Consider the following 72,089-nt stretch of genomic DNA (forward strand, 5'->3'; position numbering starts at 1 on the left):
TGGTTTAGGCCAGGCTATTAGCAGGGGAAATGTCAGTGGCTAGATTTTTAATCTAGTTTGATGGTACAATAGATAAGATTTGCTGATAACAGAATGTAGGGTATGAAATAAAGAGTGGAATAAAGTATTGTTCTAGGTTTGGGGGCTGAACGACTGAAAGAATTAAGTTGTTGTTTACTGAGAGAAGAAGAAAAGGTTTTGGAAATGGGAAGATCAAGAGCTCAGTTTTAGACATGTTAAATTTGAGATTATCTGTTAAATCTCCCAGGAGGCAGCTGAATATACCATTTTGAGTTCAGAGCAGAAGATTGGGCTGGCGATACAAAATTCGGGAGTCATCAGACTATAAATGGCAGCACAATTCGAGTTCTTTGGGAAGCACATTCTGAGGCAGACTTTAGTATTTCAGCTGTTTAATAGAGAATGAATGTCCTTAAGATCAACATCTCTGGAAGGCAGGTAGAGGAAGCAGGATTGGGCAGAAGCATTTGAGCTACAATGCAGGCCCGACACCCTCAGCTGATTCCATGGGGAGCTCTGTTTGAAATGGCCTGTCAGCATTGTCCTATGTGAGGTTGAAATAGGAAGGCCTCTTGACTGTACTAGCTATTGAATTTTGACCATCCCCAGAAAGACATGGCCCTGGGCAATGCCTTGCAGCTGAGGCAATCCCTGAAAGGGCCAACAGCTGAAGGCTGCCCACTGACAGTACCCTGAGCAGCTAGGGCAAGAGGCCTTCCTTGTAGGAGTATCTGGGTGGTTCATCATAGTGTCCACCACTGATGATATTTAAAACCACAAGACTGGATGAGCTCACGAAGAAAGTGACAGAGTTGAAGGAGAGGTACAAAGACAGGGACCCGGGGCACCTTTAGGGATAAGGGAAATAAGAAGGAACCAGCAAGGGAGTAGGAGAAGTAGCTAATGAAGTAAGAGAAAAGATCAGTTAGTGTGGGATCCTACAAGTCAAAATATAAAACAACAACAGCAATAGCTGTTCTTAGTACAATTTAATCCTGACAACACTATGAAGTAGATTCTATTAGTATCACCATCCCCACGTTATATATAACAAACTTGAGGCCAGCATTTAAGAGCCTTTCTCAAGGTTACACAGCTGGTGGTGGTGGTGGAGCTGGGATTTGGAACTCTTCTGGATCAAGAGTCCACACTCTTGACTGCCTCACTACATGGATCCAAAGAACGGTGTAAAATGCTGCCAACAGGTGAAGTAAAAAGACCAAGAATTGACCATCATATTTGACAGCGTGAACTTAGCAAAGTTAGCTTTACTGGAAGATAGGTGTGAAAACCTGAAGAGAGCAAGTTCAAACATAGTACTTATCACAGGGTATTGAAATTATCCATTTACTTGCTTATCTCCCTGCACAGACTATAAGCATACTGAGGAGAGAGACTATGTTTTGTCTGCTTATTTATGGTGCCTGGCACAGAGTAGGTGCTTAAGAGGTAGATGTTGAATGAACACAGGTTTATTTGTTCCCTTTTTTATTTGATGACAAAATTCCTTTGCCTTCACTCTACTGTGTGTCCTCCTGATAGAGTCCAATCCTATAAATGTTTGTTGAATCACTAATAGGGCGAGAGAAGGATACCCAAATCTGTGTGTGTGTGTGCGTGTGTGTGCACGCGCAGGTCTACAGGTGAAGAGTGTATTTGGAGGCCTCTTTAGTAGACGTTGTTCCATTTCTTCCATCTTGGGATTTAAGAAAGCAGCATGGAAGGCCAGGTGTTAACATGTTGGGTGTGCTTCCCCTTTTTCAATCTCCCAGCAATAAACTTCTTTAAAGAAATAAACCAAATAATCATGTCTGCTTCTTTATTTCTGAAACATGACTTCCCCCAAGCCTTGAGTCGAAAAACAAACTTTATTTAGACAAGTTTCATGTAACTGCTGCCCACTGGTGGAAGCTGCACGTCCTCTGTGGTCTTGAAGCAGATGCTGTAGGAAGCCTCCCCTGGGCTGGACAAAGGGCTGAAGCAAGTGGCTCAGCAACATGTTTCTCTTTAGATATTTTCTCTGCCATTTGGGCTGCAGTAATTTCCAGTGACTAATGAAGTGAATGGTGAAAGCTTACTTTTCAATCAAAACTCACTTCAGGGGCGCCTGGGTGGCTCAGTCGTTAAGCGTCTGCCTTTGCCTCGGGTCCTGGGATCGAGCCCCGCACCGGGCTCCCTGCTCCCTGGGAAGCCTGCTTCTCCCTCTCCCACTCCCCCTGTTTGTGTTCCCTCTCTCGCTGTGTCTTTCTCTGTCAAATAAAATCTTAGAAAAAAAAAACCTCACTTCATTCCAGGGGTGTCTGGGTGGCTCAGTCGGTTAAGCGTCTAGCCTTTGGCTCAGGTCATGATCTTGGGGTCCTGGGATCGAGCCCGGCGTTGGGCTCCCTGCTCAGCAGGGAGACTGCTTCTCTCTCTCCCTCTGCCTGCCACTCCCCTTGCTTGTGCTCTATCAAATAAGTAAATAAAATCTTAAAATAATAATAATAATAAAAAACCTCACTTCATTCCAGCAAATAATAAAGAGAAGCAGGGGAGGGAGGAAAAGAACATAGTTATCAAGCTCATTTAAGTACCAAGTTTCTTCTCTGCAGAAAATAAAATTGCTTGACAGGGGGAAATGGATTTTTTTCTTTTAAGATCACATTGGTTTGGGGTTTTTCCTTTACACGAGCCAACCAGGAAATAGAAAAATGAGGCTGGACACCAGCTTCAGAGAGCCTGACAGACTTGGGTTTACAACCTGATTGTGACACTTACCGACTGACTTTAGGCCAGCTATAACATCCTGAACCTGGGTCTCCATACACATAAAAGAAAGGCAAGTGGAGTCACTAACTCTTTGTAAATTTGAATAACGATTAGAGAATAAAGTGTGTGAAGTCTTCCTGAGCCTAGCCATGCAGTAAAGAGCTATTGCTGTCTTGCGCCTCTGGTTTGCGGGCTGAGCGTTGGAATGACGTCCGCGTGAGCAGGTGGAGAGGGCACGTGACCTGCATGAGCAAGGGTTGAGGGCGCTGTGCGGGAGGGTGGGTGGCTGTGCCGGGTGCGCCTGGGTGTCAGGGAAGCCCTGGAAGTCCCTGTGGCCGCCATGTCTCTGTAGCTGAAGAAGTCGTTGTTCCTCCTTCTTTTTGTGGAGGTCTACAGACCAGCGTGGGAGGAAACGGGGAGAGGACTCTTCAAGCAAAGGTCGTCCTTGGATTGCGGGGTGCGGGACCACTTTTCTTGCAGCAAGAACAGCTCCCAGGCCCCATTGCCATACCCCCATCAGTTTCCGGTGACTTCTGAAAAGACTTCAAAGAAGGAACTTCAGGGGCGCTGGTGTGGGCAGTTGGTTGAGCTTCTGGTTTCAGCTCAGGGTGGTGAGATCAGCAACCCTCCACCCCCCACCCTTGGCTCAGCAGAAAGTTTGCTTGGGACTTTCTCTCCCTCTCCCTCTGCCCCTTTGCGTGTACTGCTGGGCACTCTCTCTTTCTCAAATAAATAAATACTTTTTTTAAAAAAAGATTTTATTTATGTATTTGACAGAAAGAGACACAGCGAGAGAGGGAACACAAGCAGGGGGAGTGGGAGAGGGAGAAGCAGGCTTCCGGCTGAACAGGGAGCCCGATGCGGGGCTCAATCCCAGGACACTGGGGTCATGACCTGAGCCGAAGGCAGACGCTTAACAACGGAGCCACCCAGGTGCCCCAATAAATACATTTTTTAAAACAAAAACAAAAAAAGAAGGAACTTCAGAAACCTCACTTGCCATTCACATTTTAAAAAATCTTGATGACATGACCCTAAAGAACACGTCTGTGAATGCTTATCTGTTTCTAGACAGGGAGAGGAAGGACAGCAGAAGACACAGAGCTGTTGGGTGTCAGCAGGGCCAGCAGGAAGAGAGGTACACGTTCCCCCTGAAATTCTGTAAAACAGCCTCAAAATGCACAGGCCTGCTGCAGGTATGCATGAGGACACAGGAGTAACAAGAAAACAACATGAGTAAGTACAGGAAGAGTGGCGTCCGTGGAGGTAGGGAATGTAACAGGCACTGGGATAATGGGGTGCTGCTGGCGGGTAGCTGGACAGCCTCTCACTCTGTCTTTCTCCCCTGCGCTGTCCACCCCAGTCACTGGTCTCTGACTTTTTTTTTTTTTAAGATTTTATTTATTTATTTGAGAGAGAGAATGAGAGAGAAAGCACATGAGATGGGGGGAGGGTCAGAGGGAGAAGCAGACTCCCTGCTGAGCAGGGAGCCCGATGCGGGACTCGATCCCGGGACTCCAGGATCATGACCTGAGCCGAAGGCAGTCACTTAACCAACTGAGCCACCCAGGCGCCCCTCAGTCACTGGTCTCTAAACTCCCTGCTCTAACAAGACGCACAAGAAACACATATGTCTTACTAGGAATATAAAAGAATACTATCTCATTTAATTCTCACAATATCCAAACGAGGTAAGTGGGCAGGTAGGTCGGTACTTAGGTGCTACTATCTCTATTTTGTAGAGGAGGAATTGGAGAATTAAAGACATCACCTGGCCAGCTGTAGGTGCTGGAGTCCAGGTTGACACTCTGTCTCCTGACAACAGCCCAAACTACTTCTCTCCCTTGGCCTTGGGACTTTGGGTTGTTGCTATCAAAGTGATTCAACCATTATCATGTTCTTCTGATTATCAATGACATACATGCTTAGCAGAAGACAGAGGGAAATACAGAAGACTATAAGAAGAAAAATCATTCATGAGACAGTGATCTCTATTTTTATATTTTCTCTGTGACTTTGAGAATAAGGGGAAAAAAAGTTTGATAGTAATAAACCAAATTATCTTTCATCCTAGCAACTCCAACCAGTCTCCTCTTCCGTGCCCCTCTGAACAGCCTCTTGATGAATTTCAACCAGAGAGGAATTGAACTGTGTGCACTTGGCTTCCCTGTGCTGGCAAGTCTTGCCCCGAAGATGTATGGGATCTTTCATCTCTTTGTACCCAGAGCAAAGAACTGTCCTTATTGATGGCGGGTGGGGCGGTGGGGGGGTGGGGGGGGAGGGCGGGGAGGCACAAAAGTCTCAAGAGAGAAGGTGGAGGAGGAGGAGCTCACTAAAAATGGATAAGTATTGGGGCACCTGGGTGACTCAGTCCTTAAGTGTCTGCCTTCGGCTCGGGTCATGATCCCAGGGTCCTGGGATCAAGCCCCGCATCGGGCTCCCTGCTCGGCGGGAAGCCTGCTTCTCCCTCTCCCACTCCCCCTGCTTGTGTTCCTTCTCTCGCTGTCTCCCTCTCTCTGTCAAATAAATAAATAAAATCTTTTAAAAAATAAAAATAGATTAATATTAAGTCCTACTTTTAGGTACTTAAATACCACTTGAGGCCAAGCAGGCAGGGGAAAATACAGACTAGAAGCAGCATGAGTAATATGTTGCCAAGTTATAAGACATGCTGGAAAACTCCTCTCGGATAAGCTTGAGCCAAAGAGAGATTTATTGACCCATGTACTCAAAAAGCCCAAAGGCACCTTAACTTCAGGCAGATCAGTATCAGGGACTCAAAGCATGTCATTGTAGCTCACTCTCCCTCCACATCTCATCTCTGATTTCCTCTGAACGGGCTTCATTCTCACTCTGGCCATGTAGGGGCAAGTTGACTGCAGCAGTTCTGGCTTAATATCTTTTTACTTTCAAATCTAGAGACCCAGAACTTCCTATTCTAGCAGTCCAGTTTAAGTCCTAAAATTAAGTCTCATTGGCTCTGATTGGTCTAACTTAAGTCACATGCCCATCCTGGAACCAATCAGTGTAGCCCAGGAGCTATTTTATCAGTTAGAGATGCCCTCAACTACCAACAAGAACATGATAAAAGAAAATGAAGTTCATGTCCCTTACTTACAAAAACACGTGGAATGCACAGCTTCTGCTGATGATTCTATGGATTAACAACTTCCATAATTCTTTGGCCTTTTCTTCAGGATTGCAAGATGGCTGATGCAGTTCCCCCCCCCCCCAAAATAGGACATCCAGGTGTTAGGCAGCAAAAAGATGTTATGGGCAGCAAATGTTCCTCTTTGAGGAAAGCAAAAGCTTTCCCCAAAGCACCCAGCAGACTTCTGCTCACAACTCACTGGCCACAACTGGGTCAGAAGGCTGCCTCTACGTTCAAGGGAGGTTGGGGAGCCAACTATTTTGCTCTTCCAGACTCCAGTTGACTTAGGCTGGGAAGAAGGGGGTTGGGGATAGGAATTGGGTTGGCCAATCAATGGGCTCTGCCACAGATGCAGTGCTGTGGTTGGCCAGGCCTGATTCATATGCCTACCTCTAAAGCTGGGGTGGACTCTTCCCCCCCAAGGACCAATGAACTGAACATGATAGAGGAAAATTGGATGCTATAAACATAAAAGGAATAATAAATGCTAGTCAGACAAGAGTAAAAGCTGTCCGTTATTACTTATGTTTGAGGTTACTTTGGGATCTGGCCTCCCCGGAAGGGCACAGCATCTATCACTAGATATAAGAAAGCAGAAGTTCCATGTATTTACCTCAGCATTGTCTTAGGTGATGCTTCAGGTCCCCTTCAACTCTAAAAGGTTAAATAATAATAGCAACAATTACATGAACACCTCCAATTTATTTCAGGATAATCCTCTCAAAAACTTCCTGCCTGTTTCATCCATCTATCACTCAAGAGCATCTGTTGGTGTGTTAAGGAATATTTGTTTTATTTAGTGATTGTTTACAGATTAAGGAAGATATACCAAGAATTCGTGTTCGGTGCTTTTGAATGGATTATCTTATGAAGTTCTTACCACAGCAATCCATTTACTGATGAGGAAATTAAAGTTAGGTGATTTGTTCAAGGTCACTTAATAATATGTTCCAAGCTATAGGTCTCCTTACTCAGAACATAGTATTCTTGCCATACCACACTGCAGCACACTCCCTCAGAACAGACTGGGCCCATTCAAATGAAAGCAGGTCAGTTCCTGAGTATTCCAAAAACTTTCTTTTCCTCCTTGTAGAAGTGAATGAAATGGGGCACCTGGCTGGTTCAGGTCATGATCCCAGGGTCCTGGGACCAAGTCCTGTGTTGGCTCCTTGCTTAGCAGGGAGTCTGCTTCTCCCCCTACCCTTTCCCCCACTCGTGCTCTCTCTCTCTCAAAAGTAAATAAATAAAAAATCTTAAAAATTAAAAAAAAGAAGTGAATGAAATGCCAATTACTCTTGGACTGAAGGCTCTGATTTTCTTCAAGCCCCTCTGACTTAATTAAGTGTGGTTACTTAAGACACCTTGCGTGGGTTTTGTCACCTTTTTCAGCCGAATGCTCCAAGGGCTTCCAAACGGCCTTGTGCCCTAAAGGAAACAAGTCGGTCTGATAGCCGGAGTACTGGCTTCCCAGGCCACTGACCGTCCTCCGGGCGGCAGTGCCCTCTGCTATGTGCAGAGCAGTGGAGTTGGCTTTCTGCCACCACAGCAGATACCAACTGAGCAGGGTGTTCCTAGGGAGGAATGAGAAAGGCTAATCTGTCAAGCCTGTCGGGCCTGGCTGCCAGGCGCTTCCTCCACGTTCTGAAGTGTGGAGTCAGATGTCATCTGAGTGCAGTTTTCTAACTCCTCCCCTGGCAGAAAGGGAGGTTGTGGTTGTGTGGTTGACTAGGAAGCTGTTAACTTTTTTGATTTTTTTTTTTTTTTAAAGAGAGAGAGAGTGCATGTGAGTGGTGGGGGTGGGGGCAGAGGGAGAGAGAGAATCTCAAGAAGACTATGTGCTGACTGGGAAGCCCCACCCAGGGTTCGACCTCATGACTGACTGTGAGATCATGACCTGAGGTCGCATGCTTAACCAACTGAATCACACCCAGGCGCCCCAGGTGTTAACTCTTTCCAAAATCCAGGTTACAGGGGCGCCTCGGTGGCTCAGTCAGTTAAGTGTCTGCCTTCGGCTCAGGTCATGATCCCGGAGTCTCCGGATCGAGCCCCGCGTCGGGCTCCCTACTCAGCGGGGAGTCTGCTTCTCCCTCTCTCCCCAACCCTGCTCGTGCTCTTTCTCTTTCTCATTCTCTCGCAAATAAATAAATAAATAATCCAGGTTACAAAACTGTACAGGTGAGTAGGTAACAATACCACACTCAATAAAATGCACAAGGTTCACCTATTTGGAGCAAATTTTCTTTACATTGCATTGATCAGTTGTACAATAACCGGTAAACGCTTGTAGACACGTTAACATTTATTGTTGGAGTAAATTATATCTAACTATTACAAATATGAAAAGGAATCTGAACTCTTATTAGATACTACTTTTATGCCAACTTAGAAGGAAAAATCTCTACTACACTTCGTTCAAGCTTTGGAATTAATGTAATTAAAGAGTGACCTAAATTATAAGGTGAGCTATTTAAAAATGGGCTACCATGTGTGACTACTTATTTTGATCTTCAATCAGCAATCATTTCAATACTGTGCGAACAAAATAAAATGTAGAAATAAATTATTACACAACATGCCAATTTCAAAATTTTCTATTTATAATGTTCAAAAGTTTGCTCTGGTAAAGTCATTGACTTTAATATTAATAAGCTAACATTACCAGTTACACCCTATAAAATATATTCATTCAAAAGGCAAATCTATGGAGACAGTAAAAAGATCCATGGTTGCAGGGGGATTGCTGGGGTTGGAAAGAAGATGAATAGGCAGAGCAGAGCAGACAGTGCAAATAAGGCAGTGAAAATACTCTGTATGATTCTATAAAGATGGATGCATGTCATACATTTGTCCAAATCTATAGAACGCATAACACCAACAGTGAACCCTTAGGTGAACTATGGACTTTGGATGATTATGATTTGTCAGCACAGGTTCATCCTTGGTAACAAATGTACTGCTCCGGTGAGTGATGATAATGGGGGAAACTATGCATGTGTGGGGGCAAAGGGTATATGGGACATCTCTGTACCTTCCTATCAATTTCATTGTCTATCTAAAACGGTTCTAAAAAATGGAGTCTTGGGAAAAAGTGTGGTATATTCATATAATGAAATACTATTCAGCAATCAAAAGAAACAAACTACTGAAACTAGCAACAACATAGATAAATCTTAGACATATGCTGAGTGAAAGGCGCCACACACAAAATAGTATACAATTCCATTTATGTGAAGTCCAAGACCAGCTAATCTATGAGGACAAAAATCAGAACTGTGGTCCCTTGGGGTGCCTGGCTAGCTCAGTCAGTAGACCATGTGACTCTTGATCTCGGGGTTGTGAGTTTGAGCCCCACTTTGGGTACAGAGATTACTTAAAAATAAAATCTTTTTTTTTTAAGATTTTATTTATTCATTTGATAGAGAGAGACCCAGCAAGAGAGGGAACGCAAGTAGGGGGAGATTGCATCATCCTTACTCTTATCACCAGAGCCTTCAAATACTTATTTGCAGTTGTCAGAGAGGGAGAAGCAGGCTTCCCACTGAGCAGGGAGCCCGATGCGGGGCTCAATTCCAGGACTCTGGGATCATGACCTGAGCCAAAGGCAGATGCTTAATGACTGAGCTACCCAGGCGCCCCAAAAATAAAATCTTAAAAGAAAAAGAACTGTGGTTCCTTAGGAAGAAGGAGAACAGACAGGAAAGGGCATGAAGAAACTTCCTGAAGTGACAGAATATTATCTTTTTTTTAGGGGGTGGTTAGAGAGGTATGTACAATTGTCAAAACTCACTGAGCTGATGACTTAAGATCTATACGTGTAATTTCATGTTTAATATCACAATTTGAAATAGAAGGATTAGGGGAGGGAAAGGAGGAGGAGAAAAGAGATGTGAAAACATGCCCCAAAAGCTCTTGCCCTCGGCCCCACCTCCACCTTCTCTTTAGTAGCTGCAACTGCTGCCTAGTTTTTTTGTTTGTTTTGTTTTTTTGTTTTTGTTTTTCTTTTTTACTTTAGGACTAGAGGAGAAAGGAGGGAAAATGCATGTGTTTTTATTGGATGTGGAGGCTGACTATGGGAATACATGTTTATGTGACCAATGACTGCTGTGGAAGTATTGTTTGAAATGGTATGTATTACTGACAACTGCAAATAAGTATTTGAAGACTCTGGTGATAAGAGTAAGGCTGATGCAATCTTCCTCCAGAAAAACAAATTTCAGTTGCTCTAAAAGTTTTTCCAAGCAATTTTCAGAGTTGGTGTAGCATAGGTATGTTCAAAACTATCCTTAGACCTGTAATGTGAAAAATGCAGCTACTCAATACATGGTATTTTCTAAGTTATTTCTTATATAATGTGACAATATTTTCAAATATTCTGATGAAATAATCACTACTCCTTAGAGCATGCATATAATGAACCAATACTACAAAGTACAAAGCTGAGTAATCAAAATAGTGTGGTACTGGCACAATAGACACATAGATCAATGAAACAAAATAGCCTAGAAATAAACCCATGATTATATGGTCAGTTAATCTTTGACAAAAGAGACAACAATATGCAATGGGGGAAAAGAGGGTCTCTTCAACAAATGGTGTTGGGAAAACTAGATAGCTACATGCAAAAGAAGGAAAGTGGACCACTTTTCTTTTTTTTTAAGATTTTATTTATTTATTTGACAGAGAGAGACACAGTGAGAGAGGGAACACAAGCAAGGGGAGTGGGAGAGGGAGGGAGAAGCAGGCTTCCCGCCGAGTAGGAATCCTGATGCAGGGCGCGATCCCAGGACCCCGGGATCATGACCTGAGCCGAAGGCAGACACTTAACGATTGAGCCACCCAGGCACCCCAAGTGGACCACTTTTTTATAATACACACACACACACACACACACACACACACACACACTAAATGAATTAAAGGCCTAAATGTGAGACCTGAAACCATTAAATTCCTAGAAGAAAACATAGAGAGTAATTTTGTTGACATTAGCTGTAGAAACATTTTTTCAGATATATCTCCTCAGGCAAGGGAAACAAAAGCAGAATTAGACTATTAAGACTACACCAAAATAAAAAGCTTTTGCAATCTACAGATTTAATGCAATCCCTATCAAAATGTCAACAGCATTTTTCACAGAACTAGAACAAATAATCCTAAAATTTATATGTAGCCACAGAAGACCCTGAGTAGCCAAAGCAATCTTGAAAAAGAAGAACAAAACTGGAGGTATCACAATCCCAGATTTCAAGAGATACTACAAAGCTGAAGTAATCAAAACAGTATGGTCCTGGCACAAAAGCAGACACACAGATCAATGGTACAGGAAAGAGAGCCCAGAAATAAACCCATGATTATATGGTCAATTAATCTTCAACAAAAGAGGCAAGAATATGCAATGGAAAAAACTCTCTTCAGCAGTGTTGGGAAAACTGGGTAACCACAAAAGAATGAAACTAGACTACTTTCCTACACCATACACAAACGTAAACTCAAAATGGATTAAGGACCTAATGTGAGACTTGAAACCATAAAAATCCCAGAAGAGAACACAGACAGTAATTTCTCTGACATCGGCCATAGCAACACTTTTCTAGATATGTCTCCTGAGGCAAGGGAAACAAAAGCAAAAATAAACTATTGGGACTACATCAAAATAAAAAGCTTCTGGACAGCAAAGGACATAATCAACATAACAAAAAGCAACATACTGAGTGGGACAAGATAATTTGTAAGTGACATATCCAATAAAGGGTTAGTGTCCAAAATATATAAAGAACTTATACAACTCAACACCAAAAAACCAAATAATCAATTGCATAATGGGCAGAAGACATGAACATACATTTCTCTAAAGAAGACATACAGATAGCCAACAGACACATGAAAAGATGTTCAACAGTACTCATCATCAGGGAAATGCAAATCAAAACCACAATGAGATATCACTTCACATCTGTCAGAATGCGATAATCTAAAACACAAGAAACAAATGTTGGTGAGGATTTGGAGAAAAAGGAACGCTTGCTCACTGTTGAAAATGGAATTGGTATAGCCACCGGGGAAGACAGTATGGAGGTTCCTCAAAAAATTAAAAACAGAATTACCATATGATCCAGTAATTGCACCACTGGGTATTTACCCAAAAATACAAAAACACTAATTCAAAAATATATATGCACCCCTTTATTTAGGGCAGCATTATTTACAATACCCAAATTATGGAAGCAACCCAAGTGTCCACTGATAGATGAATATACAAAGATGTGAAATCTTGCCACTATAACAACATGGATGGATCTAGAGGGTATAATGCTAAGTGAAATAAATCAGTAAGAGGAAGACAAATACCATATGATTTCTTTCATATGTGGAATTTAAGAAACAAAACAAACGAAGAAACAAAGAAAAAAAGACAAACAAAAAAAGCCTCTTAAATACAGAGAACAAACTGGTGGTTGACAGAGTTGAGGTGGGTAAGGGAATGGGTGAAAGAGGTGAAGGGGATTAAAAATACATTTATCGTAATGAGCGTTGAGTAATGTAATGAAAGTTGAATCATTATATTGTACACCTGAAACTAATATAGCACTGTATGTTAAATATACTTCAAAAAAACAAAAAAATTTTGAATATTGTATTCTCACATAATATTGATATTGCCTTATTCTTTTGCTTTTTTTGCTCGCAGATTTCATAACAAGCTGATAAGCTGATTTCTCATCCCTTTTCAGATAGTAGAACTTGCAAAAACAACGAAAATAGCCATATAAATCTAAATTTTGTATTTAATTTGTCTGGGCCTGAATTCTAAAGAATATAAAATATTTAAATGTGATATTTTTGGCTCCGTGTTCTTCCTATTTTTTCACAATATATCACAACTTGTTAAGTATAGCCATAGGCAGTTCATTTTTCAGATTATTTACCCGAAACAGCAAAATGATACAGTGCTTTCTTATCATGTCTTTGGAAAGAAGGTTCTGCAATTAACTAAATTTTAGTTAGTGATACACTCATGGGGTTTGAACTACATTGTTGGAATTTATAATGGTGACTAATGTGTAACATTTCAGTTCTTGACAAAATTCTAGTATTCTACTGAACTAAAATATAGAAAGAAAACTTTGCTAATTTGAAGTGTATTAAAAGGGGAGGCAAGAAAAGGATTTTATATGAGTTCATTTATCTTTATTAAATAACAATAAAGACTTTGTCAACTTTACCAGAAGAAGCACAAGATGAGGAGGGGAAGGGGAGAGAAAGGAGAGGGAAAAAGTGAAAGGAAGGAGGTGGAGGAAGACAGAAGGGGAGGGGGACAAAAGAGGAAGGGCAGACGCAGAGGGAGGAGGAGGAGAAGCTAGGAAAAGAAACGCAAGGTGGAAGAGGAAGAAAATGGTGAATGAAAAGAATTGGAGAGAAAGGGACAAACAGAAGATCCCAAGTAGAAAACCTGAAAGGAGCTTTTAAGTGTAGGGATTAGGTAAAGGTACAAATGATCTAAGAAGCTGGGTGATGGGTACCTGGGAGTCTATTATACTGTTCTATTTACTTTGTATGTATTTGGAAAATTTCCATAATAAAAAGGTATTTTTAAAAAAGAAATCAATGTCAGCCATCACATTAACCGAATTAAGGAGGAAAAAAACATATGATTACCTCAGTAGAGAGAGAGAATGGTTTCATAAAAGTTAACACCTGTTCATGATAAAAACTCTTAGCAAACTGAAAATTGAAAGGAACTTCGGGGCGCCTGGGTGGCTCAGTCGGTTGAGCGGCTGCCTTCGGCTCAGGTCATAATCCCAGGGTCTTGGGATCGAGCCCCTCATCGGGCTCTCTGCTCGGCGGGGAGCCTGCTTCTCCCTCTCCCTCTGCCTGCCTCTCTGTCTACTTGCTCTCTCTCTGTATCTTTCTGCCAAATAAATAAATAAAATCTTAAAAAAAAAAGAAAGGAACTTCATTAATCTGATAAGGTTGTCTATAAAATCCTGTGGTTGACATCAAACTTGATGACGAAATATTGAACACTTTCCTCTAAGTTGAAATAAAGCCAAGATGTCCATTCTCATCACTACTATTCAAAATTGTACTGGTGGTTTTAGCCAGTGTAGCAAGGCAAGGCAAGAAGGAAGGGATAAAGATTGTAAAGAAAAAGAAAAACTTTCTTTTCTGCAGGTGACATGACTACATATGTAGAAAATCCATGGGAAGCTATAAACAAATTACTAGAAACAATAAGTGAATCCGGCAAGATTGTAGGATACAAATTCAATATGCAAAATAAATTGTATGTCTACTAGTAATTCAAAAATAAAAAATTGAAACTAAACTATTTAAAATAATAAAAAATAAAACATCTGGAATAATTTTAATAAAACTGTGCAACCTCTACATGAAAACAATAAGACACTGCTGAGAGAGACTAAAGACCTAAATAGATAAAGAGATATACCATATTCATGAATTAGAAGACTGAATATCATTAAGATGACAATACTTACCAACTGTTCTATAAAATTCCAATAAAAACTCCAACAGGGTTTTTTCATTGAAATTTACAAGCTTATTCTAAAATATATATGGAAATGAATAGGACTCAAAATAGCTAAAAGAATCCTGAAGAAGAAAAGCAAAGTTTGAGGGCACACTCTACTTAATTTCAAAACTTACTACAATGAGGGGCGCCTGGGTGGCTCAGTCAGTTGAGGGTCCAACTCTTGGATTCAGCTCAGGTCCTGATTAGGCTCTGTGCTCAGCAGGGAGTTGGCTTGAAGATTCTCTCCCTCTGCTCCTCCCCCCATTTGTGCTGTCTCTCTCACACTCAAATAAATAAATGTCTTCTTTAAAAAAAAAAAAGACTTACTACAATGAAAAGCCATAGTACCAAAAGACGAGGTAGTATTGGCATAAGGATGGATAAATAGATCAATGGTAGAGTCCGAAATAGGTCCCCACATACATACCATCAATTGATTTTGACGAAATAGCCAAAGCAATTCAATGAAGGAAGAAAGTTTCCCAGTAGACAGTGCTGCAACAAGTAGGGGATATCTGTAGGAGAAAAAAAAAATTACAGACCACTCCCCAACCCCAACTTCAATGCATATTATACAAAAATTAACTTGAGATGCATCATAGGCCTAAACGTGAAAACTAAAATTCTAAAGCTTTTAGAAGAAAACAGGAAAATATCTTTGTAATCTGGGGGTGGAAGAATGGGAGGTTGGAAAACATTTTTTAGGTAGGCCACAAAAAGCACTAACCAGGTGCGAAGCCTGCTTAATGATTCTCTCTCTTCCTCTCCTTCTGCCCCCCCCAACTTGCACATGTGTGCATGCGAGGGCTCTCTCTCTCTCCAACCAAAAAAGAGTTAAGAGAAATGAAGACATATGTTCATGCAACAACTTGTACACAAATGTTCATAGCAGCATTATTCATAATAGCCAAAAAGGGGAAACCACCCAAAGGTCCATCATCTGATGAACTGATAAGCAAAACGTGACATATCCTTACAATACTGTTATTCAGCCATGAAAAGGACCTAAGTACTGATGCATGCTCTAAGATGGGTGAACCTTGAGAACATTATGCTAAATGAAAGAAGCCAGCCACAAAAGGTCACATGATAATATTCTTCCATTTACATGAAATATACAGAATAGGAAAATCTATAGAGACAGAAAGTACATTAGTTATTGCCAAGGGATGGGACAAGTGGGGGCAAAATTCAGACTAACTGCTAATAGCACAGGGTTTCTTTATGGGGAGATGGAAATGTTCTGCAATTAGATAGTGGTGATGTTTGTAAAACATGGTGAACAGACTAAAAACCACTTAAATGTACGCTTTAAAATGGTGAATTTTCTGGTATTTTATGGAATATGGAATTTTGTAATATTCATACGTGAATTTATATGAGGATTATATTTCAATAAAACAAAAACTTGTTTTACATTTTATTATTGGTGGAATAGGGTTAAGAGCACCTTCCTATTTCTTACCTAAGAGAGGTGTTGAAAGAATAAGGGAAGAATGGACATGAAGTAACTGAATTTTCAGTGAAAACACAACAGAAACTTATTTTTCTTATTTTCCAGATAAAATATTTGAGCAATGTATTCAGCAAAAGTAATAAATTTCCAATTTTTCATTTATAAGATCTGCTCCCCCCTTTTCTTTAATGGTGTTTCTCACCCTTGTCCTTAATTTCTGAAGTTAAAACTCGCTTGAAATCTTCCTGAGCTTGCAAATAGCTGTAAGTTTATCTAAGGCCGTCTACCTTGCACCATTTCCAATTGTTCTTGACCTGTAAACAGAAAGGTGAAGTAAAGGAGATTTGTAAGATAAAATTAAAAGCCACTAGAGGGCACTGTACCCCGCGTGGTTTGCAGTTAAGGATTTCTGCGCAGAAATCCCTTTTCATCTTAAAGTTATTATACTGAAGCCAGGGTGGTGTTTATTCACCTGGTCAAACCGTTCATTATCTGGGTGGCCTTAGGAAAGTCTTTCAGCTTCTCTGGGTTTCAGCTTCCACATCTGCAAAGTGTGTGGGCTTGGCTATGCTGTTTCCAAGTTCCTGTCAACTCTAAAATTCCTATTTTGTACTGCCTTAAAGGCAAGATAAAATCTGGCAAAATAGTTAGAGAGTTGCACCTGTTTTATCACTTTCTACAGCTCGCTCAAACTGATTCCTCTTTCCCCCTTCCCTGTTTCTGTTTTTCCAGCTTTGACCTTTTCCTCTTAAGCACCGTTTACTGACAACTTCTAATATGATGTATAAACATTCTCAGAGCACTTGCTAAATTTTCTGTTTTGATTCTCATAAAAAAGTGGGATTATACGTATTATCTCTGGTGTACCTGGTGAGGAAACAGGAGGCCTGGAAGATTTTGCTGAATTGCCCACAGTAACAAAACCAGGCAGCTATAGGACCTGGCCTACTCCAAAGCCTGTACTCTTCATGACAATATTCCCTGTTAATGGGAACCACTTTTGTGGGGCCTGAAGTATCCACATTTATGCTGGCAGGATTAGCTTTCTACTACAGCTGTAACAAATCGCCACAAAGAGGGGCTTAAAACAACATAAATTGGGGCGCCTGGGTGGCTCAGTCGTTAAGCGTCTGCCTTCGGCTCAGGTCATGATCCCAGGGTCCTGGGATTGAGCCCCACATCGGGCTCCCTGCTCCGCGGGAAGCCTGCTTCTCCCTCTCCCACTCCCCCTGCTTGTGTTCCCTCTCTCTCTGTGTCTCTGTCAAAAAATAAATAAAATCTTTAAAAACAACAACAACAACATAAATTTATGATCTTTCTGTTCCCTAAGTCAGAAGTCCAACACAGACCTCACTGGGGTAAAATCAAGGTGTCAAGGGGAGTTTTGTTCCCTTCTGGAGGTTCTACGTGAGAATTTGTTTCCTTGCATTTCTCAGCTTCTAGAAGCCACCTGCATTCCCTGGCTGGCAAACCCTTTCTTCCAACTTCAAAGCCAGCAATAGCAAATCCTTCTCACACTGTATCACTCTGACCTCTCTGCCTCCCTCTTCCACTTTTCTTTTTTTAAAAATTTTATTTATTTACTTGAGAGAGAGAGAGAGCATGAGCAGGGGGAGGGGCAGAGGGAGAGGGGGAAGCAGACTCCCCACTGAGCAGGGAGCCCAACATGGGGACCCTGAGTTCATGACCTGAGCCAAAGGCAGACTCTTCGACTGAGCCATCCAGGCACCCCTTCCCTCTTCCACTTTTAAGAATGCTTTTAATTACATTGGGCCCAGACAATCCAGGATAATCTCCTTATTTTAAGGTGAGCTGACTAGAAAATTTAATTCCATCTACATCCCTAATTCCCTTTTGTCCTGTAATATAACATATTCACAGGTTCCAACGGTTAGAACATGAACATCTTGAGGGGCTTGCTTATTCTGACTACCACATTATCCTTCTTTAGGAAAAAACCTAAAGTTACAATTACAAAATTAGATATCCTATGAACATATATAGTAAACTTCATTAAATTCATGGAAAATCTGTTTATTTTTTATTTTTATTTTTTTAAGATTTATTTATTTATTTATTTATTTATTTTTAAGATTTTATTTATTTATTTGACAGAGAGAGAGGGAGAGAGCCCAAGCCGGGGGGAACCACAGAATGAGAGGGAGAAGCAGACTTCCCCTGAACAGGGAGCCCGATCCCAGGACCCTAGGATCATGACCTGAGCCGAAGACAGACATTTAACTGACTGAGCCACCCAGGCGCCCCCGTTTCTTATTTATTTATTCAGTTTTTTTTATTGAGGTAAATTCATATAACATAAAGTTAACCATTTTAAAGTATACATTTCAGTGGTATTTAATACATTCACAATGTTGCACAACTAGCCCCTATATCAAGTTCTAAATCATTTTCATTACTCCAAAGAAAGCTCCATACCCATTAAGCAATCATTCCCTTTCCCCCTACCCTTCAGACCCTGGCAATCACTAAATCTCCTTTCTATCTCTACAGATTTACCTATTCTGGATATTTTATAAAATGGAAACATATAACTTGTGACCTTTTGTGCCTTGCTACTTTCACTTACAATATTTTGACACATGCTGTAGCATGTATCAATACTCCATTCTTTTTTATGGTTCAATACTATTCCATTGTATGGCTATACCATATTTGTTCAATGATGGTATTCAAGGATGGGCGGTGAATTGTTTCCAACTTTTCACTATTATGAATAGTGCTGCTATGAACATTCCTGTATAAGTATTTGTTTGAATACTTGTTTTCAATTCTTTGGATATATACAGAGAAGGGGGGTCATATAGTAATTCTCTAACTTTTTGAGGAACCACCAAATTGTTTTCTACAGTGGCTATACCATTTTCTATCCCCACCCGCAATGTATGAGGTTTCAAATTTCTTAACATTCTTGCCAGTACTTATTTTCTTTTTTTAAAAAAATTATTAATTTAGCCATCCTAGTGGATGTGAAATGGCATCTTGTAGTTTTGATTTTCATGTCTCTATTGATTAATAACGTTGAGTATCTTGTCATGTTTTTGTTGGCCACTTACATATTTTCTTTGGAAAATATCTATTCAAGTCCTTTGCTCATTTTTTAACCAGGCTGTCTTTTTGTTATTGCATTGTAAGTGTTCTTTATGTACTCTGGATATTAGACCCTAATTAGCAAATATTTTCTCCCATTCTGTAGGTGGTTGTCTTTTCACTTTTTTAAAAAAGATTTTATTTTATTTTCAAGATTTTAATATTTATTTATTTATTTATTTTAGAGAGAGAGAGAGAGAGTGAGCATGAGCAGGAGGGGCAGAGGGAGAGGAAGAGAATCTCCAGCAGACTCCATGCTGAGCAGAGCCCAATGTGGGGCTTGATCTCATGATCCTGAGCTGAAACCACCTTAACTGACTGGGCCACCCAGGTGCCCCAAAGATTTTATTATTTTTAAGTAATTTTTAAGTAATCTCTACACCCAACATGGGGCTCGAACTTACAACTCTGAGATCAAGAGTCGCATACTGGGTGCCTGGGTGGCTCAGTTGGTTAAGTGACTGCCTTCGGCTCAGGTCATGATCCTGGAGTCCTGGGATCAAGTCCCGCATCAGGATCCCTGCTCAGCGGGGAGTCTGCCTCTCCCTCTGACCTCTTTCCCTCTCATGCTCTCTCTCTACCATTCTCTCTCTCTCTCAATAAATAAATAAAAATATTAAAAAAAAAAAAAGAGTCGCATACTCCACCGACTGAGCCAGCTAGGTGTCCCTTTCACTTTCTTGATAATTATCCTTTGATGCACAAAAGCTTTTAATTTTTATGAAACCCAATTTACATACTTTTTCTTTTGTTGCTCCTCTTTTGGTGTTGTATCTAAGAATCCATTGCCAAATCCAAGACCATTACAATTTACCCCTGTTTTCTTCTAAGAATTTTATAGATTAGCCCTTAGTTTTAGGTTGTTGGATAACCCATTTTGAGTTGATTTTTGTATATGCTTTGAAGTAGGGATGCAACTTCATTCTTTTACATATGGATATCCAGTTGTCTCAGCACAATTTGTTGAAGAGACTTTCTTTTCCTATTGAATGGTCTTGGGACCCTTTTAGAAAATCAGTTGGCCATGTGTTTATGAGGTTATTTCTGGGCTCTCAATTCCATTCTATTTGTCTATATATTTGTCCTTATGATGGTATCACACTGTTTTGGTCACTGTAGCTTTGTAATAAGTTTTGTAATAAGGAAGTGTGAGTCCTCCGACTTTGTTCTTTTTCAATATTTTTATAACTAATTGGGGTCCTGTGCAATTCCATACAAATTTGGAGGTCATATTTTCCACTTCTGCAAAAATTCTCTTGGAATTTTAATAGGGATTGCTTTGAATCTGTAGATCACACTGAGTAGTATTGCCATCTTAACAATATTAAGTCTTTCTATCCATGAACATGGATGCCTTTCCATTTATTTAGGTCTTCTTTAATTTTTTTCAGCAGCATTTTGTAGTTTTCAATGTATAGGTCTACTAACTTAATGTTGTAAGGAATTTGGCCTCATCTAAAGAGAGGTCTGGCCTTTATCCAAGCTCCTGGGAGGTGACTTCTTAAAGCCTTGCAACTACCCAAGTGATAGAAGAGTATCTTTGTAATTCATGGTAGGATCCTGGAGATCAACCCCAATAGTTTATGCTAATAAAACAACTCAGGGTGAGGGCTGGCAATGCCAGAAAGACCAACCATGTGATTGGAGAAGTAGGGCTTTCTGTGACATGGTAATAGCCCAGGGGTGGAGGTAGGTAGGGACTAGAGATTTGAGTTCAATCACTTGGGTGATGATTCATGTCAAGGAATGAAGCCTCAAAAAAGGCTGGGTACCAGGACTGGAGTGACTTTCTGTGATTGGCAAAACTTTGAACATTGTCACACATCATAGCTGGGAGAGAGGATTAGAATGTCGAGTTCAGACCCCTTCCATATTCTGCCCTATGCTATTCTTCTCTTGCCTGATTTCAGTTTATCCTTAACCTGTGATAAACCTGACCTTGAGTATAATAACTTCCATTGAGCTCTGTGAATCTTGCTAGCAAATTGGTGAGCCTGAGGGTGGTTTTGGGAACCCCCAATTTGTGGCCAGATGGTCTAAAGTGAGGGTGGCCCTGGGGGCCCTCAAACTTACATACAGCTGGTGTCTAAAGCAAAGGCAGTTTGGGGGCACTGTTTCTTCAGAGTGTACTGTTGCCTAAACGCTTTGCAGACTCCTTAAATATAGCCCTAGGTATTTTAATCTTCTGGATGCTATTGTAAATGAAATTGTTTTCTTAATTTCTTTTTCTCTTTGTTGTTAACAAATACTTATGCAGGACTTGCTATATGCTAGGCTCTGTCCCAGTGCTTCACAAACACTAGTTTTATTTCCTTAACAACCCTAATTAGGTCCTTTGGTTTTTGAAAACCGGCAGTCTGGCTCCTGAGTCCATATTCTGAACCCATTACACCACTGCTTTACAAGATTTCTTTGAGAAATTTCCTGGGAATGGGGCGCCTGGGAGGCTGTTTGTTAAGCATCTGCCTTCAGCTCAGGTCATGATCCCAGGGTCCTGGGATGGAGCCCTGCTGCACCAGGCTCCCTGTTTGGCAGGAAGCCTGCTTCTCCCTCTCCCACTCCCCCTGCTTGTGTTCCCTCTCTCGCTGTCTCTCTCTCTGTCAAATAAATAAATAAAATCTTAAAAAAAAGAGAGAGAAAGAAATTTCCTGGGAATTACTCTATCCTATCTCTTCCCACTGCCATTATAAATTCACTCCTGAACCAGTCTCCCACTCTGTCTCCCTAACTCAACTGTCTACAGTCAACCCTGAATGCTGCTGCCACCCTAACACTCCTAAAGCATCAGTGTTCAAGTCCTGGCCACCACAATGACATGAAGATCTTTCTTACTCTGCATTTATCAAAGGCAAAAACAATTCTTGCTCATAAGCAGTTCTTGGCTGTAGATTCTACACTGTCTTCTGCTAACACTTGGAACTGTTACTGAAAAGTTTGCTGTGAAACAGAGGAAGAGCGAGTGAGAGGAAAGCACTTGGGACCTCTCAGGACCAGATCCCCCAAACGCCACTCCTCAGTCTGTTTCTTCATTTGCAAAACAAAATCTTAAGGCCAACTCCTAGGATTGTTTTGAGAATGAAGTGTGTGTGGTAGGGGGTGAGAGTGGAGTGGCTGGACAAGGTCCCAGAATGCAGCGAATGTTCAACAAATGTTGGCTCTTTTGTACCTCAGCCTCCTCAAAGAAATTGTGATTTCTTGGCAGGCAGGGGCCTTGATTTATACCTTTCGGGTATTTCTTAAAAGTCAACATTATTTAAAGTGACTTTAACTGATATGCTTCGGTCTCTGGACTTGCTCAAGACATCGGTGGCTCTTAGGACAAAATCAGGCTCTGGAGTCTGACTTCAAAGGCTGGCTACTGTTAGCTGCGTGACCCGTGGAAAATTGCTTAATCTCTCTGAGCCTCAGGTGCTTTACTTGTAAAATGTAGTACCCACTGCACAGGGTCACGAGGATTCAGGTAAAGTACTTAGCACATAATCAGTCCGCTAGCTGCAATTAGATCCTGTCCCGCACATTCAGGGTCCATGAAAACTTGGCCTCTGCATTCTCGTTTCTCCATGTTTCCAACATACACACCTCCCTAGGGACCAGTCTCACCACCCTCTGACCTGCTCTTCTTTCCCGACTTGTGTTTAACACCCAGCATTCATCAAATACCACAGGGGAGGCTCTGAGTCAGGCCCCCGGGGGTACGCCCCATCCCTCCTTGGGGGCTTTTCCCTTTTCTCTGCCAGAGACTGAGGGGGAGGCCGGCAGCTGGTGTCCCGCGCCCGTGTACGTCACGGCGAGGATGCGGGATACTCGTGGCGGGCCAGGGCGTCGGCACCCCCCGCCTGGTGGGGCCAGACAGGTGACCGCTCGCACTTGGGGGGGAGGGGGCGGTGCCAGGGCGGGCCGGCTCCGCCCCCGCGCGCAAGCTCCGGCCCGGGCAGGGTTTGAGGCAGCGGCGCCCACCCGGCACACACTGTGTGGAGCGTTCCCACGGCCTGGGAGCCGCGTGCGGCCGAGGGGAGCCGAGCCCCGCCCCGCGCAGCCGCGTCACGTACACGCTTGGCGGCGCGAGACGCGCAAACGGTTAGTTGGGTAACGGCCAGCGGTGGCGCTGGGCGCGGAGCGCGCGGTGCCCCTGCAGCCCTGGCCGGTGGGAGGGAGCCTGGACAGGGGGTTGGGGGAGGGAGGCTGCCTGCTAGGGCCGTCCCAGAGCCGGGAGCGGGAGATCCGGACCGGTGTGCCGGCCACCGGCTGGGGAGACGAGGCAGTGGTGACCTGGGGGAAATCACTTCATCTCTATTGGGGATGCTTTTGTTCTGGAAGAAAAATGACCTGGGCTGTAAAATCAAATAGGGATGACTAACCTCATGCCTCAAGGCTTTCTTGGCCAGATTTTGGCTCTGCGGCAGGTGATTTGGGCGGGAGTTTTTTTGTTTGTTTGTTTTTCTTTTTGGCGTTGTGGCATATGCCACCTTTAACCTTCGAATCTTTTTTTTTTTTTTTTTTAAGATTGTATTTATTTGAGAGAGAGCGAGCATGAGCGGGAAGAAAGAGCAGAGGGAGAGAGAGAAGCAGGCTCACTGCTCAAGGGGGTGGGGTCTGAATTCCAGGACTCCGGGCTTATGACCTGAGCTGAAGGCAGACGCTTAACTGAGCCACCCAGATGCCCCTTTAACCTTCTAATCTTTAAAGTCTTTATTTGGGCCTTTTTTTTTTTCTTTTTAAAGTAATGTTCACCCCCAAAGTGGGGTTTGAACTTACCACCTTAAGAGTCACATGCTCCAGACTGAGCCAATCAGGCACCCCTATTTAGTCCTCTTTTTAATTTATCCGGACAAACTGAATTCTCCCCGGTTCTTGGTTCTCTGTGACTTTACTCTGCCCATAGAAATTCCCTTTTCTTCTCAAATCCTACGCATCCTGTTCTCCATTGTAATTTTTGTATTATGTGAACCTTTACTCTAGTTGTGTTTTTGCTTACTTTCACCTTATTGTAAGTTTCTTTAAGGTAGTAACTATCTTAGTAGTTCCCATAGCATGTAGTTGAACGGAATATGTCTTGAGCAACTTTTTGGGTAATTACTGTGACCCAGGGTGTACTTTTTTCTTGTGGATCCAGTTACATTAGTTAAATTAGCCCTAAATATTGTCTGGAGTGAACCACTCTAAGATGCAGACCTTTGTCATATCAATTGCAATAACCTGTTGGGAGTCCTTTGACCCTCAGGTTTGGGTTGCTTTACCTACAAATTAGAAATGCACATGTTTACCTCCCTCTGTTGTGATTGCAACATACTGAGGTTTGTAGTTTATGATGTAGAAAACAGAGATTATGGCAGGGGAGCAGATTAATAATTTACTGTTGGCTTTTTAGGAAAGTGAAATAGATTGTTGAAATTGTTAAGTGTACTTTAAAGGAAGTGATTTTTATCTTAACGACAGTATATTCTGTGGCTTATATTGTCAGCATTTTAAAACTCTTATGTTTAACCTGTAATTGTATTTTGGGGTAACAAATTTTCCTTATTGACATTTTTTAAATTTATTCATTTGAGAGAGAGAGTGCGGGATCCAGAGCATGAGCAGGGGGAGGGTCAGAGGGTAGAAGGAGAAGCAGACTCCCCACTGACCATGGAGCCCAACTCAGGGCTCGATCCCACGACTTCAGGATCATGACCTGAGCCAAAGGCAGAGGCTTAACCAACTCAGCCACCCAGGCACACCGTCCTTTTATTCTTTTAAAGATTGATTTAGAGGGAGCACACACATGGGAGGTAGGGGGGCTGGGGAGGGGAGGGGCAGGGGAGAGGGAGAGAGAATCTCTAGCAGATTCCCCTCTGAGCATGGAGCCCACTGTGGGACTTGATCTCACAACCCTAAGATCATGACCTGAGCTGAAATCGAGTTGGTCACTCAACCAACTGAGCCACCTAGGCACCACCAATAATCAGTTTATTAGTGTTTGGTGGATTATTAGTTCCTCTACAAAAACAAAATAATTTCATTCCTTCTTTGAAGTAATGGGCTCAGATGTAGCAGTAATAATGATGTTCAGACTCATTCATGGACAATTAAAGATGTGTACAAAAAACTAGAAGGAGACAAATTTAAGGGTCTCATTTTGGGATGAGAACTTTCAGTGATGAATAAAACTTTAAAATTTTAGTCTGTGGTCTTTAGTTACCAAAACCTATGATTCATTTTTTTCATAGAACTGTAAACTATAAAACTATTTTAAAAAACTGTGAAGCTAATTATAGTTCTAAATCTTTCTGTGAGTACAAATTATTTTTTTCCAGAAAAGGAAAACAACTTTCTTTTTAAAGATTTATTTATTTATTTGACAGAGAGAGGCACAGCGAGAGAGGGAACACAAGCAAGGGGGATGGAGAGGGAGAAGCAGGCTTCCCGCTGAGCAGAGAGCCCGATGATGCTGGTCTCTGCTGGTCTCGATCCCAGGACCCTGGGATCATGACCTGAGCTGAAGGCAGACATCTAAGGACTGAGCCACCCAGGTGCCCCAGGAAAACAACTTTCTTTGCTGGCTTCCTCTTTGTGATGCATTTTCCCAACTTGGCCTCAAAAGAACTGTGTGAAATGGATGCTAGCAGTGATATACTAGCATTTCTATTCAAAAGGAGTAATGTAGATGACCATAACCCTAACTACATATTTGTTATTTTAAAAGAGCCAATACAGGGGTGCCTGGGTGGCTCAGATGGTTAGGTGTCCAACTCTTGATTTCATCGTAGGTCATGATCTCAGGGTTGTGAGATTGAGTCCTGCATTGGGCTCCATGCTCAGCAGGGAGTTTGCTTGAGACTCTCTCTTTCCCTCTTCCCCTCCCCCAGCTTGTGTACTCTCTTTCTCTAAAAAATAAATTAAATAAATCAATCTTAAAAAAAAAAAAAGAGCCAGTACATTTCTGCCTCAAATTCTGGAATAAAATTAGCTTGTATTAATTAAAATAGTATATTTAGGTTTTGATTTGGAGAGTCTACTTTGGATTGCTGCAGAAAATAGTATTTATAAATTGTATTCTAGATTGTAATCTGGAATTCTAAGCAAAACTCTCCTGTATAGTGTAGAAGACTGAAGGACACAGTCTCTACCTTCCCTTTTTTCCCTACTCAGAGCCTAATGTCCTTTTTAAAATGTGAAAAAAAAGGGGGGGGGTCTCAGTATTTAGAAATCATGCCAAAATAAATTCAAATAACAACAACAACAACAAACCACAGGAATTTGTTAATTTGGCAGAACTGTGTTGAGTTCATGTCTGGGTTGTGAATTTTTTTTTTTTAAGATTTTATTTATTTATTTGACAGACACAGCGAGAGAGGGAACACAAGCAGGGGGAGTGGGAGAGGGAGAAGCAGGCTTCCCACAGAGCAGGGAGCCCGACGTGGGCCTCGATCCCAGGACCCCGGGATCATGACCCGAGCCAAAGGCAGATGATTAACGACTGAGCCACCCAGGCACCCCTGGGTTGTGAATTTTTTTAATCCATAGTTTTGCTTTTGGGTCCTCAAATTGATTCATTTTTTCTCTCTGAATCTAAGTCACTTAAATATAAGGATGAATAAAATTTTTTAAAACAAGACAATATTACTGTTAAGACTGTGATGAATCAGTTCTTAGTGACCAAAAACTATGACTTTTAAAAAACAAATGATGAAAAAAACAAAAAACAAAAAACAAATGGTGAGACATCATAAATGGCAAGGAAGCTCAAAGTTTAATCACATCCAGCATGTATTCTATTAGCTATGGCAAGTGAACCGAAATGTATCAAGCAGCTCTATTGTGATTGTGTATGTAAATTTAAGCATAAATATTCATGGAGCGACCGGCTGGCTCAGTTGGTAGAGCACGTGACTCTTGATCTCAGGGTTGTAAGTTTGTGCCCTATGTTGTATGTAGAGACTGCTTAAAGATAAAATCTTTTTTAAAAAAATTTATAAGTATTCTGAAATTAATTAACCTTGTTTTTTTGACTCTTAATTCAGAGGAAAAACTTGTAAAATTCATGCCCTGGAGCATTGCTATTTAATGTAGTCTTAGAACCCAGATTGTTTCCTTTGAACTGAGAGATGTTACAATTTCTATAATTCAAATAGAAATTTTAGAAAACTTTGACTTGGAAATTTTTTAAATTTATTTATTATTTATTATTTATTTATTTATTTATTTATTTGACAGGGAGAGAGATAGTGAGAGCAGGAACACAAGCAGGGGGAGGGAGAGAGGGAGAAGCAGGCTTCCTGCCAAGCAGGGAGCCTGATGTGGGGCTTGATCCCAGGACTCTAGGATCATGACCTGAGCCAAAGGCAGACATTTAATGACTGAGCCACCTAGGTGCCCTGGAAAGTTTTTTTTAAAGATTATTTATTAGAGAAAGAGAGCAGGAGGAGGAGCAGAGGAAGGGAGAGGGAGAGAGGGACTCTCAAGTAGACTCCTGCCAAGTGCAGAGCCCGATGCAGGACTTGATTTCACGACCCTGACATCATAACCTGAGCTGAAACCAAGAGTCAGACGCTCAACTGGTGCCCCTGATTTGGGAATATTTTTGTAATCCTACCTCTGGCATAGGTAGGTGAAATGCTCTAGGACAGGTAATCTTTAGTTTCAAATGGTAGTGTAGTCTTATGGAATTATTTTGCAAATTTTGTTTCATCTGTACCCTGAATTTAAAATGATCTCCACCCAGATGAGAATGGATTCCTCAGGACTTCTTTACTAATTCATCTTACACAGATTCCGTCTCTTTTACAAAAGTAAGGCTACCTCACTCATCCCAGTTCTTACTCTGGTGCACTGCCCCAGGGTATAAAAATCTTTGGGAAGCAATCCAAACAAAGCGAAAACGCCAGGCTGCATAGCACCAGAGAGAGAAATACTGAAGGAAGCAGGACCATATTTCACCCAGACACAAACTTCTACCTTCTCTGTCTTCTATCATCTTATAACTTGAAAGAGAGTAGGTTGTAATAGGAATGTTTATCAATTAACTGTTTTGAATTCAAATGAGGTCAGATCTTTTCTGATGATAAGGACTGGCCAGTTAGGTTATAGAGTGACCATTTTCTTAATTTTTTTTTTAAGATTTTATTTATTTCACAGAGAGAAACAGCGAGAGAGGGAACACAAGCAAGGGGGAGTGGGAGAGGGAGAAGCAGGCCTCCCGCCTAGCAGGGAGCCCAATGCGGGGCTCGATCCCAGGACCCTGGGACCATGACCTGAGCCGAAGGCAGATGCTTAACGACTGAGCCACCCAGGTGCTCCAGAGTGGCCATTTTCCATAAACAGAATGAATTAAGTGCCAAGGTTTTGACAATGATATATTTAAAGTATATATAACACAATGTACAATATGCCAGGAACTACAAACTTGCAACTATTAAACTTACACATTTTTGTAGTCAAAGTATAAAGGGTACATATTTTCCAAAGTTCTCTTTGGGACAAAACAGTTGAAGACCACAGACTTGGGAGTCACTTGTACATACACTAGTTCCCTTCAAAGTAGATTTAGGATGTTAGGTTAAGAGACCACAGAATGGTATAAATTAGGACTTTAGATCATTGAGTATTTTGCTTGATTTTTTTTCACCTCACATCAAATGTGAATCTTATAAAAGACTGTAGTTGTGAAAGAAAATTGATTTGGTAGCTGTCTAAAAAGACCCCAGCAAAGGATATTATGGGATGCAATACTAAGCAAAAACTTAACTGAAATGATATCTGTGTTAACAAAATTATAGGCAGAGATAAGAATAAATCCAGAAACCCTAAAGAGCAAGCATGCTTGACATCCTTAAAGATAGTAATAAAGCCAGTGTAGCTGGAGTGATATGAGCCACGGGGGACGAAGGTAGGAAATAAAGTAAGGAAAATGATATAGGGCCTTTGTAGCATTTAAAAACTGGCTTTCCATTCTTTCCATTCTGTGACTGGATCCCAGGCTTCAGAAGTAGGTGTGTGAATTAGATCCAGGCAGTCAAGGCTTCCACAGTGCCTAGCCCTGATTGAAACAAGCACTTACTCGAAGCTAATTATGTTGCTAGAGTGAACATTCTGGGAATTCTGTTGCCTGGAAAGAAGCTAGGATTGTTAAAAAAAAAAAAAAAGCTAGGATTGTTGTGGAATGTGTAGGCTTGGAGTTACTGGGGCTCATCTTGCTTCAGTGAGTTGCAGGCCTAAGAGTGGAAACAACGCAGAAGAAAGTAGGACTACAAAGAGGGAAATATTGCTGACCACATCATTTGGTCCTCGGAGCAGGCTGTGCCAAAGTCTGAACCCCCACATTAGATTTCTTGGTTACATGAACCTTAAGCATTTTATTTTTGTTCAAGTCAGAGTGGATTATGTATTTGGTCACTTGCCAACCTAATTAAAGTAAGCAGAAGAAATGGAGTCATTGAATCAAACTGAAAAGGAGTAAATGGCCTGTGAGAAAGGAAGAAAATCGAGAGAGAAGTCAAAAAGAGCACTTAAGACTGCATTTTCAACGATTTGAACAATGGATGAATTAATGTTAAAGCAAGGACACATGAAGTTTGTCAAACAAGGCTGGTGAAAGTATCCAGCACAATAATTATGTCATCTGCCATCAAATTACAAATTCCTTGGGAGCAGGAACCATATTTTAATTTAAATTGCCTTTAGTAAATTAAATGGAATCACTCAAATGTTTGAACTGCATTTACTCTATGCTATGCCTTGGATACGTGGGCTACTAGTTGAGAGATAAGCCTGGGACCAGCAGCAAAGGAAAGATAACCATAGCCCCCACAATAAGCCAGGGATCCTGGCAGAGGCTAAAATCATCCAGGTCCTTAATGTTCCCTAGCTTCTGGGAGATGCATATTTCTTTCTGGAAGAAAGTGCCCTCAATTTGGGCCCTCAGGTTTCTCAGAGATTAAGGTCTACCACTTAAGCTCATAAATATTACCAAAAGAACAACATGGGAGGGCGCCTGGGTGGCTCAGTCGTTAAGCGTCTGCCTTCGGCTCAGGTCATGATCCCAGGGTCCTGGGATCGAGTCCCACATCAGGCTCCCTGCTCGGCGGGAAGCCTGCTTCTCCCTCTCCCACTCCCCCTGCTTGTATTCCTGCTCTCGCTGTCTCTCTCTGTCAAATAAATAAATAAAATCTTAAAAAAAAAAAAAGAACAACATGGGAAAAATAATTCTTAAATACGGGAATGCTTCATGAATCTGTGTGCTATCCTTGTGCAGGGACAATGCTAATCTTCTCTATATCTTCCAAATTTAGTATGTGTGCTGCTGAAGCAAGCACCAAAGGGAAAAATTGAGAAACACATCATCATTAGGAGATTTCAACATACTGCTCTTCACTTATTGATACATAAAGCAGGAAATAGAAAACTGGTAAAGATTTAGAAGACTTGAATAAAAAGTTTGATTCAACAAATAAGCAATTCAAACCCAACAGCTAAAAAATGTACATTCAAACATACATGGAATACTTTCAGATATTAATGTACCAGCCCATAAATGCCAGTCTCATAAAATACCAAAGAATCAAATTGCACCAACCAGGTCGTCTTACCACAATGTTGTTAATCATAAGTCAATAAAACAAAATATTTCCTTTGAAGATTTAAAGAACTCTAAATAACTGGTCTGTGTCAAAGAAGAAATCACAATGGGAATTTTTAAAACAATAGTGGAACAAACAATAGTGAAAATACTTAAAAATAGATAGTTGGGGCACCTGGGTGGCATAATCGGTTAAGTGTCCAGCTCTTGGTTTTGGCTCATGATCTTAGGGTTGTGAGATCGAGCCCCACATTGGGCTCTCTGCCCCCCCAATATATTAACCCCATGCTCTCTTTCTTTCTAAAATAAATAAATCTTTAAAAAATAGATAGTAGGGGTGCCTGGGTGGCTCAGTCAGTTAAGCGGCTGCCTTTGGCTGCCATGATCTCAGGGTCCTGGGATCGAACCCTGCATCAGGCTCCCTGCTCAGGGGGAGTCTGCTTCTCCCTCTCCCTCTGCCTCTCTCCCCAGCTTGTGTACTCTCTCTCAAATAAATAAAATCTTAAAAAAAAATAGATAGTATACAGTAAAGTGATACATAGAGGGAAATATGTAGTCTTAAATGCTTATATTGGAAAAGTAGGGCTAATTGGCCAACTATACACCTTATGTTTGAAATAGAACAGATTAAATTACAAAACTGTAAGCATAAGAATGATTATAAAAGTAGTAGCAGAAATCAATGAAAAAGGGGGTGGGAGAACAATAAAAAGTCAATAAAACTGAGAATGGTCTTTTTTTTTTTTTTTTAAGTAAACTCTATGCCCAACTTGGGGTTTGAACTCACAACCCCAAGATAAAGACTCGCATACTAAACTGAGAATGTTCTTTGAAGAAAACTGGTAAAATAGATAAACTCCTAAAGTTAATGCGGAGAAAGAAGATCCATATATTAATGATAAAGGGAATATAACTACAAACCCATAAAAAGATTAAAATATAAAAATTCTATGCCTGTAAATTTGAAAACCTTGAGAAAATGGAAGAAGTTATAGAAAAGTATGAAGACAAATTCAAAATGCCACAGTAGGGGGGCGCCTGGGTGGCTCAGTCATTGGGTGTCTGCCTTTGGCTCGGGTCGTGATCCCAGGGTCCTGGGATTGAGCCCTGCGTCGGGCTCCCCACTCAGTGGGGAGTCTACTTCTCCCTTGCCCTCTGCCCCTCCCCCCATTTGTGCTTTCTCTCTCACTCGCTCTCTCTCAAATAAATAAATAAAATCTTTAAAAAAACAAAAAGCCACAAATGCCATAGTAGGAATGAAGAGACCAAAATTGTTAAGGAAATTGAAGTAGATGATTTGAAATCTCCCAAAGAAAAAAAAATACAATGTCTACGTGTTTTTAGAAGTGAATTCTACTAGTTTTTCAAGAACAGATCATTCCAATCTTGTATAATCTCTTCCTGAGATGAGGGAAAAGAACATCTCTAAACTCACTTTGTGACTGTAATATAATATTGATACTGAAATCAGAAAAGGTCAGGATAAGGGAAAGGTCATGATAAGGGAAAATTATGTTTTCACTTATAGACACAGTTCAAAAAAATCCAAACTAAACATTAGCAAATTTAATTTAGAAATGTATTAAAAAGGGGGGTGGGAGGGATGGGGTGGCTGGATATTAGACATTGGGGAGGGTATGTGCTATGGTGAGCACTGTGAATTGTGCAGGACTGTTGAATCACAGATCTGTACCTCTGAAACAAATAATACATTATATATTAAAAAAAGAAGAAGAAGAAGAAGAAGAAAAGAAGAAAAGAAGAAGAAGAAGAAGAAGAAGAAGAAGAAGAAGAAGAAGAAGAAGAAGAAGAAAAGAAGAAAAGAAGAAGAAGAAGAAGAAGAAGAAGAAGAAGAAGAAGAAGAAGAAGAAGAAGAAGAAGAAGAAGAAGAAGAAGAAGAAAGCAGGAGGGGAAGAATGAAGGGGGGGAATCAGAGGGAGAGATGAACCATGAGAGGCGATGGACTCTGAAAAACAAACTGATGGTTCTGGGGGTGGGGGAGGATGGGTTTAGCCTGGTGATGGGTATTAAAGAGGGCACATTCTGCGTGGAGCACTGGGTGTTATGCACAAACAATGAATCATGGAACACTACATCCAAAACTAATGGTGTAATGTATGGTGATTAACATAACATAATAAAAAAAAAAGAAATGTATTAAAAAGATAATATATTGTGATCAAGTTGGGAATATCCTAGGAATGCAAGGTGGTTTAACATATAAAAATATATTAACGTTATTAACTACTTTTAAAGATGAAAGAAGAAATATCATGTGAAGGCATTTTTTTTAAACAATTCGATGGTTACTGAATTTAAAATAAATTCTTATTTTTTTAAGATTTTATTTATTTATTTATTTGACAGAGAGAGACATAGTGAGAGCAGGAACACAAGTAGGGGGAGTGGGAGAGGGAGACGCAGACTTCCCGCAGAGCAGGGAGCCCGATGTGGGACTCGATCCCAGGACCCTGGGATCATGACCTGAGCTGAAGGCAGACGCTTAACGACTGAGCCACCCAGGCTCCCTAAAATAAATTCTTAATCAGCTGGGAATAAAACTTCCTATATCTGATAGTGTATCTACCAAACTCTGGAGTAAATACTTTGTTGATGATGAAACATTATATACATTACCTTTAAAATCACAAAATAAGGACTGAGTTGTGTCACCTCAAAATTCATATGTTGTAATCCTAACCCCCAGTACCTCAGAATATGACTATATTTGGAGATAGAGCTTTTGAAGACTTAATTATGGTAAAATGATGTTATATGGGTAGGCCCTAATCCAGTGTGACTAGTATCCTTATGAAAAGAGGAGAGAGGGGTGTCTGGGTGTCTCAGTCTGATTTGGGCTCAGTTCATGATCTCAGGATCCTGGGATTGAGCCCCACTGAACATGGAGCCTGCTTCTCCCTCTCCTTCTGCCCCTCCCTGCACTCGTGCGCGTGCACACGCGCTCTCAAATAAATCTTAAAAAAAAAAGAGAGAGAGACACCAGACCTTGCACACACAGAGAGAGAACAATGTGAATAGATAGTAATAGGGTAGCCATCTACAAACCAAGGACAGAGGCCTCAGAAGAAACCAAACCTCCTGACATTTGATCTTGGACTGCTAGCCTCCAGAATTGTAAGAAAATAAATTTCTGTTGTTTAAGCTGCTTAGTCTATGGTATTTTCTTATGGCAGCCTTAGTAAACTAATATACCAACATTACCATTTTTATCTAATATTGTAATGGATAGTGAACCCAGCACAATAAGACAAGGAAAAAAGGTGTGAGAATTAGAAAGGAGGAAACCAAATTAAATAATCCCAGGTAAGGGGCACCTGGGTGGCTTAGTCAGTTGGGTGTCCGACTCTTGATTGTGGCTTAGGTCACGATCTTGGGGTCATGAGATTGAGCCCCAAGTCAGGCTCTGCACTCAGCAGGGAGTCTGCTTGAGATTCTCTCTCTCTCCCTCTTCCTCTGCCCCTCCTCCCACTCTCTCTCTCTCAAATAAATAAATCTGGAAAAAAAAAATCCCAGGTAATATGATTATCAATGTAGTAAACCTTAAAGAATAAGTTAGTCAACTATTAAAAATAATAAAATGTTTGCAAAATTTTCAAATTAAAATCAATATACAAAAATCAGTTGTGATATTTCTGGAATGATGAAGTGAGGCCCTCTGAAAATCTACTCCTTCATAAAAACAATGAGAACACTAGCAAAAATTACTAAAATCAGCTTTTAAGACCCCAAATTAACCAAAGGCTTATAATAACCCAAAGAAAATGTATACAAGAAAATAGCTGAATCTAAGAACAGCAAGATTTGTGGTGTTTATTTTATTTTATTTTATTTTATTTTAAGATTTTATTTATTTGACAGAGAGAGACAGGGAGAGGGAACACAAGCAGGGGGAATGGGAGAGGAGAAGCAGATTCCTGGCTGAGCAGGGAGCCTGATGTGGGGCTCGATCCCAGGACCCTGGGATCATGACCTGAGCTGAAGGCAGATGCTTAACAACTGAGCCACCCAGGTGCCCCAAGATTTGTGGTGTTTAAACATGACCTATTCCCATCCTTCTCTTCCCAATTCTGTAAAATTATTAAAAACAAATAACTTCACAATCACAGTAACCATGAAAACCAGCAGCCTAGTAGCCCCTAGTGGGGCAGAATGGGTTTGGAACCCTCTATAAAGCCCCATTCTCAGAGAATTGTCATTATTTAACATGTCTGGCATTCCCTGTTAACCCCTAATCAGAGAGCTTATCTTTATTTGACCTGATTCAGAGTGTGCTCAGTGTGAACAGCCTTTTCCCCAGGATATTTGTTGAAAACAACTGGGGCAAACAAAAAGCTGACCAAACACTTAAAAGGAAAATCTTGGGAATAAGATGTCCATAGGGTATTTTGAAAAGCTCTGACATAATCCTGGGACTCTAGAAGATCATGCACATGTGCAAGACTATACCCATGCTCAGGAAGGCCTGAATTTCCCACCACTGCCTGACATTGAAGCTCTGTATAAGCAGGAACCGAAGACTAAGGCAGAGGTGTAAGCTGCCTGCTAGAGAGTTGAAAACATGCCCCACCACACACATAATGCCCTTTGGCAATGCCTAGGTGATATCCTGATTCAAGGCATTTCAGGAAGTCTTTGTCCAATCGTTGACTTAACCACTAAGCTAAACTGAGCAGAGATTTCAGTGGCCACATGTAACAAACCAAATCAAATAAAAAACAAAAACCCAACAACTACAAACTTCACACACTTTGTTCAGGAAGTCCTTAAACAAAAGGCAATAGCAGCATTAACACAAACCACAAACAACAATTACAACTAACCCTGGGGGCGGGGGAAGGAATCTAATTCCCAGAGCTGCCACATATGTTATATAAAATGTCCAGTTATCAAGAACAACAACAAAAATACGAGACACAAAAGAAACAGGAAATATGGTCTAAACACAGGAAGAAAAGTCATTCAATAGAAACTATCCCTAAAAGGCCAGATGTTGGACATACTAGACAAAATCTTTTAAATTAGCTATTATGAATATGTTCCAATAATTACAGAAAACCATGTCAAAGAACTGAAACAAAGTATGAGAACAATGTCTTACCAAATAGAGACTATTAATCAATAAAGAGTAATCAATAAAGAGTAAAAAAGAACCAGATACAAGTTTGGAGCTGAAAACTATAATAACTGAATGAAATACTTATGAGAGGGCCCCATAAACTGACTTGAACTGGAAGAAGAAAGATTCAGTGAATCTAAACATAGGTCAATTGAGATTATCGAGTCAAAGAAAAAAAAAAGAAAAGAGAATGAAGAACAATGAATAGAACCCTAGAGACCTATGGAACATCAGCTGTACAAACATGTACATAATAGGAACCTCAGAATAAAAGGAGAGAAAGGGGAAGGAAAAAAAAATTTGAAGAAATAATGGCCAAAAATTTTGCAAATTCAGTGAAAAACAATCTACACATCCAAGAAGCTTCACAAACTCTAAGTAGAATAAACAGAGATCCACAAAGAGACACATTACAATCTTCCCAAAAGTCAAAGATAAAGAATTTTGAAACTAGCAAGACAGAAGTGACTCATCACAAATGATTCTCAATAACAGCTACTTTTTTTTTTTTAAAGATTTTTATTTTTATTTGAGAGAGAGAGCAAGTGCACACAAGCTGGGGGGAGGGCAAAAAGAGAGGGAGCTGAGCAGGGAGCCTGACACAGGGGCTCGATCCCAGGACCCTGGGATCATGACCTGATCCAAAATCAGACGCTTAACACTCTGAGCTGCCCACGTGCCCCTAACAACTAGTTTTTTATTAGAAACCATGGAAACCAGCGTCTGGGTGGCTCAGTGAGTTGAGCATTTGATTCTTGACTTCAGTTTGGGTGGTGATCTCAGGGTGGTGGGATCAAGCCCTGAGTCGGGTTCCATACTCAGCACAGAGATTTGCTTGGGATTCTTTCTCTCTCTCTCTTCCCCTCTGCCCCTCTCCCCCACTCATGCTCACATTCTCTTTCTCTCTCTAAAAAAAGAAAAGAAAAAAAAAAGAAAGAAAGAAACCATGGAAACCAGAGGACAGTGTGATGGAATATTCAAAGTGCTGAAGAAAAAGACTGTCAACCAATAATTCTATACCCAGTACAACTATCCTTCAAAATGAAGAAGAGGGTAAAACATTCCCAGAAAAACAAAAACTGAGAGAATTCACTGCTTGCCAACCTGCACTACAAAAAATACCAAAAGTTAGGTATGCAACCTAACTTTTTCAATGCAACCTTTAGGTTGCTTTGAAAGGACACTAGACAGTAACTCAAATCCACAAGAAGAAATACAGACCACCAGTAAAGGTAACTACATAGGTGAATGTAAAAGACAGTATAAATGTATTTTTTATTTGTAACTTTTTTTCTTCTACCTGATTTGAAAGACAATATATATAAAGCAATAATCATAAAACTGTTTATGGGCTTATAACATATAAAGATGTAATTTGTGTAGTAATAATACTGTAAAAATGGGGGGGTGTATAGGGGCACAGTTTTTGTATGCTATTGCAATTAAGTTGGTATTAATCCACACTAGATTGTTTTAGGTTAAGATATTAATTGCAGGGTGCCTGGGTGGCACAGACAGTTAAGCATCCGACTCTTGATTTTGCTCAGGTCATGATTTCATGGGTCATGAGATTGAGCTGTGAGGGGCTCTGTGCTCAGCAAGGAATCTGATTAGGATTCTCTCTCTCCCTCTTCCTCTGTCCCTCCGCTCTGCATGTTCTCTTTCTCTCTCTCTCTCTCTCACACACACACACACAAATAAATAAATCTTAAAAAAAAAAAAAGATACTAATTGCAATCCACAGGACAACCACTAAGAGAATAGCAAAAATATGGTGAAGTAAACAAGGTAATTAAAGGGGCACACTAAAAATATCTATCTGACACAAAGAAGATTGTGATGGAGGAATAGAAAAACAAAAAAGACATTAGACATAGAGAAAACAAATGGAAAATGGCAGACTTAAATCCTGTCTTATCAGTAATTACAGCAAATGTCTTCTTTGGAGAAATGTCTGTTCATGTCTTCTGCCCATTTTTCAATTGGATTATTTGTTTTTTTGGTGTTGAGTTGTGTAAGTTCTTTATACATTTTAGATACTAACCCTTTATTAGACATGTCACTTGCAAATATCTTCTCCCATTCAGTAGGTTGTCTTTTTGTTGTGTTGATTGTTTCCTTTGCTGTGCAGAAGATTTTTATTTTGATGTAGTCCTTATAGTTTATTTTTGCTTTTGTTTCTCTTGCCTTAGGAGACATTTAGAAAAATGTTGCTATGGCTGATGTCATAGAAATTACTGCCCGTGCTCTCTTCTGGGATTTTTATGGTTTCAGGTCTCATATTAGGTTCTTACTCCATTTTGAGTTTATTTTTGTGTATGGTGTAAGAAAATGCTCCAGTTTCATTCTTTCATATGTAGCTGGCCAGTTTTCCCAGCACCCTTTGTTGAAGAGACTGTCTTTTCCCCATTGTATATTCTTGCCTCCTTCGTTGTAGATGACTTGGCCATATAATCGTGGGTTTTTTCTGGGCTTTGTATTCTGTTCCATTGATCGGTGTCTGTTTCATACTGTTTTGATTACTACAGCATGTTAATCTGGAATTGTGATACCTCCAGTTTTGTTCTTCTTTTTCAAGATTGCTGTGGCTATTTTGAGGTCTTTTGTGGTTCCATACAAATTTTAGGATTATTTGTTCTAGTTCTGTGAAAAATGTTGATATTTTGATAGGGATTGCATTAGATCTGTAGATTGCTTTGGGTAGTATAGACATTTTAACAATATTCTCCCAATCCATGAGTATGGAATATCTTTCCATTTGTTTTTGTCATCTTTAATTTCTTGCATCATTGTCTTATCATTTTTAGAGTACAGGTCTTTCACCTCTTTGGTTAAGTTTATTCCTAGATATTTTATTATTTTTGGTGCAAATAGTAAATGGGAAGAATTTTTTATTTTTTTAAATGATTTGACTATATGTTACAAGATATGCACTTTAGATTCAAAGACATAGACTGATTTAAAGTAAACAGATGAGGGGTGCCTGGGTGGCTCAGTCAGTTAAGTGTCTGCCTTTGGCTCAGGTCATGATCTCAGGGTCCTGGGATTGAGCCCTGTGTCAGGGCCTGTGTCAGGCTCCCTCTCCTTGAAATCTGGGATTGTGATACCTCCAGCTTTGTTCTTCTTTTTCAAGATTGCTGTGGCTATTTTGGGGTCTTTTTTTTTTTATGTTATGTTAATCACCATACATTACATCATTAGTTTTTGATGTAGTGTTCCATGATTCGTTGTTTGCCTATAACACCCAGTGCTCCATGCAGAATGTGCCCTCTTTAATACCCATCACCAGGCTAACCCATCCTCCCACCCCCCTCCCCTCTAGAACCCTCAGTTTGTTTTTCAGAGTCCATAGTCTCTCATGGTTCATCTCCCCCTCCAATTTCCCCCCTTTCATTCTTCCCCTCCTGCTATCTTCTTCTTTTTTTTTGTAAAGATTTATTTATTTATTTGAGAGAGCGAGAATGAGAGAGAGAGTACACGAGAGGGGTGAGGGCCAGAGGGAGAAGCAGGCGAGGTGAGGGCCAGAGGGAGAAGCAGGCTCCTCGCCGAGCAGGGAGCCCGATGTGGGACTCGATCCCGGGACTCCGGGATCATGACCTGAGCCGAAGGCAGTTGCTTAACCAACTGAGCCACCCAGGTGCCCCTTCTTTTTTTTTTTTAACATATAATGTATTATTTGTTTCAGAGGTACAGATCTGTGATTCAACAGTCTTGCACAATTCACAGCCCTCACCATAGCACATACCCTCCCCAATGTCTATCACCCAGCCACCTATTTTGGGGTCTTTTGTGGTTCCATACAAATCCTCTCCTTCTGCCCCTTCCCCCTGCTCATACTCTCTCTCTCTCTCTCTCTCTCTCAAATAAATAAATAAATAAAATCTTTAAAAAAATAGATAAGAAAAAAAGATATGCCCTGTAAACAGTAACCAAAGGAAATGAAGAATAGCTATGAGAATATCAGGCAAAACAGATTTTAAGACAAAAAATTGTTACTAGACACTAAGAAGGACATTTTAAACATGATAAAAGTGTCAATCCATCAGGAAGACATAACAATTATAAATACATATAAATCTAACAAGAAAGCCCCAAAATACATGAAGCAAAAACTGATGGAATTAAAGGGAAAAATAGACAATTCAATAATAATAGTTGGAGATTCAACAGAGTGTTAATGGAATAACTATGTAGAAAATCAAGAAGGATATAGAAGACTTGAACAACACTATGAGTAAACCAAAAACATTCATAGAACACTTCACCCAACAACAGCAGAGTATACACTGAACTATTCATGGAACCTTTTCTAGGATAGAGCAATGTATTAGGCCACAAATATATCTCAATAAATTTAAAAGGACTCCAATGTGTTCTCTGACCACAATGAAATGAAATTAGAACTCAACAATAGAAAAAAATTGGGGAAATGAACAAATATGTGGAAATTAACACATTCCTAAATAACCAGTAGTTCAAAGAAGAAATCATAAGAGAAATTATGGAACACATTGAGATGAAGGAAAACAGAAGCACAAAATGCCAAAACTTCTGGGATACAACTAAAACAGTACTTAGAAGGAAATTTATAGCTGAATATGTCCATGATTAAAAAGAAAAACTATCTCAGGGCACCTGGGTGCCTTAGTCGGTTAAGCATCCAACTCTTGATTTTGGCTCAGGTCAAGATCTCAGGGTTGTGGGATCGAGCCCCAAGTCAGGCTCTGCAGTGGGCGTGGAGCCTGCTTAAGATTCTCTCTCTTGGGACACCTGGATGGCTCAGTCGGTTAAGTGGCTGCCTTCAGCTCAGGTCACGATCCCAGGGTCCTGAGATCGAGTTCCACATCGGGCTCCCTGCTCAGTGGGGAGTCTGCTTCTCCCTCTGCCTCTGCCCCTCCCCCTGCTTGTACTCTCACTCTCTCTCTCTCTGGCAAATAAATAAATAAAATCTTAAAAAAATGGTTAAAAAAAAAAGATTCTCTCTCTTTGGGTCCCTGGGTGGCTCAGGCAGTTAAGCAACTGCCTTGGGCTCAGCTCATGATCTCAGGATCCTGGGATCAAAGCCCCATGTCAGGCTCCCTGCTCAGTAGGGCATCTGCTTCTCTCTCTCCCTCTGCCCCTTCCCCCCTGCTTGTACTCTCTCACTCTCAAATAAGTAAATAAAATCTTAAAAAACAAAAAAAGATTCTCTCTCTCCCTTTCCTTCTGCCCCTCCTCCACCCCTCCTCTCACCTCCTCTCTAAAAAAAAAAAAAAGAGGGGCGCCTGGGTGGCTCGGTCGTTAAGCGTCTGCCTTCGGCTCGGGTTATGATCTCAGGGTCCTGGGATCGAGCCCTGCATCAGGCTCCCTGCTCAGCAGGAAGCCTGATTCTCTCTCTCCCACTCCCCCTGCTTGTGTTCCCTCTCTCGCTGTGTCTCTCTCTCTCTCTCTGTCAAATAAATAAATAAATAATCTTTAAAAAAAAAAAAAAAGGCGCCTGGGTGTCTCAGTCGTTAAGCGTCTGCTTTTGGCTCAGGTCATAATCCCAGGATCCTGGGATCGAGTCCCACATCGGGCTCCCTGCTCAGCAGGAAGCCTGCTTCTCCTTCTCCCACTCCCCCTGCTTGTATTCCTGCTCTTGCTATCTCTCTCTCTCTGTCAAATAAATAAATAAAATCTGAAAAATAAAATAAAATTAAAAAAAGAAAAAATCCTCAAATTAACAACTTAAACTTTTACCTTAAGAAACTTGAAAAAGGGGTGCCTGGCTGTCTCAGTCGTTAAGCGTCTGCCTTCGGCTCAGGTCGTGATCCCAGGGTCCTGGGATCAAGCCCTGCATTGGGCTCCCTGCTCCGCGGGAAGCCTGCTTCTCCCTCTCCCACTCCCCCTGCTTGTGTTCCCTCTCTCACTGTGTCTCTCTCTGTCAATAAATAAATAAAATCTTTAAAAAAAAAAAGAAAAGAAACTTGAAAAAAATAAACTAAATGCAAAGCAAACAGAATAAAGGAAATAATAAAGATTAGAAAATAAATAAATGAACTAGAAAGTACAAAAATAACAGAAAATCAATGAAACCAAAAGATGGTTCTTTAAAAGATCAGAAAAATTGACAAACTTTTCGCTAAACTACCAAGGAGAAAAAGAAAGAAAAGACTCAAATTACTAAAACCAGAAATGAAAGAGGGTACATTATGTGTAATGAAGAATTAACCTCATCTGTAGAGATCTGGCCTTTGCCCTTGACAACTGCGATTTGATCTCTAGGCCTCTGAAAAGTCCTGCTTAATAGGAGTTTCATTATTTGCCTGGGGCCTTTGGCCATATTGCATCATTTCCAAACTTCAAAGGAACTACAGATTAAAGGAATTAGCCCACCCTATGGGAAAAGTTGGAGAATGAAGTTCAGCCCTGCGAGTAATATATGACCACCCCCCAAAGTTCAGCCCTGAGTAATATATGACCAAGCCCCATTGAAAAGTCTGGACACTAAAGATTTGGGTGAGCTTCCTTGGTTGATAATACTCTATTGTCGCACACTGTGTCTAGGAAGAGTTAATGCTATCCATGACCATGGGAAGAGATGATCAGAAGCTCTGCATTTGGATCTCTCCCAGATTCTGTCCTGTACATCTCTTCTTATGACTAATTTTATCCTGTGTCCTTTCCCTGTAATAAGTCATGGATATAATAACTTTTAGTGATTTCTGTTGAGCCCTTCCATTAAATTAGCAAACCTGAGAGTGTTTTTAGAAACACTTCCACCTTTTCCCCACTAAGTTAAAAGTGAGGGCAGTCTTGCAGGGACTGTTCCCAGTTGACTAAACTCTTTGTATATCTTTACTGACCTTACAGAAACAAAAAGAATTGGAAGGAAATACTATGAACATGCTAACAAATTAGAAAACCTAAATGAAATTAACAAATTTCTAGAAATCTGAACATATCTTTTATAATTAAAGAGATTGAAGTAGTCATAGAAAAAAAACCCACAAAGAAAACTCAAAGCCCAGATGGCTTCACTAGTAAATTTTATGAAACATTTGAAGAAGAACTAATACTAATCCTTTTTTAAAAAATGTTTTATTTATTTATTCATGAGAGTCAGAGAGAGAGAGGCAGAGGGAGAAGCAGGCTCCCCGCTGAGCAGGGAGCCCGATACGGGGCTCGATCCCAGGACCCCGGGATCATGACCGGAGCCGAAGGCAGACGCTCAACCATCTGAGCCACCCAGGTGCCTAATACTAATCCTTTATAAGCCCTTTCAGAAAATAGTAGGGGGAACACTTCCCAACTTGTTCTTTGAAGCTCGTATTACCCTGATACGAAAACCAAGGATACCACAAGAAAAGAAAACCACAAACCACTATCCTTTACTAATATAGGTGCAAAAATTCTCTACAAAATATGAGCAAACTGAATCCAGCAACACATAAAATGGGTTATGTACCATGACAAGCTGAGATTTTATCTCGGGAACGTGGGAATTCATATATTGTTCAACATATGAAAATCAGTCAATATGCCAAACCCCATGAATGGAAGAAAGACCAAAAACCACATGGTGATCTTAATAGACTTATAACAGTGCATTTGATATAATCCAACACCCTTTCCTGGTAAAAACACTCAACAATTAGAAATAGAATGAAACTCCCCAAGCTTAATAAAGGGCATCCACAAAAAACTATAGCTAACATCATACTTAATGGTGAACTACTAAAATCTTCCCCTCTAAGGTCAGAAATAAGACAAGGATGTCCACTCTCACTACTTCTATTTAACGTTGAACTGGAGGTTTTATCCCAGCCAATTAGGCAATGAAAAAAACCATTCAGATTGTAAAGGAAGATGTAAAGCTATCACAGATGGTGTGATCTTTTTTTAAAAAAAGAAAAGATTTTATTTATTTATTTGAGAGAGAGAGAGAGTGAGCAAGAGAGAGTACACAAGCTGAGGGTGGGTGGCAGTGGGGAGAGGCAGAGGGAGAAGCAGACTCCCCACTGAGCAGGGAGCCCATCTCGGGGCTGGATCCCAGGACCCTGGGATCATGACCTGAGCCGAAGGCAGACACTTAACCAACTGAGCCACACAGAGGCCCCACAGATGGCATGATCTTATAAACATAAGTATTAGAAGTAATAAATGAGTTAAACAAGTTTGCAAGATGCAAGATCAATATACAAAAACCAATTATATTACAATACACTACCTATGAAAAATCCAAAAGTAAAATTAAGAAAATAATTCAATTTACAATATCATCAAAAATAATAAAATATTCAGGAATAAATTTAAACAAGGAGGTTCAAGACATGTACAATGAAATCTACAAAACATTGCTGAAAGAAGTCCTAAATAAATGGGAAAGTTTCCTGTGTTCTGGACCAGAAGACTTAATATTGTTTTTTTTTAAAGATTTTATTTATTTATTCATGAGAGACAGAGAGAGAGAGAGAGAGAAGCAGAGGGAGAAGCAGGCTCCCAAGGAGCAGGGATTCCGATGTGGAACTCAATCCCAGGACCCTGGGATCATGACCTGAGCCGAAGGCAGACGCCTAACATCTGAGCCACCCAGGCGCCCCCCCCTTTTTTAAAGATTTTATTTATTTATTTGACAGAGAGACATAGCGAGAGAGGGAACACAAGCAGGGGGAGTGGGAGAGGGAGAAGCAGGCTCCCCGCGGAGCAGGGAGCCCAATGCAGGGCTTGATCCCAGGACCCTGGGATCATGACCTGAGCCGAAGGCAGACGCTGAATGACTGAGCCAGCAAGGTTCCCAAGACTTAATACTGTTAAGATGGCATTATTCCCCAAATCTATCTACAGATTCAACATAGTCCTTCTCAAAATCAGCTACTTTTTTTTTTTGCAGAAATTGACAGCAGATCCTAAAATTTTATAGAAATGCAAGGACTCAGAATCATTAAAACTACTTTGGAAAAGAAGAAAAGTGGAGGAGGACTCATGCTTCTTCATTTCAAAACTTAGTATAAAGCTACAGTAATTAAGACTTTGTGGTACTGCCAGAATATAGATCAATGGCATAGAATGGAGAGTCCAGAAATAAACCCATACATCAATGGTCAACCGATTTTCAGCAAGAGTGCCAGGACCATCCAATGGGGAAATAATAGTCTTTTCAACAGATTGCGCTGGGGTAATTGGATATCCTTATGCAAGAGAATGAATTCAGACCCCTACCTCAATAAAACCCCTACCCCTACATGACAGATGTTAACTCAAAATGGATCAGACCTAAATGTAAACTACAACTATAAACCTCTTAGAAGAAAACTAAGAGATTTAGGAGTAAATCTCTGTGACCTTGGATTAGGCAACGGTCTCTTAGATACGACATCAAAAGCACAAGCAACAAAAGAGAAAATATATCAGATTTCATCAAAATGTTTGTGCTTTAAAAGATACCACCAAAAAAGTGAAAAGACAACACAATGAGTGGGAAAAAATATTTGCAATTCATTTATCTGATAGGCAAGTTGTATCTAGAGCACAGGCATACCTCGTTTTATTTTATGCTTTGCTTTATTGATCTTTGCATGTATTGTGTATTTTTACAAATTGAAGGTTTATAGCAACCTTGAGTCAAGCAAGTCTATTGGTGCCATTTTTTCCAACTGCATTAGCTCACTTCACATTTCTGTGTCACATTTTGATAATTCTGGCAATATTTCAAACATTTTTTTTAAAGATTTTATTTATTTATTTGAGAGAGAGAATGAGATAGAGAGAGAGAGCATGAGATGGGGGAGGGTCCAAGGGAGAAGCAGACACCCTGCTGAGCAGGGAGCCCGATGCGGGACTCGATCCCGGGACTCTAGGATCATGACCTGAGCCGAAGGCAGTCGCTTAACCAACTGAGCCACCCAGGCGCCCAATATTTCAAACATTTTTATTATTATATTTGTTATGATGATCTATGATCGGTAATCAGTGTTGTTACTATAGTAATTGTTTTGGGGTGCCACAAACCATGCCCATAGAAAACAGTGAACTTAATAACTTAATCGATAAATGTTATGTCTGTTATGATTGCTCCACCAGCCGGCGGTTCCCTCCTCTCTCTCCCTCCCGAGGCCTCCCTATTCCCTGAGACACAACAATATTACAATGAGGCCAGTTAATAACCCTGCAATGGTCTCTAAGTGTTCAAGTGAAAGGAAGAGTCGCACATCTCTCACTTCAAATCAAAAGGTAGAAATGGTTAAGTTTAGTGAGGAAGTTATGTTGAAAGCCAAAATAATTTAGGCCTCTTGCTCCAAACAGCTGAGTTGTGAATAAAGGAAAAGTTCTTGAAGGAAATTAAAAGTCCTACTCCAGTGAGTGGACAAATGATAAGAAAGTGAAACAGCCTTATTACTGACATGGAGAAAGTTTTAGTGATCTGGATAGGAGGCCAAACCAGCCACAACACTCCCTTAAGCCAAAGCCTAATCCAGAGCAAGGCCCCTACTCTTGTCAATTCCGTGAAGGCTGAGAGAGATGAGGAAGATGCAGAAGAAAAGTTGGAAGCTTAGCAGTTTGGTTCATGAGGTTTAAGGAAAGAAGCCATATCCATAACACAAAAATGCAAGATGAAGCAGCAAGTGCTGATGTGGAAGCTGCAGCAAGTTATCCAGAAGATCTAGTTCAGATCATTAATGAAAGTGACTATGCAAAAAACAGATGCTATCTAGGTCTTTTGTCACTAGAGGGAAGAAGTCGGTGCCTGGCTTCAAAGGAGAGGCTGACTCTCTTGATAGGGACGAATGCCGCTGGTGACTTTGAGTGGAAGCAGTGCTCACTGACCATTCTGAAAATCCTTGGGCCCTTAAGAATTATGCTCAACCTACCTTGCTTGTGTTCTATAAATGTAATAACAAAGCCTGGATGACAGCACATCTGTTTACAACATGGTTTACTGAATAGTTTAAGTCCACTGTTGAGATCTACTGCTCATAAAAAAAAAAAAAAAGGTTCCTTTCAAAATATTACTCTCATTCACCATACACCTCATCACCAAAGGGTTCTGATGGAAATGTACTATGAGAGTAATGTCATTTTCATGCCTGCTAACAAGCATCCATTCTCCAGCCCTTGGATCAAGGAGTGATTTTGACCTTCAACAGTTACCATTTAAGACATACATTTCATAAGGCAATAGCTGCCATAAATAGTGATTCCTCTGATGGATCTAGGTAAAGTAAATTTAAAAACTTCTGGAAAGGATTCACTAATCTATTTTTTTAAAGATTTATTTATTTGGGGGGGAGAGAGAGCGCGCACACATGAGTGTGGGGAGGGGCACAGAGAAAGGGAGAGAATCTCAAGCAGACTCCCAACTGAGCACAGAGCCCAATGCAGGGCTGGATCCCAGGACCCCAGGATCATGACCTGAGCCGAAGGCAGATGTTTAACTGACTGAGCCACCCAGATGCCCCAGGATTAACTATCTAGATGCCATTAAGAACATTTGTGATTAACATTAATAGGAGTTTGGAGAAAGTTAAATCCAGCCCTCATGGATGACTTTGAGGGGTTTAAGACTTCAGTGGAGGGGTGCCTGGGTGGTTCAGTCAGTTAAGCAGCTGCCTTCTGCTCAGGTCATGATCCCAGGGTCCTGGGATCGAGCCCCACATCGGGCTCCTTGCTCAGCGGAGAGCCTGCTTCTCCCTCTCCCTCTGCCTGCCTGCCACTCCCCCTGCTTGTGCTCTCTCTCTCTCATTATCTCTGTGTGTTAAATAAATGAATAAAATCTTTAAAAAAAAAAAAAGACTTCAGTGGAGGAAGTAGCTACAGATGTGGTGGAAAAGCAAGTTGAACTAGAATTAGAAGTGGAGCCTGAGGATGGGACTGAATTGCTTCAATCTCACGTAAAAGTTTAATGGGTGAGGAGCTACTTCTGATGCATGAGTAAAGAAAGTGGTTTCTTGAGATGGAATCTACTCCTGGTGAAGATGCCATGAAGATTGTTGAAATGACAACAGAGGACTTAGAATATTCCATAAACTTCATTGATACAGCAGCAGCAGGGTTTGAGAGGATTGCTCTAGTTTTGAAAGAATTCCTATTGCAGGTAAAATGCCATCAAACAGCATCACGTGCTGCAAATTGTTCATGAAAGGAAGAGTCAACCAATGTGGCAAACTTCACTGTTGTCTTATATGAAGAAGTTTCCACAATCACCCCAGCCTTCAACAACCACCACCCTGCTGGGTCAGCAGCCATCAACATCCAGGCAAGACCCTCCACCAGCAAAAAGATTACAACTCCCTGAAAACTCAGGTGAATGTTAGCAATTTTCCAACACTGAAGTATTTTTTTTTAAGATTTTATTTATTTATTTATTTGACAGAGAGAGAGAGAGAGCGAGAGCAGGAACACAAGCAGGGAGAGTGGGAGAGGGAGAAGCAGGCTTCCCGCCAAGCAGGGAGCCCGATGCGGGGCTCGATCCCAGGACCCTGGGATTATGACCTGAGCCAGAGGCAGACGCTCAATGACTGAGCCACCCAGGTGACCCTAACACTGAAGTATTTTTAACTTAAGGTATACACATTGTCTTTTTAGACATAATGGTATTGCACACTTAATAGACTACATTATAGTGTAAACATAACTGTTACCTGCACCGTGAAACCAAAATTCATTTAACTTGCTTTACTGTAATATTTGCTTTATTTCAGTGGTCTGGAACTGAACCTGCAATATCTCTGAGGTATGCCTGTATATAAAGTACTCTTACCACCCAATGGCTAAAAAAAAAAATCAAATTAAAAAATAGGTGAGGAATTTGAATAGGCATTTCTCCAAAGAAGATACTTCTCCAATGAGTTACCACTTCATACACATTAGGATGGTTAGAAATCATAAAGAGACATAACAAATGTTGGTGATGATGTGGAAAAATTGGAGCCTTCATACATTGCTGGTGGAATTGAAAAACGGTGCAGCCACTTTGCAAGAGTGTGGCATTTTCTCAAAATGTTAGACAGAATTACCATATGACCTAGCATTTCTACTAAGTATATACCCAAAAGAATTGAAAACTTGTTCACACAAAAACCTGCACACAAAATTTCATAACATTATTCATAATAGCCCCAAAGTGGAAAGAAGTTTTCTTTTGAAAATTGCTATATCTCTAGTGAGTTATGGGATATTAGTATGTCCTTCCCGACATTTTCCAAGTTAGCCTATAAATTCTAGAGAACAGAAAAATCAGGTGAGTATTGGAGAATATATTTTGGGAAAGGAGAGAAATTTTAAAGGAAGTACTAGATTGTGAAACTTTTATAGTGTGTGCAGTGTGCATTTGGCATACAGATAAGTCAAATGAATTACTTAGTTATCCTTGATAATGTGGGAAATTACTGATTTCTATTATTAGAACAGGTATGTTTATAAATTTGAAGAAGCAGTATATTTATTGGAAAGGATTGAAAAGGATTTTGGTGTATGGTTCAAGTAGTGGTGAGTTTTCAACTTTAATCCTATACGAATTTGGGGCAATACTATGACTCTTAGACTTTTTCTACTGTGTTCACAGAGTATAAGTAACATTGAAAAGCGTCTCAGTTATTTAAAACATAAATGCAAGGCATTTTGTGGCAGTGCTTTATATTGACCTACTTGTTATGTACTATTTTAATTTCATATCCTTTAGATATTTGGATTTGAACTGCATTTTGGAATTCATCGCTATGTACAATGTCACCAGCAAATGACGTTCCAGTTAGACCCACCCCCCCAGATGGTGGCTGGGGGTGGGCAGTGGTTGTTGGAGCTTTTATATCCATTGGCTTCTCTTGTGCGTTTGGCAAATCTATTTCTGTATTTTACAAAGAAATTGAAGAAATATTTAATGCCAGCACCAGCGAAGTGTCATGGATCTCTTCTATTATGTTTGCTGTCATGTATGCTGGAGGTAAGTACCCGGAAGGCCTACCCTTTTAATTTTCAATAGGCAGACAAAGGCTCCATTTTAAATAGTTCTTGTTCTTGATGCCTTTATGTATAAGATATTTAAAATGTTAGTTTTTGAAGCTGTGTGGTTGGAGTCATATTTTTCATTCCCTTTAATAATAAAGGCTACATACAACCATGCACTGTTAGGTCAGTTATATTGCAAAACAAATATCATTATAAAGGATAACTTTCTTTAAAAATGGTTTTGTGTTGGTTGCTGGTGTATGGAAAGTCAATTGATGTTTGTGGGGTTTTTTCTTTTTCTTTTTTTTTTTTTACATATTTTATTTACTTGACAGACAGAGAGACAGCGAGAGAGGGAACACAAGCAGGGGGAGTGGGAGAGGGAGAAGCAGGCTTCCCACGGAGCAGGGAGCCCGATGCGGGGCTCGATCCCAGGACCCTGGGATCATGACCTGAGCCAAGGGCAGACGCTTAATGGCTGAGCCACCCAGGCGCCACTGATGTCTGTGTTTTAATTATATATCCCTGCTAACCTCTATTACTTCCAATAGTTTATTGGTAGATTTTTTTTTCAAAATTTTAAGATAGACAAACTTATCTTTGCAAATACTGATAGTTTGGTTTCTTCCTTTCCTTACACCTTTCTTGCCCCCCTGTCTTACTGCACTGCCTCGGACCTCCTGTATAATGTTGAAGAAAAGTGGTGATGGTAGGCATTCTTGTTTTGTAGTTCTGTTTTGGTTTTGTCATTGTTTTCTATGAGAAACAAAGTACATTTCAGCTAATTTGAAAATATGCTCTAAAGTCAGGAGTTTGATCAGACTTGCTCATACATTGCATCATGTTCATGTGCATTTGCTCCAGATGATCATCTAAAAAATTAAAAAGAGAGCAAACTTGCTACATACATATTGATAATATCCTAGATACATAGAATACATCTACATGAAGAATCCTATAAACACTTACAATCAGGGTATTTGCAGCCTAATCTGCCTTGAAGGAGATAGGCTAAAGTCTTCCATCCTTCAGTTAAAATCCATCCAGTATGTTCTAGGTATATAGAAGATGTACATGGTACATTATAAAATCGATGCCATATTTTTCCCATTACACAAAGCTGTGACTCTGAAATAAAATAGAAAGCAATATTTCTTACCGCTGTCTTCTATCTGTTTATTTTGTGGGGTGGGGTATTTATGTCTTGGCATCCTTTTGTGTCAGTAATGCCTTGTACAGGTGTGGATGTGAGGGGTGGGCTTCTCTGTGTTACTAAATTTCTGGTTCTCTCCTAGGTCCTATCAGCAGTATCCTGGTGAATAAATATGGCAGTCGTCCAATCATGATTGTTGGTGGCTGCTTGTCAGGCTGTGGCTTGATTGCAGCTTCTTTCTGTAATACTGTTCAGGAACTTTACTTGTGTGTTGGATTCATTGGAGGTGAGTTGCTACTGATGTATTTTCAAGCATTAATTTTTATGTGGACTCTTTATAGCATTCATCTGCCAACTCTTTTGAAAAATGAAAATTCTTCATTAGAAAAATTATTGGATCACCATTTTTAAGAGCTATACATATGTTAATTTCATAGTACCAGAGAAACATGTCTTTTTTTTTGTTTAAGATTTTATTTCTTTATTTGAGAGAGAGAGAGAGAGAGCATGGTGGGGAGGGGGCAGAGAGAGAAGCAGACCCCCCGCGGAGCAGGGAGCCCTGACACGGGGCTCGATCCCAGGACCCCGGGATCATGACCCGAACCGAAGGCAGACGCTTAACCAACTGAGCCACCCAGGTGCCCCCAGAGAAACATGTCTTTAAAGAAAGTTCTGGCACTTTGGGGTGGTTATTTTTTTATTCAAAGGGAGGGCTTTTTTCTTTCTTCTTTTTTTTAAAAAAATTATTTTTTTTGTCTTAAGAAAACATAGTGACCATAAGTAAAGAGTGTGTGGCAAGTTGTTGAAATGGTGGTCATCAGCTATTCCCACTCATTATCCTTCTACCCAAAAAGAAATTGTTTCAAATTAGAGTAAGAGAGAATGTCAGAAACAAAGCAAGAATTTTTTGGTAGAGAAGCCATATACATTTTCAAGGGATTAAGGACACACATGGGAAAACCTCTTCTCCCCCTTTCTAATAGCTAAATTTGGGAAATGAAACTGCTGAGGATAAAGAATATAGATCATCCATTGCCCTACAATTCAGAGGAACCCATTAATATTTTGATGCTCATACATTTTTTATGCATACACATATGCTTTTTTAGTATGATGTTTGTAACCAGTTTTTTGTTTTACTTACTAATACATTATGTATGTAGTTCCCCATCTCAATAAACATACTGTAGCAGCTACTATTTTCCATTGGATGGATGTGCCATAGTTTATTTCACCATTTTCTAATTAAAAGACCTTTAGGTTGTTTATATTTTTCACTATTAATAAACACTATTTGTATGATAGTGCTTCTCTGTATTTCTTTGTGAACTTGACAATTCCCTTAGGACAAATTTTAGAAGTGGAATTACTGGGGGAAAAGGTTTTTGATATGATTGGCCAAATATCCTTTTAGAAAGGTTCTAATAATGTACAGTCCTACCTGCAGGATCTGAGATAATGCTAATAACAGGTATTTTCTTTTTGGATCTGTACTCTTACTACATTAATTAAAATTTTAAACATTTAAATATTGTAATTCATCTAGAGTATTTGAATAACAGGAAGGAACAGAACTTGATTTGTTCCCACTTGGTTATTCAGCCTGTTTGTTATTAACTCATTCAATAAGTATTTGTCCCTACTGTATGTCAGGGACTGTTCCAAACTCTGTGGGGATTGAGTCAATATGGTAGATAAGATTCCTGCTCTATAGTGGAGGGAAGCAGACAATAAACGGACCAACAAATAAATGAGTAAATAAGAAAAATATCAGCTTGTGGTAAGTGCTTTGCAAAAACTTGAAACAGAGAATTTTGATGGAGAAAGGCTGAATGGTCCCTAAAGGGAAGTCCACTCAGAGTTGGTGACCTTGAGTTGAGATCTGAATGATAAGTAGGAGCCAGGCTTGTGGAAATCTAGAGGAATAACTGTGCCGAGCATGTATGAGAATACACTGAGATGCGGATAGGAAGGTAAGGAAGGGCCAAATCATGGTACTTCTTAACCCAGAGTGAAAAGCTGTGGATTGTCATTAGAGAGATTGAATGGGTAGCATTCTAATCTGGGTTACCTACTAAGGGAGCAAGAATGGGAGACCACTTAGGAGGTTATTGGGATACTCGTCTCAGCTCCGTTGATTGAAAAATCTACTCTTTCCCTATTAATTTAAAAGTATCTTTTGGTCCTATTTCTGGACTTTTCCCCGATTTTATTATCAGTTTTTCCATTTTTGACTAAGTGCACACTGTTCTCATTACTGTAGGTGCAGTGGTAGAAAATATTTCTGTATCTGTTAGTGTTGGTCCCACCAATTATTTATACTTTTTGAATATTTCTAATGTATTTGTTCTCTGAGGGGTATTTTTTTTTAAGATTCATTTATTTATTTTAACGAGAGTGTGAGAGACCAGGGGGAGGGGCAAAGGAAGAGGGAGAGAATCCCAAGCAGACTCCTGACTGAGTGCGGAGCTAGATATGGGGCTCAATCTAACGACCCTGAGATTCATGACTTGAGCCAAAATCAAGAGTCAGTTGCTTAACTGACTGAGCCACCCAGGCATTGCATCTCTGGGTATATTTTACAGTCATTGTACTTCATCTGAAAAATTGCATGCATTGACATTTTCATTGAAATTACATTAAATTAATGGATTTACTAAGGTAATGTTAGCATCTTCACAATATTGTGTTTACACTCCTAAAATATTTTCTCTCTCCCCCCATCCCCTTTCTTCTTTTCCTGCCCGTCTGCCCCTCCTCTTCTGTCTTGCTCTCTGATTTTACAAGATTTGTCCTCTCTCCTTTTTGTTTTCAATTCCCTATTCTTTAGGAAACCTAAAATTATGAAATTAAACAAAGAAGCCTACATTTATTATTCTTATTTTTGCTAAAGCAAAAAGAATTATTTTAATGTTATATTTTAAATCTATTACTTGTTGCATAAAGAGACTTTATGTCTGTATTTGATAACAGCCCACTTAATGATCTACTAGTTATAATGATGATTTTGACCTCTTGCTATTCAGTTTGTCTAGTTGATTAATAACAAATATGTTTCTGACATTTATTATGGTATGTAATTCTTCCCCCCTCCTCCCCAGGGCTTGGGCTCGCCTTCAACTTGAATCCTGCTCTGACCATGATTGGCAAGTATTTCTACAACAGGCGACCTTTGGCAAATGGACTGGCCATGGCAGGCAGCCCTGTGTTCCTCTCCACTCTGGCCCCCCTCAATCAGGCTCTCTTTCGTATCTTTGGCTGGAGAGGGAGCTTCCTAATTCTTGGGGGCCTCCTACTTAACTGCTGTGTAGCTGGAGCCCTGATGCGACCAATAGGGCCCCCACCAACAAGTGCAGGGAAAGATAGGTCTAAAGAATCCCTTCAGGAAGCTGGAAAATCTAATGTAGAAAAGGAGGCAGGCAATGCAAATACAGACTTTAATGGCGGAAACGCCAAAGAAGTAAAACGATCAGTTTTTCAAACAATTAACAAAGTTATGGATTTATCCCTGTTTACCCACAGAGGCTTTTTACTGTACCTCTCTGGGAATGTGATAATGGCTTTTGGTATGGCTACTCCTTTAGTCTTTCTTAATAGTTATGCCAAGAGTCAACATTACTCTAGTGAGAAGTCTGCCTTCCTTCTTTCCATTCTGGCTTTTGTTGACATGGTAGCCAGACCTTCTATGGGACTTGTAGCCAACACCAAGTGGGTAAGACCTCGAGTTCAGTATTTTTTTGCGGCTTCTATTGTTGCAAACGGAGTGTGTCATCTGCTAGCACCTTTATCCTCCAGCTACATTGGATTCTGTGTCTATGTGGGCTTCCTTGGATTTGCATTTGGGTGGTTTAGCTCGGTGTTGTTTGAAACACTGATGGACATTATTGGATCCCAGAGGTTCTCCAGCGCAGTGGGATTGGTGACCATTGTGGAATGCTGTCCAGTCCTCCTGGGGCCACCACTTTTAGGTATAGTATGCCTTACTACCTCTTTAGTTCTGTTAACATGAAACAGGCATAGAAGATGGAAAAGATGATAGAAAGCCAAGATTAGTAAGCTGCTTGGTGGCAGAAAGTATTTCTCATTTCTGTAGCCTGTGTTGGCACAATGTTTGGCACAGCATAATTGCTCAGATTCTTACAGAATTGAATTACATTCAAACATCAAGCTGAAAGGGGAGTCAAAAACAATTGCAAATTTAAATATTTGTTAAAATAACCTTTTCTGATCATAAAACTAACATGTTTATTATAGAAAAATATATAACATATACTCCACCTTTAAACTACTTTGGTAATTTCATTTTAATTGTGGAATTTATCTTAGTAGTAACATTTAAAATAATAACAATATTGACCAGGTGAGGGTTCACAGTGTACCAGGGACTGTCTTAATCATTTCATATACCCCGTCCTATCTCACAAGTCTATGAGGTAAGACTAATAATGTCCCTAGTTTATCAATGAAGAAACAGAGGCTTCTAAAAGTGAAATAACTTGCCCAAGATCATACAACTAGTAAGTGACCATAAAACTTGATGGATGATTCTCTAAGAATACCAAATTGTTTACAATTTAAAATTATTATTAATGCAAAATGCAATAATCATTTAGACTTCCTCTGGATACGACTCATTCTTTTGAGATTATGCATTATAAATAAGGAAGGATTCATAAAAGAAGAGCCACTACTCACTTTTCTGAACTCCCCACTCTCATTCCTCCCTACATCCAATGAGAGTCCAAGTCCTATAAGTAAGCACCTAAATCTCTTTCCAATAGGCCCACTTTTCCACCACACCACCACCCTGTCCACAGCTCCTGTCTCCCATCTTGGGCTGCTCCATCCATGAGCCTCCTGGCTGATCAACCCATATCCATTCTATCCGGCCTTCAGTCTGTTTTCTACTCTGCAGGCAAAATTTATCTGTGCAAATGCAAACCTGGTAGCCCAGCTGATTAGATCTTTCCAGTTGCTTCCCATTGTTCTCAGGGTGGAGATCAGATTCCCTAATGTGGCCTAGGAGGCGCCCCCCAGCCTGGCCACCAATGTCTCCAGCCTCATTTCCCGTCACTCACCTTTTGTTCTCTCTGCTCCAGCAGCCCCGCCCTTCCTCCTTCCCTCTCACACCCGGCTTCCTCCCACCTGCCTTTGCACTTGCTGTTCCCTGGCCACAGCTTTCTCCCAAGTCCTCCTCCTGGATAACTCCGATCCCCCTCTAGGTCTCTGCTTCATTTATACTTTGAGAGAAGCCTCCTGACCCTGCTTGCTGCTGCCAACCCCCTATTTTCTGCTTGCAAACCCTCCTTGTCAGGTTTGTGTAATTATTTGATTAACATTTCTCTTGTCCACTGAACTGTGGAGGTTTTCTCCTCTGCTCTCCCTTATCCTCACGGCCAGTAGCCCAGTGCCTGGTGCATGCGTAGGTTCAGTGAATTTGGCTGGATGGCCAGTGCCCTGAGTTACAAAAGCACATGGAATCCTGTTTGAATTGGTTATATTCAGTCCTTCTCCGAGGTATAGAGTAGGGTTTTCCAGAGTTTATTCCTTAGCATGCCAATTTGATGAGATGCTAATAAATTCTACTATCGTGAGGATTTCATGGCCAAAAAAATTTGGGGAACACCAAGTTTGATAGATTGCTCTACTAGAGGACCTTGCAAAACCTTTAATATGCTAATGCACGTGGTGACTCTTCACTGGAGGAGCCTAGGATGTGCCATTTCTTAAGTCTGACTTTGTACACAGTGAGCGTGATGACAGATGCTGCCTGTCGTGAGGGCTAAGCACTTAGGATGGTGGAAAGGTGTTGCTATTAGTTAATTCTGTAACTTGTCCCCAGGGCTGCTTTTTGGGAATGCTGATGTCAGCAAAAGAGCGTTGGTGGGAGACTGCAATTAGCTCTGGGGCCTGGGGCAAGACTCCTACATCTCCTTTGAGCAACAAATTTTTCCATTGTGAAGGGAGAGACTTGATTCTAGGTGATCTCTGGGTCTTTCCCCATTCCAACTGGCCAAGATTTCATTACTTTCAAGGTACAAAAGTAACAGGATAGGTAAGGCCATCTAAAGCCAAATGTGACATCATAAAAGATGAGATCATTGTTAGCAGTTCCTTTTTAGATGAAACGGTCATTTGTGGGCTCTCTGAGGATTGGTTGACATCTTCTTTCTGAGTGGATCCTTCAGCTCTCTTTGGGGAAGGTATACTTGTTTACTTTTGTCCACATAAGTTTGTTTTGGATATCTTTAGGTCGTCTGAATGACATCTATGGAGACTACAAATACACCTACTGGGCATGTGGTGTGATCCTCATTATAGCAGGCATCTATCTCTTCATTGGCATGGGCATCAATTATCAACTTGTGGCAAAAGAGCAGAAAGCAGAGAATCAGCAGAAAAAGGAAAGTAAAGAGGAGAAGCCAAAAGAAGTTATTAAAGCAGCAGAATCTACAGAACAGAGAGGCCCATGGGGCCCCAAAGAGGAGAAACTTCCCTTCTGAATCATGGATAACCAGAGGAGCTTTGGACCAAAAATACCTGAAAAATTCTACTGAATCATGTTCTATTAGGGCTGCTCATCATGGTCATGGGACATTTGTGTGGAAGTCCTATGGATGAGGGAACAGAAGGCTAGATGAGGACAAAGCACAAGCTGATGCCCTGCAACCTCCCTGCTCCCCACTCCTGAATGGGATACATGTGACATTCCTCCAGGAAGCTCCCAACTATCTCAATGTTAATGTCTGACTAGAGGGAAAAACAACCTTGACTATGGAAAGGCCTCCAGTATCTTGTAGGTCCTCTTTAGCATGTGAAAGTTCTTTAGAAAACCTCCCTTTTCCTTACCTCCCCCAACTCCATAGTATATAATTAGCCACCCCTCACAACCCTGGTGCAGCAGCTCTTTCTGTCCACGGGTCCTGTCCCCAGTGCTTTAATAAAACCACCATTTTGCACCAAAGACGTCTCAAGAATTCTTTCTTGGTCATCGGCTCTGGACCTCACCCCACTAAACCCACCTGTATTGAAGAACTACATCAACACCAAGTGTCCATTGATGGGATTTTTATTTCATGCCTTTACAGCAGTCATAAAGCATTTGTCACAACCTTTGGGGTCAGGAGATTTACAAAAGATAACAGATGGAAATCACTTCTATTTGAAGTCATATTTATTAAGGTATACTTTACATACAGGATAAATCTCTTTTATAAGACTGAAGTTTGATGAATGGTATTTACATAAATAACTCCCACCCCCATATAGAACATTTCAAACAACCAAAATAATTCCCTCCAGCCTCTCAGCAGTCACTTCCTTTCTCTTATCTACAGCTCCTGGCGACCACTGATCTGATTTCTGTCCCTTATAATTTTGCCTTTTCTAGAACAGAATAAATGAAATCACAAGGCATGTAGCTGGCATAATAAGAAATATATATCTGGTCTTTGTCCCTAGTTCCTGGTACACTGTTCCTAAAACCCTTGGATTTCCCAAGTGATGAGTGTCTTCTGCATGCTAATTAGATGACTGGTGGCTGGAACCCCCTAGATAGCTTCAAGAATGAGGCTGGTCTCCAGAAAGACCAAGGCATGATTAGAGGGTTGGAACTTTCAGCCCCTCCCCGTGACCTCTTGTGGAAGTTGAGTTCAATTACTAACAGCCAATGATTTAATCAGTTGTGTCTATGTAATGAAACCTCCATAAAAACTCCTAAACTACAAGGCTTAGAGAGCTTCCTGGTCGGTGGGTACATTGACGGGCTGGTGTTGGGAGGGTAGTGTGCTCGGGCAGGGCACGGAAGCTCCATGCCATGCCTCCCCACATACCTCGCCCATTGTGGCCCTTCTGTTTGGCAGTTCCTGCATTGTATCCTTTAGAAATAAACCAATAAATGTAAGTAAAGTGTTTCCCTGAGTTTTGTGAAATTCCTGGCAAATTAGCAGACCTGAGAAAAGAGTGATGGGAACTCCCAGCTTAAAGCTAGTTGGTCAGAGGTACAGGTGGCACCCCAGGGCTTGTGACTGGAATCTGAAGTAAGGGCAACCTTTAAACCTGTGGAATCTGACACTAACTCTACGGACTAAGTGTCAGCATTGAATGGAAGTATAGGACACCTAGTTTAGAGTCTGGAGTTGGAGAATGGGTTGTTGTTGTGGAAAAAATTGGATGTCAGAAGCATTGTGAATAATAGAGTAACCTCCTGTGTCTGGCTTCTTTGTTTTAAGATTTTATTTATTTAAGAGAGAGAGAAAGATAGCAAGAGAGAGCACAAACAGGGAGAGAGAGGAAGAAGCAGGGTCCCTGCTGAGCAGGGAGCCCAACAAGGGGCTTGATTCCAGGACCCTGAGATCATGACCTGAGCCCAAGGCAAACAACCAACTGAGCCACCCAGGTGCCCCTGTGCCTGGCTTCTTTACATGGCATAATGTTTTATGATTCATCCATGTCATTGTATTTATACATAGTTTGTTGTTTTTTATTGCTGAGTAATATTTCTTTGTGTGGATGTACCATAATTTGTAAATCTATCCACCAGTTGATGGACTCTGGTTTTTTCCACTTTTTGGCTATTATGAATAAAACTTCTATAAACATTCACACAGAGGTCTATGTAGACATATGCTTTCATTTCTCTTGGGAAAATGCCTAGCATTGGAGTTACTGGGTCATGTGGCAAATACATGTTTAACTTTGTAAGAAGCTATAAAACTATTGTTGAAGTGGCCAAACCAATTTGTAATCCAACTGGAAATGTACTCTAGTTATTCTGCATCCTGTCAGCACCTGGCATAGTCAGGCTCTTTAACTTAATTCCTCTGACAACTAATGATGTTGACCATATTTTCATGTGCTTGGTCATCTGTATGTTTTTAGAAAAGCCTTTTTAATCCTGACATTTAACAGACTCTTAAAAATATTTAAGTGCCCTATTTGTTGTGATGAGCACTGGGTGTTATATATTAGTGATGAATCACTAAATTCTACTCCTGAAACTAATATTACACTATATATTAACTAACTGCAATTTAAATTAAACACTGAAACAAACAAACAAAAATATTTAAGTGCCTTGAGTTTTTTGTCTTTCAAACTCTTTGGGTGACTTTTCCTGACATACCTGACAGTGAAATGAGTACTATATTTGAAAATCCTTAAATGTGTAGCAATGTATTTAAATAGATGGTTATGAAGTCTAATAGCATGGAAAGATCCTTATGTTAAAAACATGATACAACATTAAATGAAAAAAGCACAACATAAACTGGTTAGATCCATATATATAATGTACTTTTAGGGGAAAAAAAGGGGGGAGGCAAAATCGATTCTATACATGGGAGTTAAGATGGCAGAGGAGTAGGGGGACCCTAAGCTTGCCTTGTCTCTTGAACACAGCTAGATAAGTATCAAATCATTCTGAACACTCAAGAAACCAATCTGAGGACAGAGAGAACAAACTGCACATCTAGAGGTAGAAAAACGGCCACCTCAYGGAAGGTAGGAGCTGTGGACAGTTGACTGGGGGAGAAAAGAATTGCAGGCGCTGTGAGGGGAGGGAGTCTGATCATGGAGAGGTGAGTGAGAAAGAGAGAGAGAGAGAGACAGAGTGAAAACAGCACACAGAGGATTGCACAAGAAAAACTCTTCCCCCAAATCACTGACTGGGAAAAAGAGAGGGGTGACTACCACAAGTTTTTATAAGCAGTGGAGCCCCCCTGCACCCTGCAGGTGCATCTCCACTAGGGCAAGTCTGCCTGACAATCAGTGCAGCCGCCCCCACACCCCCAAGACCAGCACAAGCCCCTTTCATGCACCAAGTCTACTGATCATAGAGTGCTGCAAATCTTCAGCTCTACAGGAAATAGGATCTAGCTTCTTTTTTTTATTTTTATTTAAATTCTAGTTAGTTAACATATAATGAAATAGTGGTTTCAAGAATAGAATTTAGTGATTCATCACTTACATATAACACCCAGTGCTCATTATAACAAGTGCCCTCCTTAATACCCATCACCCATTTAGCGCCCCCCACCTCCCTTCCAGCAACCCTGTTTGTTCTCTATTATTAAGATTCTCTTATGGTTCGTTTTCCTCTCTCTCTCTCTCTCTTCCCCCTCCTTCCCATATGTTCATCTGTTTTGTTTCTTAAATTCCACATATGAGTGAAATCATATGGTATTTTTCTTTCTCTGAGGATCTAGCTTCTTTTAACAAACAGACCAGAATACATCTAATTAAAACTTGATGCACAGTGGAAAAGGTCCAAACACACACACTGTAGGCAAAGAGAAACTCTGCAGAGGACTGACCTGAAGGAAGGAGCAGCCAAAACACAGCAGCACAGTGCACACTCTGAAACACTTCCTGAAGCACCAGGCCCAAGACAGTACGGGAGCTCTTCTTAATATAGCCATTACTCTCAGGAGCAGGACTATAGTAGGCTTTCTAACACACACACACACACACACACACACACACACACACACACACATACACACAGTGACTAGACAAAATGACAAGACAGAGGAATTCATCCCAAAAGAAAGAACAGGAAAAAGTAATGGCTGGGGATATAATCAAAACAGATATAAGTAAGATGCCTGAACCAGAATTTAAAACAACAATCATAAGGGTATTAGCTAAGAAAAGTATAGAAGACATTAGAGAATCTCTCACGGCAGAGATAAAAGAACTAAAAACTAGTCTGGCCAAAATAAAAACTGTTATAACTGAGATGCAAAACCAACTGAAAGCAATGACAATGAGGATGGATGAAGTGGAAGAACAAATCAGTGATATAAAAATAAAATTATGGAAAATAATGAAGCTGAAAAGAAGAAGGAAAGAAAAGTATTGGATCACGAATGCAGACTTAGAGAACTCAGTGACTCCTTAAAGTGTAATAAATTTGTATCTTAAGTCCCAAACGAAGAAGAGAGGGAAAAAGGGGCAGGTTTATTTGAGCAAATTATAGCTGAAAACTGTCCTAATCTGAGGAAGAAAACAGACATCAGAATCCAAGAGGCACAGAGAACTCCCATCAAATTCAACAAAAGCGGGCCCACACTAAGACCTATTGCAGTCAATTTTACAAAATACACAGACAAGGAAAGAATCCTAAAAGCAGCTAAGGGGAAAAAAAGTCCTTAACCTATAAAGGAAGACAGATAATGTTTACAGCAGATCTGTCCACAGAAATTTAGCAGGCCAGAAGAAAGTGGCATGATATAGTCAATGTGTTGAATGGGAAAAATATGCAGCCAAGAATACTTTATCCAGCAAGGCTGTCATTCAGAATAGAAGGAAACTAAAGAGTTTCCCAGACAAAATAAAACTAAAGGAGTTCATGAACACTAAACCAACCCTGCAAGAAATATTAAAGGGGACTCTTTGAGTGGGAAAGAAAGACCAAAAACAACAAAGACTAGAAAGGAACTGAAAACATCACCAGAAACACCAAATTTATAGGTAATACAATGGCACTAAATTCATATCTATCAATCATCACTATGAATGTAAACGGACTAAATGCTCCAATCAAAAGACATGGGGTAACAGAATGGATAAAAAACCCCAAAAAAACAAAAAACAAGACCCATCTATATGCTACCTACAAGAAACTCATTTTAGATCTAAAGACACATGCAGATTGAAGGTGAGCGGGTGGAGAACCATTTATCATGCTAATGGATGTCAAAAGAAAGCAGGAGCAACCATACTTATATACACTAGATTTCAAAGCACAGACTGCAACAAGAGATGAAGAAGGTCACTATATCATAATCAAGGGGTCTATCCATCAAGAAGATCTAACAATTGTAAATATTTATTACCCCAACATGGGAGCACCCAAATATATAAGTCAGTTAATAACAAACATAAAGGGGTGCCTGGGTGGCTCAGTTGGTTAAGCGTCTGCCTTCAGCTCAGGTCATGATCCCAGGGTCCTGGGATTGAGCCCCGCTTTGGGCTCCTTGCTCAGCAGGGAGCCGGCTTCTCCCTCTCCAACTGCCTGCTGCTTCATCTGTTTGTGCTCTGTCAAATAAATAAATAATCTTTAAAAAAAATTTAAACACAAACATAAAATATTATTAATAGCAAACATAAAGAAACTCATTGATAATAATACAATAATAGTAGGGAACTTTAATGCCCCACTTAGAGCAATGGACAGATCATCTAAGCAGAAAATCAACAAGGAAACAGTGGCTTTGAATGACACACCGGACCAGATGGACTTAACAAATACATTCAGAACATTTCATCCTAAAGCAGCAGAATACACATTCTTCTGGAGTGCATGTGGAACCTTCTCCAGAATAGATCACATACTGGGTCACAAATCAGCCCTCAACAAGTACAAAAAGATAAGCATACTATGTATATTTTCAGACCACAATGCTATGACGCCTGAAGTCAATCACAAGAAAAAATTTGGAAAAACCACATATATATATAGAGGTTAAAGAACGTCCTATTAAGAATGAATGGGTTAATCAGGAAATTAAAGAAGAAATTTAAAAAAATACCTGAAAGCAAATGAAAATGAAAATATGACAGTCCAAAACCTTTGGGATGCAGCAAAGGTGGTCCTAAGAGGGAAACATATTGCAATACAGACCTATCTCAAAAAGCAAGAAAAGTGTCAAATACACAACCTAACCTTACACCTAAAGGAGCTAGAAAAGGGGCAGCAAATGAAGCCTAAAGCCACCAGAAGATGGGAAATCATAAAGATTAGAGCAGAAATAAATGATATAGAAACAAACAAAAACAGAACAGATCAATGAAACTAAGAACTGGTTCTTTGAAAGAATTAATAAAAGTGATAAGCCCCTAACCAGACTTACTAAAAAGAAAAGAGAAAGGACCCAGATAAATAAAACCAGGAAGGAACTATGAGAGATCACAACCAACACCACAGAAATACAAACAATCATAAGAGAATACTCTGAAAAATTAAATGCCAACAAACTGGGCAATCTGGAAGAAATGGATAAATTCCTAAAACATACGAAGTACCAAAACTGAAACAGGAAGAAATAGAGAATTTGAACAGACCCATAACCAGCAAAGAACGTGAATCAGTAATCAAAAATCTCCCAACAAACAAAAGTCCAAAGCCAAAGGGCTTCCCAGGGGAATTCTACAAGACATTTAAAGAAGAATTAATACCTGGGGCGCCTGGGTGGCTCAGTCGTTAAGCGTCTGCCTTTGGCTCAGGTCATGGTCCCAGGGTCCTGGGATCGAGCCCTGCATCAGGCTCCCTGCTCTGCGGGAAGCCGGCTTCTCCCTCTCCCACCCCCTCTGCTTGTGTTCCCTCTCTCACTGTGTCTCTCTCTGTCAAATAAATAAATAAAAGCTTAAAAAAGAAGAAGAAGAAGAAGAGTTAATACCTATTCTTCTCAAACTTTTCCAAAAAATAGAAATGGAAGGAAAACTTCCAAACTCATTCTATGATGCCAGTATTAACTTGATTCCAAAACCAGACAAAGATCCCACTGAAAAGGAGAATTACAGGTCAATATCCCTGATGAACATGGATGCAAAAATTCTCAACAAGATACCAGCAAATCTAAGCCAACAGTATTTTAAAAGAATTTTGACCACGATCAAGTGGAATTTATTCCTGGGCTGGAGGGGTGGCTCAATACCTCAAATCAATCAACATGATACACTACATTAATAAAAGAAAGGATAAAAGGCGTGCCTGGGTGGCTCAGTCGTTAAGCGGCTGCCTTTGGCTCGGGTCATGACCCCAGGGTCCTAGGATTGAGCCCCACATCGGGGTCCCTACTCAGCAGGAAGCCTGCTTCAACCTTTCTCACTCCCCGTGCATATGTTCCCTCTCTCACTGTGTCTCTCTCTGTCAAATAAATAAATAAAATCTTTTTAAAAAATACAGCATCCATTCTTGACAAAAACTCTCAACATAGTAGGTATAGATGGAACATACCTCAACACCGTAAAGGCCATATAAGAAAGACCCACAATTAATATCATCTTCAGTGGGAAAAAACAGAGAGCTTTTCCTCTTTGGTCAGGAACACAACAGGGATGTCCACTCTCACCATTACTATTTAACATAGTATTAGAAGTCTTAGCCTCAGTAATCAGACAACAAAAAGAAATAAAGCCATCCAAATCATCAAGGAAGGAGTCAAACTTTCACTATTTGTAGACAATATGATACTCCATGTAGGAAACCCAAAAGACTCCACCAAAAAGTTGCTAGAACTAATACATGAATTCAGCAAAGTCACAGGGTATAAATCAACGTACAGAAATCTTTTGCATTTCTATACACCAATAATAAAGCAGCAGAAAAAGAAATCAAGGAATCGATCCCATTTACAGTTGCACCAAAAACAATAAGATACCTAGGAATAAGCCTAAGCAAAGAAGTAAAAGATCTGTACTCTGAAAACTATAGAACACTTATGAAAGAAACTGAAGAGGACACAGGGAAATGGAAAAACATTCCATGCTCATGGACTAGAAGAACAAATATTTTTAAAATGTCTATACTACCCAAAGCAATCTACACATTCAATGCAATCCCTATCAAAATACCACCAACAGGCACCTGGGTGGTTCAGTCAGTAGAATGTGAGACTCTTGATCTCAGAGTTATGAGTTCAAGCCCCACATTGGGTATAGAGATTACTTAAAAATAAAACTTTAAAAATAAAAATACCACCAGCATTTTTCACAGAATAATCCTAAAATTTGTATGGAACCACAGAAGACCCCCGAATAGCCAAGGCAATCCTGAAAAGGAAATGCAAAGCTGGAGGCATCACAATTCCAGACTTCAAGCTCTATTACAAGGCTGTAGTCATCAAGACAGCATAGTACTGGCACAAAAACAGACCCATAGATCAACGGAACAAAATAGAAAACCCAGAAATTCACACACAACTCTATGGTCAACTAATCTTCAACAACACAGGAAAGAATATCCAGTGAAAAAAAGACAGTCTTTTCAAAAAATGGGGTTGGGAAAACTAGATAGCAACAAGCATAAGGAAGAAACTGGACCACTTTCTTACACCATACACAAAAATAAATTCAAAATGGAAGAAAGACCTAAATGTGAGAGAGGAAACCATCAAAATCCTAGAGGAGAACATAGGTAGCAACCTTTTTGACCTTGGAATCAGCAACTTCTTGGTAGACACGTCTCCAGAGGCAAGGGAAACAAAGCCAAAATGAACTATTGTGACTTCATCAAGATAAAAAGCTTCTGCACAGCAAAGGAAACAGAAAACAAAACCAAAAGGCAGCCTATGGAATGGGAGAAGATATTTGCAAATGACATAACTGATAAAGGGTTAGTATCCAAAATATAAACTTATCAAACTCAACACCCCAAAAAACAAATAATCCGATTAAGAAATAGGCAGAAGACATGAATAGACATTTTCCCAAAGACATCCAGATGGCTAACAGACACATGAAAAGATGCTCAACATCAGTCATCATCAGGGAAATACAAATCAAAATCACAAAGAGATACCACCTCACACCTGTAAGAATGGCTAAAATTAACAACACAGGAAACCACGGAGGTTGGCAAGGATGCGGAGAAAAGAATCCTCTTATTCTGTTGGTGGGAATGCAATCTGATGCGGCCACTCCAGAAAATAGTATGGAGGTTCCTCAAACAATTAAAAATAGAACTACCCTATGACCCAGCAATTGCACTACTATGAATTTACCCAAAAGATACAAAAATACAGATTCGAAGGGGCATATGCACCCTAATGTTTATAGCAGCATTACCAACAAGAGCCAAACTATGGAAAGAGCCCAAATGTCCATAGACTGATGAATGGATAAAGAAGATATGGTATATATATATATATACAATGTAATATTATCCAGCCATCAAAAAGAATGAAATCTTGCCATTTGCAATGATGTGGATGGAGCTAGAGCGTATTGTGGTCAGAGAAATAAGTCAGTCAGAGAAAGACAAATACCATATGATTTCACTCATATGTGGAATTTAAGAAACAAAACAGATGAACATATGGGAAAGAACAAAAGAGAGAGAGAGAGAGAGAGGGAAGCAAACCATAAGAGACACTTAATGATAGGGTATAAACCGAAGATTGATGGAGGGAGATCGGTGGGGAGTTGGGCTAAATGGGTGATGGGTTTTAAAGAGGGCACATGTTATGATGAGTACTGGGTTTTATATGTTAGTGATGAATCACTAAATTCTACTCCTGAAACCAATATACCACTATATGTTAACTATAATTTAAACAAAAATTTGGAAAAATTTTTATTTATTAAAAAATAAAAATCTCTTGAGATGTGAAAAAAAAAACCCAACATTTCTATACATTACTCAGTGCTCATCACAAGTACATTCTGTAATGCTCTTCACCTATTTTACCCATCCCTCCACCCACTTCCACTCTGGTAACCCCCAGTTTGTTCTCTATAGTTAAGAGTCTGGGGTTTTTTGGTCTCATTTTTTCTTTGTTCGTTTACTTTGTTTCTTAAATCCCACATAGGAGTGAAATCATATGGTATTTGTCTTTCTCTGACTGATTTGTTTCACTTAGCATTATACCCTCCAGATTCATTTATGTTGTTGCAAATGGCAAGATTTCATTCTTTTTGATGGCTTAGTAATAGTCCTGTGTGTGTGTGTGTGTGTGTGTGTGTGTGTGTGTGAGACACACACACACACACACACACACATACTGATAAGGAAAATCTGTGTCCCAAGACAGCCAACCGAGCCAGCGAGAGAGCCCCAGTCCTTGCCCCGGGGCTCTTCCAGGGTCTTCTCCCTGCTCTGCTTCCCACGCACGCCAATCCGGGTCCTCCTCCCTGCCCCGTTTCGCGCATGTGCCAAAAGTGCCAAGCATGCAGAAGTAGAAGTGTATAAATCGCCCCCTTTGTGCTCGGGGCTCAGACCTTTGGAGATCATTCCCCTCTGAGCCTGCCAGCATTAAATAAACCTATCCTCCAAGATCTCCGGGTGCCGCTTGGTTCTTCCATCGGCCGATCCAGTCCAGGTTCCGGAACATTTGGTCCCCTGACTGGGAAACCCAACCGCGCTGGCCCATTGTTGCCACTGGTTTGGGGCAGCGGCGAGATGGCGATGGAACGAAGGATCATAACGGAGAAGGCATGCCCTGCCTAATTTTCGGCAGTCTCCCGCCTCGGTCGCCTCAGGCCAGCCCTGCTCGAGACTCGCTGTTCTCGCCGGACTCGAGTAGACTTGGCAGGTGAGGATCTGGTCCCGACGTCGGATTCCGGTAAGGCCTGGGGCCCTAGGACCCAGACAGACCCACTCCCATTGGAGTGGAATGGGAGCCTGATCACCTCCCAGAGACCTCTTAGAGGTCACACAGGTAGGGATTCCCAGGGAGGGAATGTAATAACTTCTGGAGTGTGAATGTGTGAGTGACTGTGCAGTCCGACCTGGCTTGCTCAAGCAGATTGATTCTGTGAGTCCACGGGTGGGCACCCTTAAGGTCCCCAGAAGCCTATGGAGTTGGAGTGGGCCCGTCTGCAATTCCGTGGTGAATGGCATACAGTCTATGGCGGCATCGGACTAGTTTCCAGTCGTAAGTCACAACGTTGAGACCGCTACGGCTAAGCCTCACCTAAGCTCCTTCAGGACACAGCCGAACGGGTATCTGATTGGTCTCCTCACCATAGGAGGCACCCTCCCTTTGTTTGTCTCTGTGCCACTGCACACGGGGACATCACCATGGGGTCAGGGCAGAGTAAACCTACAGTTCTAGAGACCATGATAAAAAATTTCAAGAAGGGGTTTTTGGGAGATTATGAAGTCAGGAAGAACCCTGGCAAGTTGAGAACCCTATGTGAATTGGAATGGCCCACCTTTGATGTCAGGTAGCCTTCAGAAGGGACATTGGATGTCCCAACTATTCGTAGAGTATGGTGAGTCGTTAACAGAAGGACAAGGACACTCTGACCAGTTTCCGTACATTGACTCCTGGCTAGGAATTGCTCAGACCCTTCCTCCCTGGGTGTGATTGGTTTGCAATAGGCAGGGACAGACCAGGGTCTTAATCACCTCATCCAAGCAACCTAAAGAAAATCAGCAAAATCCCCAGTCTCCACAAATCCTAGCCAGAAATCCCAAGGATGAACTGACCCTGTCCCCACCATACATACTCCCAAGACCGCCTACATCTGGCCCTTCAGCTCCAGACACTCCACCGCCATTGATTTCACTGGCACCCCCAGACCCAGAGGATCCACCAGCACCCCCAGTCCCAAAAGATCCGCTTTCTCCAGGACCAGCAGCCAGGCTGTGCCCCAGGCCAGGTGCAAGCGCCCTCCAAATGCCTGTACGAGATACTCGGGAACCCGAGAGGCATGATGAAGACAGGACGGTCCAACCTGGCCATTCCATGAGGTATTATCAGCCCTTCTCCACCACTGACCTCCTCAACTGGAAACATAACACCCCATTCTACTCAGAAACCACAGGCCATGGTAGACCTCATAGAATCCCTCTTCCAGACTCATCGGCCAACCTGGGAAGACTGCCAACAGTTATTCCGCACCTTCTTTAACACAGAGGAAAGGAGAATAATGAAAGGTGCACGGCAGTACCTGGAGGAGCACGCACCAGTGGGAGTCATAGACCCTGCTGCCGGGGCTAATACGGCCGCACCCGAAGAGCGCCCAGCATGGGACTTCACCACAACTGAGGGACAGGCCCACATCCGCTGATACAAGGAGGCCCTCCTCCGGGGAATCCAGGCAGGAGCTAAGAAACCTATGAACATGACTAAGGTGTCCTCAGTCACTCAACAAACAGGGGAGTCCCCCGGGAACTACTATGAAAGACTATGTGAAGCCTACAGGATATACACTCCATTTGACCCTGAGGCATAGGAACGCCAACAGATGGTAAACACCTCCTTCGTGGTTCAGGCTGCCCCAGACATCAGAAAAAAACTTCAGAAACTACAGGGTTTTGCCGGGATGAACATCACCAACTAATAGAGATTGCCAATAAGGTCTACATGAACAGGAAAGTCGCAGCCAAATGGGAAGCTGACAAAAAGATGAAAAAGAAAGTCAGCCTCCTTGCCATGGCCCTGAAAGAAAAGGACAACACAAAGATGGGGAGACCCCAACCACCAAAAGGGGGGAAGCCCAGAACCCCCTTGGCAAGGGATCTGTACCTACTGTAAAGAGAAAGGGCATTGGAAAAATGAATGTCCCAACCGGGGAAAGGCTCAAAAGCCCAGCCACTATAAGAAAGAACCCAGAGAGGAGGACCTCATAGGCCTTGTGAGAATGGACTCAGACTGAGGGGGACCAGGCTCTTTCCTCCTTGGCCCCCATGAGCCCACGGTCAAAATGAAGGTAGGGGACCAACCAGTGACTTTTATGGTTGATACTGGGGCCGAGCACTCTGTTGTCATCTCCACAGTGGCACCTTTCAGCAAAAGGACTGTGACCATCCTTGGGGCCACTGGGACACAGGCGGTACAACAGCGCTTTCGCCAAGCTCGCCAGCGCGACTCGGGGGCCACAAGGTCCGACACGAATTCCTTTATCTGCCTGATTGCCCCGTCTCTCTCCTGGGCCAAGACATACTTTCCAAGCTTAGGGCTCAGACAACCTTTGAGCCCACAGGACACACTAGCCTCCGATTAAACCCAAGGCAAGAGGAGACGGGACCTCTAATACTAGGAATTACCACACCAAGGGAAGAAGAATGGAGGTTATTCTGTGCCCAGGCCCAACCGAGCAGCCTGCCGAAGGTCAGACTTGCCTTCCCTTCAGTGTGGGCTGAAAACAACCCACCTGGACTAGCCCGGAATCGGGCCCCTATCAATGGTTGAACTGATCCCAGGAGCCCAACCTCAGAGGCAAAGGCAATACCCCCTTCCACAAGAAGCTAAGACTGGCATCCAAGAACATCTGACCAAACTTAAAGAAGTAGGTATTCTAGTTGAGTGCCAGTCAGCCTGGAATACCCTACTCCTGCCAGTCAAGAAGCCAGGAGGGGGATACCAACCAGTTCAAGACCTGTGGGCCATCAGCAAGGTGACCATCTCTCTGCACCCAGTGGTCCCGAATCCATACACCCTCCTCGGCCAAATCCCAGGGTCAGCCAGATGGTTCACTTGCCTAGATTTAAAGGATGCCTTCTTCTGCCACCGCTTAGCTCCCCAGAGCCAGCCACTATTTGCCTTTGAATGGTCTGAACCTGATCAGGGTGCCAGATGCAACTGGCTTGGACGTGCCTCCCCACAGGGGTTTAAAAACTCACCAACCCTCCTTGGGGAAGCGCTGGCCGCGGACCTTGCCAGTTTCTGAAGAGAGGCCACACCATGCACCCTCCTCCAGTATATGGATGACTTCTCCTCACCAGTGACACACAAGAAGACTGCACAAAAGGCACAAAGGCCCTCCTACAGCTCCTGTCAGATTCGGGATACCGAGTCTTATGGGAGAAGGCACAAATCTGCCAACAAGAGGTCTGATACCTTGGTTTCCTCCTCACCCAAGGGAAAAGAGAACTAGGGCCGGAGAGGAAAATGGTCATTATCTCCCTACCACAGCCCCAGACAAAAAGGGGCCTAAGAGAATTCCTGAGGGCTGCAGGATTCTGCCGCAACTGGATCCCTGGTTTCTCGGCAATAGCAAGAACCCTTTATGATCTCTTAGGGGGACCAGATCGAGAACCCCCTGCCTGGACTGAGGAAGCAGAAGCCGCTTTCACAAAGATAAAGACCACCCTGGGATGGGTTCCAGGCCTGGGTCTACCAGATGTAGAAAAACCCTTCAATCTCTTTGTGCATGAAAAGGAAAAAATAGCGCTCGGGGTACTCACCCAGAATGTTAGACCCTGGCAACAGCCATTTGCTTACCTGTCAAAGAAGCTGGACCCCGTGGCAGCAGGATGGCCACCGTGCCTCAGGGCGCTGGCAGCCACAATCCTACTCATCAAGGAGGCGGACAAACTTACCCTGGGGCAAGAACTTAACGTCAAGGTCCCTCATGCCGTTGTATCCCTCATGAACGCACAGGGACACCGCTTCCTTTCCAACTCTCGGCTAGCACAATACCAAGGGCTCCTCTGCGAAAACCCGCAGGTCACCCTCAAAACAGTAAGGACCTTAAATCCAGCAACCTTTCTCCCCACGGAAGAGGGGGAACCAGACCATGACTGCTCCAAGGTGACTGATGAAGTCTACACGAGCCATCCAGATCTGCGGGGTCAAGCCATAAAGAATCTAGAGCTCACGCTGTTCAGCGATGGCAGCAGTTACCTACAGGAGGGTGCCTGGAAAGCGAGT

The 72,089-nt window shown here is 41.2% G+C and overlaps 1 protein-coding gene and 1 non-coding gene across 3 annotated transcripts; one reads left to right on the forward strand and one right to left on the reverse strand.

The window, feature by feature from the left end:
* Positions 1-23,222: 23,222 nt before the first annotated feature.
* LOC112824593 (monocarboxylate transporter 1-like) lies at positions 23,223-57,707 on the forward strand. 2 transcript variants are annotated; one of them, XM_025872563.2, is made up of 5 exons: positions 23,223-23,420; positions 49,348-49,608; positions 50,909-51,052; positions 53,868-54,734; positions 57,019-57,707. In XM_025872563.2, exons 2-5 carry the CDS (start codon positions 49,392-49,394, stop codon positions 57,267-57,269), a joined length of 1,479 nt encoding a protein of 492 aa, XP_025728348.1. In that variant the 5' UTR covers positions 23,223-23,420; positions 49,348-49,391; the 3' UTR covers positions 57,270-57,707. The 2 variants fall into 2 exon arrangements, with proteins under 2 accessions (XP_025728348.1, XP_073752222.1); XM_073896121.1 differs by lacking the exon at positions 23,223-23,420 and having other exon boundaries at positions 49,506-50,322.
* On the reverse strand, positions 30,203-30,308 carry LOC112824697 (U6 spliceosomal RNA). Its single transcript, XR_003208500.1, has one exon. It is a non-coding gene; the product is annotated as a U6 spliceosomal RNA (small nuclear RNA).
* Positions 57,708-72,089: the final 14,382 nt, after the last annotated feature.

Source organism: Callorhinus ursinus, unplaced genomic scaffold (assembly GCF_003265705.2).
Source record: "Callorhinus ursinus isolate GAN/ISIS: 27379988/994484 unplaced genomic scaffold, GSC_fseal_2.0 scaffold9, whole genome shotgun sequence".
Classification (NCBI taxonomy): Eukaryota; Metazoa; Chordata; class Mammalia; order Carnivora; family Otariidae; genus Callorhinus; species Callorhinus ursinus.

Coding starts and splice junctions, on each gene's coding strand:
- LOC112824593 (XM_025872563.2), top strand. CDS start 49,392: ATGTCACCAGCAAATGACGTTCCAGTTAGACCCACCCCCCCAGATGGT. Junction 49,609..50,908: donor TGCTGTCATGTATGCTGGAG/GTAAGTACCCGG, acceptor GTTCTCTCCTAG/GTCCTATCAGCAGTATCCTG. Junction 54,735..57,018: donor CCTGGGGCCACCACTTTTAG/GTATAGTATGCC, acceptor GGATATCTTTAG/GTCGTCTGAATGACATCTAT.